Source organism: Juglans microcarpa x Juglans regia, chromosome 6S (assembly GCF_004785595.1).
Source record: "Juglans microcarpa x Juglans regia isolate MS1-56 chromosome 6S, Jm3101_v1.0, whole genome shotgun sequence".
Taxonomy (NCBI): Eukaryota; Viridiplantae; Streptophyta; class Magnoliopsida; order Fagales; family Juglandaceae; genus Juglans; species Juglans microcarpa x Juglans regia.
In genome coordinates, this window is record NC_054605.1 from 11,725,034 (window position 1) to 11,797,122 (window position 72,089).

General features: G+C 37.0%; 5 protein-coding genes, 1 long non-coding RNA gene and 1 pseudogene across 10 annotated transcripts in view; 2 read left to right on the forward strand and 5 right to left on the reverse strand.

Moving 5' to 3' along the window:
• The window catches only part of LOC121237750 (manganese-dependent ADP-ribose/CDP-alcohol diphosphatase), a 4,088-nt gene extending 3,292 nt beyond the window's left edge, over positions 1–796 (reverse strand). Inside the window, exon 1 of one of the 2 annotated variants that reach the window (XM_041134614.1) lies at positions 614–796. In XM_041134614.1, the coding sequence (XP_040990548.1) occupies positions 614–796 (183 nt within the window). Of the gene's footprint in view, positions 1–550 lie in introns of both variants that reach the window. The other variant, XM_041134615.1, reaches the window with a different exon arrangement.
• A 15,896-nt stretch (positions 797–16,692) lies between these two features.
• LOC121236619 lies at positions 16,693–19,814 on the reverse strand (annotated as a pseudogene).
• A 10,729-nt stretch (positions 19,815–30,543) lies between these two features.
• Positions 30,544–30,975, forward strand: LOC121236621. The gene has a single exon (XM_041133063.1). It carries the CDS (start codon positions 30,544–30,546, stop codon positions 30,973–30,975), a length of 432 nt encoding a protein of 143 aa, XP_040988997.1.
• A 6,787-nt stretch (positions 30,976–37,762) lies between these two features.
• Positions 37,763–39,463, reverse strand: LOC121236518 (cytochrome P450 71A1-like). Its single transcript, XM_041132963.1, has 2 exons — positions 38,509–39,463; positions 37,763–38,423 (listed from the first exon to the last, which is right to left on the reverse strand). Exons 1-2 carry the CDS (start codon positions 39,436–39,438, stop codon positions 37,818–37,820), a joined length of 1,536 nt encoding a protein of 511 aa, XP_040988897.1. The 5' UTR covers positions 39,439–39,463; the 3' UTR covers positions 37,763–37,817.
• Positions 39,464–40,370: 907 nt separating this feature from the next.
• On the reverse strand, positions 40,371–44,450 carry LOC121236939 (serine/threonine-protein kinase AFC2). 3 transcript variants are annotated; one of them, XM_041133461.1, is made up of 11 exons: positions 44,250–44,450; positions 43,194–43,389; positions 42,669–42,849; positions 42,513–42,561; positions 42,303–42,417; positions 41,864–41,964; positions 41,483–41,639; positions 41,331–41,395; positions 41,145–41,242; positions 40,950–41,052; positions 40,371–40,853 (listed from the first exon to the last, which is right to left on the reverse strand). In XM_041133461.1, exons 1-11 carry the CDS (start codon positions 44,364–44,366, stop codon positions 40,707–40,709), a joined length of 1,329 nt encoding a protein of 442 aa, XP_040989395.1. In that variant the 5' UTR covers positions 44,367–44,450; the 3' UTR covers positions 40,371–40,706. The 3 variants fall into 3 exon arrangements, with proteins under 3 accessions (XP_040989395.1, XP_040989396.1, XP_040989397.1); XM_041133462.1 differs by lacking the exon at positions 43,194–43,389 and having other exon boundaries at positions 44,250–44,382; XM_041133463.1 differs by lacking the exons at positions 42,303–42,417; positions 42,513–42,561; positions 43,194–43,389; positions 44,250–44,450 and having other exon boundaries at positions 42,669–42,836.
• Positions 44,451–55,331: 10,881 nt separating this feature from the next.
• Positions 55,332–60,066, reverse strand: LOC121236440. 2 transcript variants are annotated; one of them, XR_005934761.1, is made up of 4 exons: positions 59,794–60,066; positions 59,334–59,715; positions 56,992–57,072; positions 55,332–55,652 (listed from the first exon to the last, which is right to left on the reverse strand). It is a non-coding gene; the product is annotated as an uncharacterized LOC121236440 (long non-coding RNA). The 2 variants fall into 2 exon arrangements; XR_005934760.1 differs by having other exon boundaries at positions 59,334–60,066.
• A 9,544-nt stretch (positions 60,067–69,610) lies between these two features.
• The window catches only part of LOC121236418 (cytochrome P450 736A117-like), a 2,551-nt gene continuing 72 nt past the window's right edge, over positions 69,611–72,089 (forward strand). Inside the window, exons 1-2 of the mRNA XM_041132841.1 lie at positions 69,611–70,621; positions 71,398–72,089. The exon at positions 71,398–72,089 is cut by the window's right edge and continues 72 nt beyond it. Of these exons, the coding sequence (XP_040988775.1) occupies positions 69,686–70,621; positions 71,398–72,012 (1,551 nt within the window). The 5' untranslated portion in view covers positions 69,611–69,685 and the 3' untranslated portion in view covers positions 72,013–72,089. The remainder of the gene's footprint in view (positions 70,622–71,397) is intronic.

Below are 72,089 nucleotides of genomic sequence, written 5' to 3' on the forward strand. Positions count from 1 at the left end.
AAGCAAACAAACACCATACAAGATTTAAGTAATGATTGTTGTGCCGGCTAAAGTACTAATTCTTGTTTGGTGCGCCAGCAACAGTGTTAATTAAAATCAATTCAAGTTTTAAAATCGTATAGCGAAGAGAGTACCGAATAAAACATGATTGAGCATAAAAACCCTACGTCTATCGGTAAAGAAGAGATGATCAACAATTATATTATAAAATTCAGCCTCTAATACACCCAAAGTGAACTACCGATGGCATCTTTCAGCCGCAAAAACTATCAAGCTACTCCTTCACACGGAGAGCACAACTTAGGCCCAAGCCACTCAATGTTCAAAACAGATCCTATTAATAGGCTCCAGCTTTTATACCTTGGCTCAAAAACAAAAATTCAAGTGAATTAATTGACTCATAATAGAAATTTGAGGTGCTCATTTTAAACAAAGATTACAAACATAAATGCACATGAGAAAATGAAATCTACAATACAGAGCTCAAATTCTTTGCGGATAAACCGAAAAACTAAGTCGATGGTGTAGTGGCAAAGAGAGAAAGACCAACCGAGAAGAGAGAAAGTAGCAAAGAGCAAGTGCGACCGGAGAGAGAGAGTCAAGAAGGACGTACGGTTCGTCGACGATGAGAAAAACCGATCAGTCTTCGGCGTTTGGTGGAGACAGGAGAAGGAGGTTGTTTTGGGTATTTATAGGCCTCCTCAAAACGCGGAGATCCTGAGCTCCGCGGAGAATACACGACGGCGTTTCGGATGAGACGAAAATTGGAACAGTACTCTGTCGGCATTGCTTTCATTGAGGTGAGAGACTTCCGCGCGTGAAGTTAGGTGGTTAGTTACGGTAGACAGAACTACTAAAATACCCTTTTTTCCACTTATAATTACACACTTGCCAATATGAATTTCTTTTTTTCTTTCTTTCTTTCTTTTTTTTTTTTTTTTTTTTTTTTTTCCATTTTTTTATTTTGCAATTGCCATTTTACCCATAATATATTCATTCACCTACCCACGAGATATATATTATATGCTGGAATGAGATGCGGTGCGTAAATTCTCTCGATTTTGTTTTTGTTTTAATAAGTTTTTTTTGGATTTTATTTCAAATTATTTATATATTTTAATCATCTTATTTTAAGGAAAGATGATTTGAGAAGAAGCAGAAAATTCCAAATTTTTTTAAAGATGATTGAGTCCAAATATATATACATTTAATTAATAAGTAATGCTAGATACAATGCTAGTGTCTGTTCCGTAGACTTCATTTGAAGAAAATATATGACTCACCACTAAAAAGTTAGTTTTTTTACGTGCACAAGATTTGTACATCTTAAGATTGTACAAAATATTTTATATAATGAGAAATACTATTTGCAGTCTTATGGTATGTAAGCTTTGTTTACCTTATTTAAAAAAAGTTGGTAAATATGAGATTTTTTTTTTTTTTAAAGAACCGAGGGTCACATGTCTAAGAGTGACCCCTCCCAAATTTATTAAAAGCCTTCATTTATGATGAAAGAAAATCGTAATAACAAACAAGACACTTGATCTTTACAACCAAACCAAAAACTAAGCCAGCATAAGCCAAAAGACAAAAACCAAGTGCAAAACTAAACAAGAAACTATAAATAAAGCCAAACTAAACAAGCCTAATAATCTTGACAAAACCATTAAGCTCAAACATGTGGTAAGCCAGCCTTATCCAAACGTAGTATACCCTTTAACATACGGGGCAAAGAATCAAACTCAACAAAACGATTATTATGACTTTCCTCTCCCTTTCGGGCTAAGAAATCCGCAGCAGTGTTCCCCTCTCTAAATTTATGCTCAATAGTAAATGTCACATCCCTTAGGAGGAGCAAAAGATCCTCTCAAAAGTCTCATAAATACCATGCCGTGCACTTCCGATTAGCCAACCAAGTAACGACCAACATGGAGTCACTCTCTATACAAATTTGGTGGAAACCCAGCTCCTTATATAGACTAATGCCGCAAATTAAAGCCCTCAACTCAGCCTCATTACTTGTATTGTGACCAAAATTTGATGAGAACGCACCTTTAAAAATTCTCCTATGATCCCGAATGACACCTCCTCCACCACAAGTGCCCGGGTTTCCCCGGCAACTCCCATCTACATTCAGCTTGATCCACCCCTCTACCGGTTTCTCCGAGACAATAAGCTTCGGTTGATTCCTAGATTGAGAGACATACGGAACTTCAAGTGCACGAAGAATATCCTCATCACGTGCAGAGAGATGCCATCATTTGACCATAAGTGAGGAAATCTTCCTTATCCAAACCTTAACAACTAACCACACACCTGCTGCCGATTCCGTACAATTCTCCATTCTTGCCTTGCAACGGCGCAGCCAGAGACACCAAGTAATTATAGAAGGAAGGAGCCCAATCAAAAGACCTCTGTGACTCGACTTTTTTGCCAGTTGAAACCAGTGCATCACTGTCATCCACCATGAAGAACCATCAAATTGCGGAATGCCCAGAGCAGTAGCAGCCACCTTCCAGACTTCAGAAGCAACACTCCCACACCGCAAGACATGATCTAAGGTTTCAACCTGACCCCGTGCACAACAATCACACCTGGAGGCCAACTGAATCCCCATAGACTGCACCCGAGAATCGACAGCCAAGCCATTAAATCTTGCTTTCCACATGCAAACAGCCATCTTCCTCGGTAAAAGATGATGCCAAATCCATTCCATCCCCCTTAGCACTGTCCCTTTAGTACGAATGATCTCCCACGCAGTTGCAGAAGTAAAGATACCATCCCCTGATGGTTTCCAGATTGTAATATCCTTTCCTTCTCTTCCCGCCACAATTTCAAGCATGATCTCACTAGCCTTTGCAGAGCCAACCAGAAGTAAATATGAGATCTACATGAAAAAATTATTTTTTAACGATAGATCTCATATTTTTTTAAAAAAAGAATGGACGCAACTTACACATTCTAAATCTATATTTAGTATTACTCTTTATTTAATTATTTATGTGGCTGGCACTCCTTTCTACTAAGTTTTTAAATGGTTTGATGCTTCATGAAAGTAAATTTTAAAGTTATGGATAAAAAAAAAATTATGGATTCGAATCAATCGTGGATGTCAAGAATATGAAATTAATGTCTATTCGTTCTATTCAATGCTTTCTAATAATTGTTCTTAGAAGCGTAATACACTACAACACAATTGTTTTTTAGTGACGGTTAGGAAATTGTGACAGTCCCTAGACCGTCACTAAAAGGTATTTTCTGTGACAGTTTCTGCAAACCGTCACTAAAGATAGAATGAGATTTTTTTACGTTCCAACGTATGGGAAATATGCGTTCGAACGTTACATATACGTTCGAACATTATGTCTGTTTACGTTTGAAAGTAAAATGTTTTGGCGCAACCGTTCGAATGTTATTAATTTTACGTTCGAACGTAAAATATTTGCACCAATGTTCGAACGTTAAGTAATAACATTCGAACGTTCATTGTAAATTTAAATTAAATGACTTTAATTTAAAAATTATGTGGTTTTTATTGTGCATAATTTGTGAACAAGTCTAAAAAATTGAATTGTATATATTTATATATACACACTTTGTAATATATAAATATATATTATTGATTTATATATATTTGAAATGTAGTGATTTAGTATTAAAGTTAAAAAATATAACATCAAAGAAGATTAAAAATTGAAATTAAAAAACGATAGAAATATTCAATAATATTTTTCGTTACAAATATTAAAAATAAAATATAAAATTTGATATTAACAGTCAGATGATAACGTTATCCGCAAAAGTCGAACTCCGTACCTCCTCAGTCAAGGTATCAACCTTGTTGTTAAGAATAGTTACACGATGGGTGAGTTCGGCAACAGACGCCGATATAGCCTCGAGCGATCGATCGATCTTATGATCGATATGCGCAGTCAGCTGTGAGATGACCGCATCAACCCAAGCAGGCCGCACATCTCCTGCAGACGTACTCGGCGTATGCTGACTACTACTCCCGACATGACCTGGCTCAGGCTGCGTCGGAGGAACTAGATCCTCTACAGGGGGTGGCTGACGTCCCCTCGCCTGTCCAATGCTACGTCGATGCGTGGTCATGTCGAGGGGGCTCATCTGATCTTTGACCCGCTCCTCTGGCTGGGTCGGCACTCCCCGTGCAAGTAATAGTCGGCTGATGAGGACACCATATGGGAGATTATCCGTGGAGACGATGCTCGCCTCGTAACGGATCCTCTGAAAGATGTGCAATGGCAAATCTATAGGATCTCCACGTGCCACTCGTATCAAAAATTGTGCCCGAAGCCGACTAAATGTGGTTTTATGAGCCACAGGATCAACATTTGTTGCAACAATAAGGTGCAACATGCGGAAGAAATGCAGCAGATGGTTCTGGTTGAAGGCGTTCTTCTGCTCGATCTGCATGCGATCCCTCCAGGTGAGGATGTAGAAATCCTCGTCTCGGTCATCATCCCGAGCCTCGACTCCAGTATCCTCAGCCTCTGACTGGCCTGCATCTCTGGCTGATGCTGGCTCACATCCCCGACTAGTAGATGATGTAGAAGTGCCTACATCCTCACGGGGTGTCGAGTGTGCAAATGTCTCCACTCCTCGACGAATCCCAAGGTGCTCGCCGATAACATCTGCTGATACCTCAATGGAAACACCGCGTACAGTCACGGTGTGAGAGGATGCATCCTGAGGCATGTCACACATCCCCATATAGAATTCTTGAACCATTGAGGGGTATACCTTCCCCTCAATGTGCAGATATTTCCCCAGCCTCTACTGAGGAAAACATCTCTCAGGTTCATCTGCTGCCAATAGAGTTCGTCGAACTCATTAATTAAGACCTCTCGCTCTACCATAACAGTACGAGCTCCGATACGGGCAGTGTCCGACGTGGCTCCTTCCCTCCCTCGTTTCCTAGTATGCAGTGGAAGAGCCATATCCTGAAAATATAAAAGGAAAAAAAATATTATTTACAATAATGCATTTTTTTGTATTAATTTTAAGATGTTCTGCCGTAACGTTCGAACGTTTTATCTTTAACGTTCGAACGTTAAAGATAAAACGTTTGGATGTTTATTTATACGTTCGCACGTAAAATAATGTCAATATATTTACATTCGAACGTAAAACAAATACGTTCGAATGTAACAATGTACGTTCGAACATAAGCAGTAAATAAATATTGGCTGACGTACGTTCGGACGTTAAAACAAATACGTTCGAACGTATTTGTTTTACGTGTGAACATAAATATGAACGTCCGAACGTCGAAGCATGAATAATGTAGAAAATCATTACGTTCGGATGTTATAATTAAACGTTCAAACGTGGAAGCCGTAACGGCTCTGTAATTTAAACGTCGTACGTTCGAACGTCTTGGTGAAACGTTCGAACGTTTCGACGCAGAATGGCTAAGTCGACTCAGCCATTATTGAAATCTCAAAAATTTCTCTACACGGTTCTAAATACCGAAATGTCACCGTGCAAATGAAGTATACACTTCAAAAAACATTTCTACGGTGACTATTCGGCCAATGACTAGCCGTGGTGGCCGGAAAATGAAGTTGAAAATCCAACCACTTATCCGGTTTTAAACAAAACTCAATCCAAATCTCAATAAAATACATGTTACTTGAATAAAAGATGAATGCCTACCTTCAGTGACGATTGTGGCGGAGTTGACGGCGGCGGTGAAGGAGGCGTGGCGGCGTGCTAGGAAACGACGATGATACGTATTGGAAATGTCGTTTCGACTTTCGGTTTTGGCCTTATATACACAGAACGTTCGAACGTACTTATTATTACGTTCGAACGTTTTTCAATTTAATATTAGATTATAAATGTTTATGTTATATATTAGGATGTTATATAATATTATTGACAATTAGATTATTGGTTTTTTTGTGAGTGCTTGTTATATTTCTAAAGTTTAGCAATATGTTTATACATATTGTTGTGATTTTATGCTTACTCTTGAAATAATTGTGATTATTGTTTGTGAATTTTGTGAATAGTTTATGAGCTTATGGTGTTTATTGATGATTTAATAAGTAGTATATAGTTATAAATAGATATATAAAATGTAGTATAAATATTATATTATAAGTTAGTATATAATAAAGAATTTAATAAGTAACAATTTAATATATATTATTGATTTATATATGTGGTATAATTTATATATTATATACATTTATGTTCTCATTGAAAGTATTATGCTATCATACTATACAATGTAGTATATAGTTATAGATATATAAAATATAGTATACATATTATATTATAAGTTAGTATATAATAAAGAATTTAATAAGTAACAATTTAATATATATTATTGATTTATATATATGGTATAATTTATATATTATATACATTTATGTTCTCATTGAAAGTATTATGCTATCATACTATACAATGTAGTATATAGTTATAGATATATAAAATATAGTATACATATTATATTATAAGTTAGTATATAATAAAGAATTTAATAAGTAACAATTTAATATATATTATTGATTTATATATATGGTATAATTTATATATTATATACATTTATGTCCTCATTTAAAATATTATGCTATCATACTATACAATATATTATATAGTTATAAATATATATATAAAATGTAGTATATATATTATATTATAAGTTAGTATAGTAGGAATCGTACGTTCGAACGTTTCAAGTTAACGTTCGAACGTTAAAATAAGAGCGGGAAATTTTCCGCTCGATTAAGGTATCTGTGTGATTATTCAGACGTTCGGACGTTTAGACTATACGTTCGAACGTTATTTGATGAAAATCACCAGAAAATTATGTACATCCGAACACCAAATATGTTAACGTTCGAACGTTAGTTAAATTAGTGCGAGAAATTTCCCGCTGAAATATGGTAACAATTTGATAAAATGTACGTTCGGACGTTTAAGTTAAATGTTCGAACGTTTATCTGTAAATTTACAAACGTTCGAACGAAAAATTGTGATACATTCGAACATATATGAGGAAAGTGCGGGAACTTTTCCGCTAGATTTTATGTTATAAATAAGAAGGGTACGTTCGAACGTGTACTGTAAATGTCCGAACGTTATGAGCGGGAATAATTTTAGCAAATAACGTTCGGACGTACAACTTAAACGTTCGAACGTTTAAACTAATAATTTACGGTATTAATCAGTACGCGCACGGGAGGAAGCCGATCATTTCTTCTTCTCCCGTGGGCGCAACAGACACAGAGAGAGAGAGAGAGAGAGAGAGAGTTAGTGTGAGAGAGAGTTGAGTTAGAGAGTTAGAGAGTTAGAGAGAGTTGAGTTTTGGTAAGAAAAAATTTTTATTTCTTGTCTTTATTTGAATTTTATGATATTTATACAATGTGTTTTTGTTATAGAATATTTCTAATAAGTTAGTGTTGTATTTATTTGAAGGATTGCTTGTTTTGGGAAGTTGGAAGATTTTGATTTGTAAGAGGATATTGTGAGTGCTAGGTATATTTCTAAACTTTATCAATATATTGTTGTGATTTTATGCTTACTCTTGAAATATTGTGATTATTATTTGTATAGTTTGTAAATAGTTTGTGAGTTTTTGTAAATATGTTGTGATATGAATTTGAAATATTGTGTTTCTTATTAGAAATATATTTTCATTAGGCTTTGTTAATACATGTTTATTACTTACTCAACTTTAAAAATATGTTAATACATGAGGCATTTTATTTTGTGAATATATTGTGAGTTATTATGAATATGTTGTGATATGGACTTTAAATATTTAAATTATTATTTGTGAATGACGTTTGAATATATTTACATTATTACAAATAAGCAATAAGTTAGTATAGTAGGAATCGTACGTTCGAACGTTTCAAGTTAACGTTCGAACGTTAAAATAAGAGCGGGAAATTTCCCGCTCGATTAAGGTATCTGTGTGATTATTCAGACGTTCGGACGTTTAGACTATACATTCGAACGTTATTTGATGAAAATCACCAGAAAATTATGCACATCCGAACACCAAATATGTTAACGTTCGAACGTTGGGTAAATTAGTACGGGAAATTTCCCGCTCAAATATGGAGAGACTTTGATGAAATGTACGTTCGGACGTTTAAGTTAAATGTCCGAACGTTTATCTGTAAATTTACGAACGTTCGAACGAAAAATTGTGATACATTCGAACATATATGAGGAAAGTGCGGGAACTTTCCCGCTAGATTTTATGTTATAAATAAGAAGGGTACGTTCGAACGTGTACTGTAAACGTCCGAACGCTATGAGCGGGGGAAATTTTAGCGTATAACTTTCGGACGTTTAAACTAAAACGTTCGAACGTTTAAACTAATAATTTTAGCAAATAACGTTCGGACGTAAAACTTAAACGTTCGAACGTTTAAACTAATAATTTTAGAACTTAATCAGTACGCGCACGGGAGGAAGCAGATCATTTTTTCTTCTCTCGTGCGCGCAACACAGAGAGAGAGAGAGTTGAGTTAGAGAGTTAGAGAGAGTTGAGTTTGGTAAGAAAAAATTTTTATTTCTTGTCTTTATTTGAATTTTATGATATTTATACAATGTGTTTTTGTGATATGGATTTGAAAAATTGTGATAATAATATTTCAAATTAAGTAATAACAAATAAAAGTAACTCTTTAAGAATTATAATAATTAAAATTATTGTATAACCATTGAAATTTAAGAATGATAATTAAATATTTATAATAATATTTAAAATTAAGTAATAACAAATAAAACTAACTCTTTAAGAATCATAATATTTAAAATAATATTATACTTCTTTTACAATTTAAGTATAACAATTTAAATTATATTTTAAGAATGATAATAATTAAAATTATAATATAACCTTTAAAATACTCTTCAATAAAAAAGTCTTGAAACTACTAAATAAGTAGAGTTTGAATATGTAAATATACTTATTTATTATAAACTAAAGAGAAAGGAAATAAGGATCAAATATATTCTTATATAAAAATTATATACTTATTGTCTATATAAGTAAATAACTCACTCAATTAAGTATAACAATTAAGATTATAATTGTGGAATGATAATAATTAAAATTATATAATAACCTTTAAAATTATATATAACAATTATAATCTGTAAATTTTGGTCTAATTGCTTGACTGTCATAGTCTCTTCGACCTTGAGAGGAGAGTCGAGGTCGGACAGTTTGTGACGGTTAAGTAATTAGACCAATTTTTAAACATTTCTTTAAGATCATTCTCCCTCGTTGTGTACAAGACACGAAACGTAGGGTCACATAATCTTCCATCCCTCTTTAGTTTAACAATATGGAGATATTGTTGTATGATTATACTGCTAGATGTGTGTGACATTGCATAAATACCCTTAGACCCGTTTGGGAATCAGTGTACATTTATGTGTCCACTGATTCCTGAATTGTCCAGTGTGGATAGTTTGAGATTATATTATCTGTATTGCACATTTTTGTTACTCGCTACTTTCCACGTTTAATATGAAGTTTCGGTGTCTTCTTCTATTGTTCTTCGGGTATACTGTTCGTAGGGTCACAATCCCGATATTTGAACATGTATACTTGGAGAATTATGGGGAGGTGCTGCCGAAATTTCTACTAACGTAGAAATTAGTAGAGTGACGAGATTTGTGCAATATGGAGAATATAATCTCGAATGGGATAGGACCAACTACCTTATCAAAAAAGTAATGACAATTGGAGCATGACATGCATGTGAATTTTCAATGTACATGTTATTAATATATAGATGTTTTTAGAAATGGACAAAAATTGGATGCGTCTAGAAGATAGACTTGGAAAGGATTACGTACCCTATGCATGTGGAGTAAGAACTTTCATTGATTTTGCACGGGCTTCTGCTGATAGTCGTGGTTACATTAAGTGTCCATGTCGAGGGTGTAAAAATTTGTGTGCGATAGGATTGGATGAAGTAGAGCGTCATATATTTGTGAACGGTATGGATCTGGGGTATACGCGATGGGTACTGCATGGTGAGCCGTATGAAGGGTCAGCAGATGTATTGGTCGATCATCACAATTATTTGCGGCACATGGATGATGATTATGAGCATGATGAGATGGAGGAGATGTTGGGTGACATTGGAGCTGGGATGTTTATGGATGAGGTTAACGACAATGCCTCAACTGGTGGATCAGGGACTGATTGTGATAATTTCCCTTCACTGTGGGAAGATGCAAAGCGCGAGCTTTACCCAGGTTGTACAAAACATTCCAAAATGTCGTTTATTGTGCGGTTGCTTCACATTAAATCATTGTGTGGGATGTCGATGAAAGCAATAAACATGGTATTGGACTTATTTAACGAGGTTCTTCCCGAAGGGTCTGCATTACCTAAGAACTTTTATGAAGCGAAGCAGTTGAGAAAGGGATTAGGATTTGAGTACAAGTCCATACATGCATGCAAGAATGATTGTGTATTGTTCTGGAAGGAGAACGAGGAGAAACAAGCATGTCCTGTATGTGGAGAGTCGAGGTGGAAAGATAAGAAAAACGTCCCGGTTAAGGTGTTGCGGTATTTTCCCTTGAAACCTAGGTTGCAAAGACTATATATGTGTAAGAAAACAGCTCATGATATGAGGTGGTACGAGGAGAAAAGAGTTAAGAATGACGGGTATATGAGGCATCCAGCTGATTCACTTGCGTGGCAGTCTTTCGATAATCAGTATCCAGAGTTCGGGTTAGAAGCTCGGAACGTGCGCCTGAGACTCACAACCGATGGATTCAACCCTTTTGGGAATATGAGTACAAGTTATAGCACTTGGCCCGTGGTATTGATTCCGTACAATCTTCCACCATGGAGGTGAATGACGGCGCCAAACTTTTTGTTAACTTTACTCATCCCTGGCCCTAGATCACCTGGGAATGATATTGACGTATTCATGCAGCCGTTGATTGAAGAGCTGAAAGAGTTATGGGAAACAGGGGTTAGAACTTATGATGCATCTAAGTCGACATCTTTCCAGATGCATGCTGCAGTAATGTGGACCATAAATGATTTTCCGGCGTATGGGAATCTTTCCGGCTGGAGTACGAAAGGGAAGTTAGCGTGTCCAACGTGTAATAAAGAAACTGCTAGTGAGTGGCTAAAATTTTCTCAGAAGTTGTGTTTCATGGGTCATCGACGTTATTTACCAGCAAATCATGCATGGAGAAGAGAATGTGCCAAGTTTGATGGAAGAGTAGAGGATAGGATTGCACCAAAAGAGTTGTCTGGAGAAGAGATAGTGGAACAACTGCAACATGTTAGAGCGAACAATTTTGGCAAAGGTCGGGGAAAGAACAAGAGAAAACGAGCCGTACAAGAATTGAATTGGACAAAGCGTAGTATTTTTTTTGACTTGCCGTATTGGTCGTCATGCAAGTTGCGACATAGTTTGGATGTAATGCACATAGAGAAGAATATTTGTGATAATATACTGGGTACATTGATGAGTATTAACAAAAAGACGAAAGACACGATCAAGACGAGGAAAGATCTTGAGAGAATGAGAATTAAACATAATCTGTATTTGCGGGTGGAAGGCAACAGGGTGGTCATGCCGCATGCATGTTTTACGATGACGAGGGAGGAGAGGATGGATTTCTGCAAATGGTTGCAAGGTGTGAAGTTGCCAGATGGTTATGCTTCAAATATTGGTAGATGCGTGAGTCCTGATGATTGGAAAATCAATGGATTGAAAAGTCATGATTGTCACGTATTTTTGCAGAAGTTATTACCTGTGGGAATTCGTGGGAAGCTTACATCTAATGTACGTGTGGCCATATCTGAACTATGTATGTTTTTCAAGGATTTGTGCGCTCGGGTAGTAAATCGAGATGTGTTGTCGAAATTGGAAGAAGACATTGCTACTATACTATGTAAATTCGAGCAGATCTTTCCACCATCATTTTTTGATGTCATGGTCCATTTAGCAATACATTTACCGCGAGAGGTACTTCTGGGTGGACCGGTGCAGTTCCGTTGGATGTATCCAGTTAAAAGATATTTGGGTCGATTGAAGCGCACTGTTGGGAATAAAGCCAAAGCTGAGGGTTCAATAGCAGAGGCCTATATACACGATGAATGGTTAACATTTTGCTCTCTATATCTTCGTGGTGTTGAGACACGATTTAATCGTCAAGAGCGAAATGCTGATCTTGCTACTCCGCCTCCTCGTGAGCTATCAGTGTTTTCCCAGAATGTACGACCCTTGGGTGCACAAACAGGTTACGATTTAATTGATGGAGAGTTGGGTAAAGTTCGGTGGTATGTGCTAAATAACTGCCGAGAGATTGATGATTATCTTAGGTATGTCATTTCATTTCTTTGAATAATTATAGTTTTCTTTAAATTAATTAGAATTGTTGTACTCAAAATATACTTCTTTTGCAACATGTTATAACAGTGACCACATGAACAAACTTAGGACGGAAGCCGTAGAAAATATAGAGGCAAGACACGAGGAAGAATTTCCCGGATGGTTTGAAGAACGTGTATGAACTAAAATTATATATATGTTATATTGTGAAATTTTTAACTCTGGATAATGAAATAATAAATATATACTATTTCAATTTATAGATTTTGGAACAACGTGCTCGTGATCCCGGATCAATTTCTTCTGAATTGTATGCATTGGCCCGTGGTCCCTCAAATAGAGCACTTCGATATATTGCATGCACGGTTCGAGGTTATAGATTCCATACTTTGGACCGTGAACGTAATAGAAAGACTCAAAATTGTGGTGTGTTAGTCGAGGGGAGTCATAGAACAGATGATATTGACTATTATGGTGTCATACGTGATATTATCGGATTGAAATATCTGGGTGGGTCTGTAACATATGTTTTTAAATGTGATTGGTGGGATCTAGGCGGTGGTCGGGTTTCAATACATAGGGATAATCACTTTACGAGTGTCAATACTGCATCTAAATGGTACGAAGATGATCCATTTGTATTGGCTTGTCAAGCTACCCAAGTCTATTACTTGATTGATCAAATGAAAAGTGCTGATGAAGATAGTGGGGAGATAACTTGGCGAGTCGTACAAAAATTTGTTCCTCGAAATATATATGAAGCAGGAACGGGTGCAGATTACGAGAATAGTGGAGATGAAGATGACACTCCGATTGTTGAGGCATACCAGGAAGATGGAGAGGGTATTAATTTGTTTGTTGACCTCGGTGCACTCGAGTTGCTCCCCTTGTGTAGAGATGATGTGCCACCAGTACATCTCGACCCGTCTGTATTAAATGATCATTCAATTCAAGTCAGTGAGGAGGAAGAAGAAGACGAGTCAGAAGATGAAGACGAATCAGAATCCGGGCAGGAGGTGGATAAAGATGATGAAGAAGAGGTGCATGATGATGATGAAGATGTTATTGATGGAGATTCTGAAGCAAGCATGGAAAATTCATCTGAAGAATAAAAGTACTAAATATTTTATTCATATAGGTGACTAAAATATCTTGAATTTTCATAATTTCTTCTAATTAATTTTCTTTGATATAATTAATTATTTTCAAGAATGCCGCCAAAACGACAACGAAGAAATGTGCCTCCGCCAAGTCCAAGTCCTGAACCCATTGAGGACTTCCCACTCGAGGAATCCGTTCCTAAAGATGAAGCTAACACAGAAGAGAACAACAGCCAGTCGACACCTACCAGTAAGGAAATATTGTCGTTGATAATTATATATATAGTTAATATTTTTTTCTCAATAACTATATAATTATAATTATAGTATATCTATTATCATGTAGTTGATGCATCTGCACGTCGCGGTCGTGGCTATACACGTGGAATCTCTCTTGAAAAAAATAGAAGGCATGGTAAACTGAAGATCACAATTCCTGATAATTCCACTGGAGGAGTGGATGATAGTGCAGCAGCGCTTTCCTCCTATATTGGCACAGTAGTTCGAGCTTATGCTCCATTTTATGTGCGCTCATGGCGAGATGTTCCGATAGAGATTAAGGAGCACATTCGAAGTCGTGTGCTGGTGAGTTTACTTTTCAGTACATTTTTTTCACCTAGATTAATATATTATATTTTTTACCTGATTCCCTTATTAGGATGAATTCGACCTCGACTTTGGCCGTAGCGATGATTTGAGAACCGTGAATGAGTTGATGGCTACACTATTCCGACGTCACAAAGGACGATGTCATGACCACTTCAAGAAGTTTGAGACGTTGGAAGAGGCTGCGCAGTCTCCTTTTCAGCAGATGAAGTTAGATGATTGGAGAAAGTGTTGTGATCTTTTCGCATCTCCAGATTATCAGGTATTTTACATTTATATCTTTTAATTATTTACATTCATATTCGTTTTATATATTATATGTATATATATTACAATTAACATTTTTAATATATTTTGTAGCACTTGAGTTCTACAAATGCACAGAATAGATCCGTTCTGACTGTCCACCATCGTGCCGGTTCAAGGTCATTCCACCGTCTTGCTGAAAAAATGGTAATTAAAAAATTATAGAATTCATTTATTTTCCTGATATTATTTCTGATAAGTACTAATATTATCTTTTTAAAATTGCTAATATTCTCGCTTTGTTAGAAACGTGATGATCCTGAAAACTTTTCCCTCATTCATGTCTATGCTGCTGCTCACACTAATGAGCATAGTGAGTGGATGGATCCTGTCGTTGCAGATAATTATGTAAGCAGTGTTAATTTTGTTAAATAAATTATTTATATAATATTTTAATAGTTTATTTCTTATTTCTATTTCTTTTAATATGTTACTAATTATTTACGATCATTACCTTTTAAATTGCAGAGCAAAATGTTGGAGATGCAGTCGGCTTCTGAGGAATCCTCTCCTAGTGACATAGACATATTCACGCAAGTGCTCGGGCCGCAGTCTAGTATGGCAAGAGGTTTGGGATGATCTATCAAGCATAAATGTTCATCCTCCTCAACTTCATCGGCTTCACAAATTAATAATCTTACGGCAGATTTAGAAGCTGCACGGCGTGAGAATTAGTATATGAGGTCGAGACAACAATAGTTAGAGTCTCTCTTAGAACTACAGTCTCATTTAGAGACGCGTTTGCAGGACCAACAGAGAGACCAGGAGGAAAGAATACTCAATGAAGTGCAAGAGCAAGTGCAACGGGAGATGATGGTGCAAATGGAACGTGTTATGTCGTTGCAATAGAATCCCCGTGGGCGAGGGAAAAAGAAGAAATAAATTTTATCAATATTTCTGACTAGTTTTAATATCTAATTTTGTACTTTTATAAGACATTGTTACTTCTTAATTGGGTATGTAATATGATACAATTGGTATTATGTTTTTAAATTTTATGAAATTAGTATTTCTGATCTGTACGTTCGAATGTAAATAAAAATCGTTCGAACGTTGGTTCACACTGTAACAAACGTTCGAACGTAAATACAATTGAATCGTTCGAACGTACTCACGCTAAAACGAACAAACCGTTCGAACGGTAAAGCGACTAACGTTCGAACAAAGAACTTGCATTTGGACGCTCCTTCATTTACATTCGAAATAACGTCCGAACATTAAACGTGCTACGTTTGAACATTTACGTTTACGTTCGAACAAATATTCGAACGTTTAATGTAATTAACGTTCGGACGCATTAACATTCGAACGTAAATTTTATACGTTCGAACACGATATCCAACGAACGTCAACTTCTCTCATTCGAACGCCAATCGGTCGGGTATAACGTCCGAACGTTTGATTTTACGTTCGAACGTGATTTTCTGTGACAGTTTATAACCGTCACAAAAAAAGGAATGTTCGAACGTTGTACCGAATGGAACACTTCCAACTGTCACTAAAAATATTTTTTGTGACAGTTGAACAGTAAACCGTCACCAAATGTTTTCTGTGACGCACTTTAGGTGACGGTCATGGTGACGGTTTCAAACCGTCACCAAATATGTTTAGTGACGGTTTGCCATTTTTTTGTGACAGTTTTCTCTGTCACAAAACACACATTCTGTTGTAGTGATACCTTCCCTCTTCATGTTTAAGTAGCTTAACTTTGAGTAATATACACACACAATCTGATACCAGTTGCACCTGCTCTGATTTTCTCATCAGCTCATGGACAGTTTCTCGTGGTCAGATTCCTTTTGCTGTAGTTTCCTGAAGATATTTTGAATGATTTGTGAAAGAGCAAAGCCTCATAGAAACAAGCCCAGAATTTCCAAGATGATGATCCTGATGACTTTTAGACTCAAGGTACCTAGAAGATGTGCCAATGAAGTTATGTTTCATGTGTTTCTATCAGTTAAATAGGCTATATTATTAACAGGTGGGTATTTACTGGATTCTTGAAGGAATTCATGAATCCTGTTTTCGAAGAATTCTACCCATCTTTGATGTTATGTTTGTTTTACACTTGGCCAAGGGATTTCTGGAGGAGAAACTCCCATTACAGACCATAATTATTTGTGTTTTGTAAGTTAGGTCAGAAGTTGTGCGACTTCTTCCTTCCTTTTTGGTTTATTGAGTATTTAATGTTGTTCGAAAAATTCATTCGGATATCAATAAATGTTGTGCGGTGAAAGAATTATGTTTCTGGTTGATGCACTTTTGCATTTGTATTCAGTATACAAAAAATGATATCAGAGATTACAAAGAAAGAAGTTCTTACTATTATTAAGAAGACAGATCTATGGTAATGGATAGATACAAAAAACAAGACAAACTGATGACTATGCATGTCTTATTAACGACAATGCAGCACCGGTACAAGGTGAAGAGATGTTTTCCTCCGAATGAGTAGCCTAAAAATCTCAGTCATGTCTAAGTCCTCCACAGTTGCACCATCAGGCAACTCCCAGTCAAAGCAGTAGAGGAGATTGGCCAACACAAATTCAGCTTCTATGATGGTGAATGACATCCCGGGGCATGCCCGCCGTCCCATGCCAAAGGGGATGAATTGGTCATGATGGCCTTTGAAATCAATGGAGTTGTTAAGAAATCTCTCTGGGAGAAACTCCTCTAGCCTGTCCCATAACTTGGGATCCCTTCGAATTGCCCATGTGTTGATCAAGATGGTTGTTCTGGGAGGAATATCATAACCTACTAGTTTAGCACTTGCAGATGTACTGCGAGTAACCATAACAGGAGGATGTAACCTCAAAGTTTCTTTGACAATGCACTTTAAGTAATCCATTTGATCTAGATCAGCCTCATTTACTTTTGATTTTTCTCCCACCACTGTTCTTACCTCTTCTTGGGCTTTCTTCATCACACCAAGATTTTTCACAAGCTCTGCCATTGCCCATTCCATGGCTGTGGCAGTGGTATCAGTTCCTCCCACAAACATGTCCTGCAAGAAGGCAAAAGAAGTAATGAGTTTTAGTCGTGTGTGGGAGTGAGTGAGTGAGTCGGTGGGATACCAGCAGGAGCGCTTTGATATTGTCTTTTGTGATATCGATATCAAGCATGCCATTCTTCTGAAGATGGAGAAGAATATCCACAAAGTCTTTCTTATCAGATTGGTTGCTATCCCCGCTCTTTTCATGTTCTTCAATTATCTGATCAAGGACTGCATGTAATGCTTGAGAAGTCTTCCTCAATCTTGCAGAAAATCCAGTCAAAACATCAACCCATCCCAGCCATGGAAAGAGGTCTTCAAAGCAAAATGCTCCTATGACTTCTATTGCCTTCCTTAATAAATGCCCACAATTCATGCTACCTTCTTCTCCTTCATACTTCTGACCAAGGGAGGATCTAGAAGTTATGTCATTTGAGATAGTAACAAGCATCTCACCTAGATCAATTGCTGCTCCATTCATACACGACTTCGTATCTTCTCGACCATCTCCGCAACTTCTTCTTCCCTCACAAACTGAAATGCTTGCACCCTCCTTTGGCTTAAAATCTCAAGAACACAGATTTTCTTGGCTTGTCTCCAATACTCACCATAGGCTCAAAAAGCAATGTCGGTGCATCCATAGAAAAATAAATTTGCTGCCTTTATTTGGGGCCTATTCAAGAAAACCGCATCATGGTCCTTCATGAGCTCCCAAGCTATTTCTGAGGATGAAACTATAAGAAATGGGGAATTTCCAAAGCGTAATAGCAGAATAGGGCCATACTTCTCAGAAAGAGCATGGGAGATTGGTGGAGTAGTTTCCCTATCTGGTGAAGGTTGCCAATTATTGGCAATTTAGGAGGAGAGGGAGGGAAATTGAATTTTCTACCTCTAGTGAGCTTAAGGAGATGCAGTAAGGAGGAGAAGAAGCAGGGAGAAGAGGAAAAGATTTAGCAAAGTGCTTGAATGCAGTAGTTGTCACCATTTATGCAGCAAGGTCATTGGATCCATTCCTTGTTTAGCTCTTCCTTCTGCTTCAAAGATTTTACACTAAAGTATCTTGATAATCACAGGTTTTTGACACATAACAAACATCAGCTTGGTTTCACCCTAAAGCTCATAAAAACTTGAGCAAATTTCAAAGTCCATGCTACACTGGTTTTGCCATGTGAAATCAGAGTAGTTTATACCTAGAGTATGGGATAAATACAGCTCTTTAGGATAATGGTAACCATGTTGTGCAGCACTAATTAGAATAAAAAATGATAATTATCAAGATGTTCCGGTTTATGTGCATGCTTATTGCAATGAATATAAAATATTAGCTGGCTGTCTTTGCTTTCCAAGAAAAAGATTCTCAAACATCTTATTAAATTTGAGGACCAAAGTTGAAACTGAGTCACAGTTAGTATATAATTGAAATTTTTTTGGGATAAGTGGTATCTTCCACTCAAGACTCAAATTCGGATAGAACAATCTTGGTCCAACATATGAGGACTATATTAAGAGGATAGATGTCCCACTTTCTTTTCTTAATTTTTCACTAAGAAAATATTTGGGAAATGAGATAAAATGAAAATTTTGTGAAACGAAATGGTTTATATTCCGAAAGAAGCATCATCGTACTAATGAAATATAAAGATTAGGCGGCTTGGTTCCTCGTTATATTTCTATTGGACTTAAGCTTTCAACAAGAGAGTTTTTTTGGGTGAGTGTCACAGCCCTAGCCCTCAACGGTAAAATGCAGTATGTGGAGGTGAACATGCGTGGGGAAGGAAATCATGTAACCGGACCTGTAACAGTGAGGGTTGATGAATTGATCTGGTTCAGATTGGAAACTCATCTCAACTCATCTCAATTCATTTTATCTTATTATTAAAATTTTTTCAAATTCTTACATAAAATATAATAAACAATTCAACTTTTTTAAATCCTAAAATAATAATAATATTAAAAAATAATATTATAATAATATTTTATTCAACTCATCTCTGAATCCAAACGGGACCTAGCCGTATGTCTGTCTATAAGTACATACTACAAATATTATTGGAAAATGCTAAGGAGCCCGATTTGGGCTCCCGTTTGCTTTTCTCGTCTGACGTGGGAAGGTTAGTTGGCCTTTTCGTCTTTTTTCTTTTTCTTTTTCCCTCCCTCACCCAGATCTCTCTGACTCCGCGTCTCCCCTGCCCAGTGAAACTCATCATTATCATCATCATTTTATCATATCTAAACATAAAAACTTGTATTTTGGATGCCTAGAAATCAAAAGAAAAGTACGAGTGAAACCAAGAACACTGCCAAGTCCCAACTACTATTTGAGATTCAAAATCTTCCTTTCCTTTTACCAATTATTTTGGCTCAGAAAGAAAACAAATTATATACCAGACTCGTATATGTAATGCAAGGAAAACTTACTGTTTCTAGAATCCGTAAGAGGGACATCGTCCTCACCTTGCAAGTGAGACGGAGAAGGCGCCTATATCGTAACCGTGATGGACATTTCCTTATCGGGATGCTTCCAACGGGGTCTCCATCAAGTCCTTTTAAGTGGCCCGACAACCAAAATCACCAACCACTGTGACCAATAGCCATAGCCGAACCCACAAACACTCAAAACACCAATTTTCCCAATTCACCTAATTTAATCCTTCAACTACCCAAAAGAGTCTCACTCTTCTTGCCTTAACAGAAACAAAGCCACAAATCAACAAAACCAAAAACTGAGTCAAAAAAAAATTCCAAAACTCAAAAAACTCAAAACTGAGTAAGAAAAAAAAAAAAAAAAACCCCAACAATGAGTCTCAAATTAGTACAACAAAACTCAAAACTAAGTCCAACAAAAATTTCAAAACAACCAAAGCCAGAAAACAAAACTAAAAAAAAAAAAAAATGGACATTGGCATCTTACCTTGAAGAAGAACTGGGCAGTGATCGGCGGGCAGAAGAGACGGGTTCACTGGGTAGGGGAGAAGGAGACAGAGATGCGTGGGAGGGGAAATGGAGACTGAGAGGGAGATGCGGGGGAGATGGAGATGGAGAATGAGTTTCACTGGGCAAGGGAGACGTGGAGTGAGAGAGATCTGGGTGAGGAAGGGAAAAAAATGTGAGAAAAAAAAAACAAAATGGAAAGGCCAACTAGTCTTCCCACGTCAGTTGGGAAAAGCAAACGGGAGCTCAAATCGGGCTCCCAAGCATTTTCTAATATTATTACCGTGTACCAATGAATTAAGGCAAAAGGGGAAAGCCACATCTGGTTCAATATTGCCTTACATAAGCTTTTTCCGAACATGACTCCAGAAGATGGATGAGTGAAGATAAAGGTTCGTGAAGAGATGCCAAAGTAGAGAAATTACGGATTCGAGTTTTCGGGGATAACATTAATGTCAATTCTTTCTAATATATGTTCTTCTATCAATTTTGACATACAGGCCCGCCCTTCTGAACCTCTCAAAATTTTGTCTATCTATAATAGACGACGAATAAAAATTTACCATTGCTTTACGTAAAATGCAAAAGCCACCTTTTAGTTTGTAAGGATAAATATAGAGATCCAGTACAGGTGTAACCGGTTTGGTTTGATCTAGTTTTAGACAAATTTTAGGACCAAATTGGTATACATCGTTTTTGTATTTTCAATAACTGATACCGTACCGGTTATCCTACTAAACCGGTACTTTCGATTTTATCAGTTCCGGTCCGGTTTTAGTATTAGTATTACTAATGTATTTATCAAAATAAATATGTTGAGAATTTATTAGACCATCAAATGTAATTAATATATACTTTATATTTCAAAAATATAATCAAACAAATGTTTATATTTAAGATTTAAATTTTATGTTATAAATTATAATATAACATTATTTCATATATAATTATATATATTATATAAAATTATATATAGTATAAAAAATATTATATATAATATTAAAAATTAATTAAAAATATATATTAATTGGTCCAGTGCTGAAAAACCTAAAACCGAAACCAGACATTTTTTGACCTATTTTTAAAATGGAGGAATCAGTCCTGGACCAAACCAACTGGTTTGAGCCAATTCTCCAGTTTATTATTATAGCCCTAGATCTAGGGTCGTGCGACAAAGACTCACCGTGAGAGCAGCTATGAAATGGCAATGAGGTGGCTAAGGCAGCAGTAGTGCATTATGGAAAGTGATGAGAGAAAGAGAGAGAGAGAGAGGGGGAGAGAGTGCATGGCGTGAAGGGGAGAGAGAGATTATCGAGAGAGCTGTGGGCTACACATGGGGTGTTCGGCAATGGAGACTCACTGTGTAGCAACGACTAAACATGGCAGCTTCTTCCATCGATTGGGATGCAGAGGCTTTCAACTCTTGTGGATCACGTTGGGGGAAGCAGGTGCTCTGTTTTGAAGAGCAAAAACAAAGCCTGCCATGAGGGGTTGGATGCGTGCAGATTGTAGGCATGGAGGAAAAGGTTGTGCGACAATGGTTGGCTTGGCTTCGGGGTGCTAGTGCTCGGTTAGTGGGGGAAAAGGTTGTGCGACAATGGTTGGCTTGGCTTCGGGGTGCTAGTGCTCGGTTAGTGGGGGAAAAGGTTGTGCGACAATGGGTGTGACGCCACCAGATTCTTCTTGGGATCGGGCGGACATCCGAAGTTTTAGGACATACAACACAATGTTACATGTCCCCGTTCATGACATATAAGATGTAATATTCCTAACATGCATCTAGCATTATGCAATATTAGCAGCGGATAATTTTTTTTTTTAGCAATACTATGCACCAAATTATAATACCCCAAATAGTTAAAACATAATCTAGAGGTACTTAAAACATCCACGATTACAGCACGTGTCTCAAAAGACTGTAATCTCACAACAACGGAGACCTGACTCCATAATTACATTGTAAAAATATACTATTGAGCTAGTTCGTTGAGTAACTCGCGTAACTCGACTATCGATGCCAGAATACTATCCAAAGACCTATCTATGGAGGCTGCAAGCTCCGTGTTGCGTCTAAGGCATCTAGTCAACCTCCTCTAGTCTGCCAATGTCTGCTCCTTCCTCTGATCCTGACACATCGCCTACCATTCAGGAAAAATGATAGTTGGGACTACCACGGTGAGATTTGATTACAAATCTCAGCAAGTTAACAAGAAACTTTCACACAAGTTAATGATGCATGCATAGCAGTAAAAGCATGAATGCATAATCAAAGTCATAAGTAAGCATAGCATAACTTGACATATGGCATGATATAAATGACATAACTTGAACTGAAACTGAAACTTAGCTTGACGTGACATGGCATGTACGTGAACTTAAAAATATAACATAGACTAGCAACATAGCTTAAACGTGAACTTGGAAACATAACCATGGACTTGAAACATAGCATCAACGTGAACATACATAATTTGAACATAACATTAACCTGAACATAACATAACATAACATAATGTGAACTTGAAACATAACGTGAACGTGAACATGACATAACATAAACATGAACATAACCTGACATGAACGTGAACTTGAAACATGATATGAACTCGAAACATAGCATGAGCGTGAGCATACAAAACATGAACATAAACTTGAACATAACATAACGTGAAACATGACTTAAACATGAAATACATGAACTTGGAATCTTATTCAATAGACTTAATTAATAAAAGTGACCATACGGGTGCTACACGGGTCCTTTTGAGCCTTGTGTCCCTGCCGATTACCGCATCACAACACATGTGTCTATACCAGTTGTGAGTGCGAAACATAACATAACGTGAAACATGACTTGAACGTGAAATACATGAACTTGAAATCTTATTCAATAGATTTAATTAATAAAAGTGACCATACGGGTGCTACACGGGTCCCTTTGAGCTGTGTGTCCCTGCCAATTACTGTATCACAACACAGGTGTCCATACCAGCTGTGAGTGCGCTAATACGTACTCAATAGTTGCTGTGACCTCATGTATTCTACGTGTCACAATCGCTGTGTCTCACGTAGTGTATACTCCACAGTTGTTGTGGCCCCATGAATTGTTTGTGCCACACTTGTTGTGGACAAATGTAACATAAAGTGTGGCTCCATCAGCGTTAGTGTCTGGTGCGCTCCAGTGACCAGCTAGTTAGGCCTCATTCGCAACCTATTGACTGAACTTCATCAACCCAGAGAATTTTACACCTATTTAGACATTCCGACGTGAACAAACGAGTTCTACTAGGATATTATCCTATCCTAGCGCTTAGGATTGTGATTGACATGAATAACTTAACTAGCATATATAACATTTCGTAACGTGATGTGACATGAACGTGACATAAAAGACAGAAGTCCTAATGTAGTGTAACTTGACATGAACGTAAGATGACAGACATGACATACTTTGAGACATAAATGTAATAGATAACATTCCATAACATGACATACATATAATAGACAATATTTTGTAACATGACATACTATGTAACAAACTATATTTCGTAACATGGCGTAACATGTGACAATGAGCATTACGTGACATAACATACATGCAATAGATGGCATATGTAATGTGACATACTTGCAACATATAGCAACATGAGACAAAGTATACTGTGCAACAGATAAGATTTTCATGATAGAATAATTCGTGCAATAGATAAATATGTGATGAAATGACATGACATGGCATGGCATATATAACAATATACGAACATAAACTGTAGTTCTCTTACCCATCACACATACACAGTAAACTGATGGTAAGTTAAGAGCTAACTTACTTCGATCGTCGCGTTCTACGAGAATAAAGCGCGAAATACAAGGAACTGTAAGAGGGTATTCTAAAAGTTAAAAATTTAATTACTAACAATTAGAAATGTGAAAAGAGATAATTTAGAGTAAAATTACCATTTTACCCTCTACATGTGAGAAAATGACTATTTTATCCCTAACTTAAGGATTTCACATCCTAACTCCAAAAGTTACCAAAAATTACATTCCTCAAGTAAATTCTGTCCTAAACTCAAATATCAACTCAGAAAACTTTACAACCATTCACAACTATGGAAAACTCACTATGACCGAAACATTTATAGGTCATTTCTATTGATTTTGGTTGCAATTTCTTCCATTTTCAAAATCCATGATTAACCAAAATTTTGTGACAAAGATCTTCCTATCCTAAGTTTAAAAACACTCTTAAAATATCCATTAGGAAAAAGCTAACCATCAACACCAAACTTTTTGTAAGAAGACCCAAACATTTTAACAAAAAGTAAATCCTTAAATCACAAGTTTTAACCTTAGTAAAACATCTCCAATAATTCCAAAAAAATCAAATCTTACTCCTAACATATTCATAACATCATCCTAAGATCAACTACGTTTTAAATCATCAAACAAAAGTCACCAAAAATCATAAAACAACACTTGGAGTTTTTGGTTTTACACTTAGTCCAAAACAGAAATTTTTCTCTCAATTAACTTTGATCAATCTCTTGATCCATGGCTTAAAGACATATGATCTTCAAACTAAAACATCTCATGATTTAAAAATGCATCCTAAAGAAGATCCAACCATCAAATTTAAAATCACATGGCTAAAATTCAATAAAACATGGATTTAACCCAAAAAATCAAATCTTAGGCATAACCGAAATCATCTTGCATAGAAAATCATATCTTTAAAACAAATACCAAATATTTTCAAAATAACATCCTAACATGTATATAAGAAGCTTAGGATCATCATATAAAAATATCAAAACTTTTGGAATAAGATTAAACCACGAAATATTCAAACTGTCACAAAACAAAAACTGTTTTTCCACTTCCAGTTTTCAAGTTTCTAAGTCTAAGGAAATCTATTATCAAAAGCTTTATTCATGCAACAAAACCTCAATGAAAATTCATAAACACATGCTAATAACACTCAATAAAATTTTCGGACCAAGATATGTCCATTAGCTCAGTAAAAATTTTTAAAACATAACATACTCTCCAGTTTCATGCCCAGAATGACATTTCCATGGTTAAAAATACTTTTGACTAACCATATGAGCATGGAATAAGATTGACTAATAAGATATCAGCAGAAACTACACTAAAAGATGAACAACTTTTATAAAGGAGTCATCGTGCTAAAATACTTAAAAAGGGTCTAAAATTACCATGCAAAAGACCTAGAAATCTACCCGAGAGAACTCTTTTGAGTTTCTCTCTAATAACGGGGTGAAGAAGTGATAAAATAGAGTAAAATATACCTTGCATGACTTTAGACTCCTAGAGGAGAAAGTCATGGGCTTGAATGATCCTTGATTGGAGTTGGCAATGTGACATAAAGTGGAGAATAGTGAGTGGCAAGGATTGTCTGCAGCAGCTGTGAGAGATGGAGGTTGATGGAGTAGACTTCTCCTTCACATCAAGGCACTATTGAGTACAGCCAATGGCAGTGGATGGTCTGCCATGTGGGGGAGAAAACTTCTTCAAGAAATTTTGCCAAGGTGGCCAAATTCGTGGGCCTTGGTGGGCCCTAACCAAGTGGGCTTCAATTTGGGGTTTAAAGGGGTTTGGATAGGGTTTGAGATGCTATCAAGCCAAATTTAATTTTTCTTGACCCAATCAAATTTTCAACGTTTAAAGGTTGGATAATGATGTCATAACAAGATTTTGATTAATTAATAGCATGTGAAAGTGATTTAATCAAGTGATTGAACACAATGCTAGAAATCAGATTAAAAAGGATTTGAAGGCCAACTTTAGGGTTTGGAAAACCATTCAGGGTTTCGGTTTCAACCAATCTTTTGGGGTTTCATTTGGATTCTAACCATTTAAGTTTTCACTAGGATTGAAACCCTCTTTGGTCAGGCACAATTTGGTTGATCAGATGAAACAAAGTTTTGCTTAGGTGGCATGATCTCACACATTGATTTCCTTCACAAATCTATCTAATGGTTCCTCGTGGTACCAAGTGTCTAATGCTATTCACTATGTGTGGCTAAGATCTTGTCAAGCGTCCAAATAAAACTTCTCTAACCTAATTTGGACATTCCACACTATGATTTTGAAAATACTGCACTAGGTGCGCTTATCGAAATTACTATTCATTCCAAAGAAATTCATAATAAACTTAGTACTGAAAAATCCTAAATATTCATAGTAACTTATAATGAAAATCGTTTACTGAAATTCAACCCCAAAGTGCCCCTAAAAAATAATTTCACAATTTCAAAACAGGCGTTTCGTCCGGAATTATGAAAATGGGTTATTGTGCCATAAAATCATAAATAATCAATTGATTCTAATGGTGTAAACCAAAACATATTATGACACTTCTAACTACCTCAAATAATTAAACTTATATTTCTAGCACCATAGTGAGTGATAATATTGACTATGTTGACAGATTAAAACTTGTTCAATTGGTCAATTTGTAAAAACTTATGGGGTTTCCACAAGGTTCTTAAAGTCAATAAAAATTCCACCAATGAATTTTTAACGGGCTATTGCAATGGATATGGGGCTAGCAACTTGTTGTCATGTGTTTGGTTGGCTGCGGTTTATGGAAGGGAGTCAAGGTGGTGGTGCTTGGCGACGCACATGGAGGGGCTGCGGTGCAATGTTGAACATGGGATTGAGTCGTGGGTTTGCTTCCTTTTCTCTCGGTCCATCTAGGTGCGGCGATAAAGAGCTTTGGGTTAACGACAACTTGTGGCTGGTGGTTTGTGGCAGCGCAAGCAAGGTAGGGCTTGGACAGTGGCTGACAGCAGTGGGCAGTTTCTAAAATGCATGAGAGGAATATATATATATATATATATATTTATAGGTGATTGAAAAACCCTAGAGGAGGAAAGGGAAGAAACGTGCATGGGTGCATGATTGTAGAGTCGTGCATGGTGGGGAGTTTCTAAAGAAATTGGATGTCGGGTCGCTTAGTTTAGAGCAACCGGGTCAGGGTCTTAATAACTGGATTGAGTCAGTTAATGCAATCCACATAATCTTTTTGGCTTGCCCGTACTTTCATGGCTCGATCGTTTAATAAAATAATAATAATAATAATAATAGGTCTCGACTCAACTGTTAAAATAGCCCTACTCGTCTTGTAAATTTTTCAAGTCAATTCCCAAATTAAAAGATCCCACTCGGTCCCTTAAATAATTTTAACCTAATTGTTAAGTCCAATAAAAATTCATATACAGTCGAAATAAATTTTGGACCCGTAACTACTCTAAAATTACTCGTTAAATCTCAAGTGGGTTTTTCATACGTATTAACCCAGAAGAAAAAAACATTATAGAACCTACAATTAGCTTGGGCTTAGTGTTTGGCTTGAGTATTACTGTGAGGGGAACTTTCCCCTTGAAAAAAGGCCCATAGGGCCTCGGCCCAGAAACCTAGCCCAATGAGGATCTGACCTGAATAAGGGGCAAACTGTCAACCAGGGAGAGGCCCTGTCTACTCGACAAGACAACTCAACCTGATGCATAGATGACCTTCCTCCAAAACAGGGTATATACAGGAAACGTGGAGGACCCTTGATTCATCAGTAATCAGAGCATCAACGACTCCCATAAACCAAGTTAAGGCTCAAGAAACTATCCCATATTAATGATACAGTAAATCAAGTCACACCCGCAATTACGAGATCGACACGGAGCCCCGCCACATTTAAGATTCTGACAAATGAACATTATGAAGACTTCTGATATCATAGCGACAGGCTTGATCCGCTCACCAAACTTCTAGTATAAATAGCCGATCCCAAGTATGAGGATGCTCTCTCTGACTTTTAAGCTTTCCTACTTATTTACTACACTCCAAGAACATTTACTGACTTTGGCATCGAAGGCTTCCCCAGCCCCCATGCCACCCTCTCAAAGTCGCGTACACTTCTCTCTTTGTAGGGCTCATTATAAAGACCTGAGTTGTCAGAGCCTGATCCAAGGGTGTGCGAAACACGACATCAACATTTACAAATTGTACAGTTATAAGATATGCAAATTCCTATTTTTTTTAAAAAAAAGTGTACAATTTTGAGACCCACGTAAAAAATAAAAAATAAAAACAGCAACAACAACATTCAATTTTTAAATCTTATACAAGCTTATTGAAATTAGACTATTCAAATCTGATACCACTTAGATTTTGATTTGGTCAAATTTTTAGTTCTTAGGAGTGTAATATCTACCCTCTTCATGTTTAAGTAGCTTAACTTTAACTAACTAATTGGCTAGTCTCCTCTCTGTTTTTCCTGCGAAAACAGAGGTGGTGAATTTTTTTCTCGAACCTTCGAGGAGGACGAGCGGTTGAGACTCCGTGAAAACGTGGACGGAGGATGGAGGAGATGGAGGGTCTAGAGGAGTTATGTGGGAACCTATGTCTAACAGAAGAAGAGAAAATGGGGATCGAACTTGGGAGTAAATCTGAGGATGCAGTGAGGGAGAAAGGCGATAGAAGTTTAATTGGGTAGGTGTGTATGGAGAGGGTGATTGGGAAGGAGGTGCTAGCGTCAACATTGGCCAAAATTTAGAGAATAAGCTACCCTACAACTTATTAGGAGGTGGGAGTCAATACGTTCACCATCACTTTTAAGATCCACGCCGATAAGTTGAAGGTAATGGATGGGCATCCATGGCTATTTGATAGCCATCAGTTCATCCTCCAGGTGTTTGATGGTTTCTCCCAGCCACAACAATGGAAATTCGATAGAGAAGCTTTGGGACTCAATTCCATAATCTGCTGATGGCTTAAATGATGAGGGACTGTGGAGTTAAAATTGGAAATTCAATGGGGAAGGTGTTGGATGTGGAGGTAACAGATGATGGAGTGGGCTGGGGTCAATTTCTGAGAGTAAAAATAGAGATTGCATTGCTAAGAGCTATTGCGAGGGGTAGATTTATAAAAACTAATGGACGTAATGCGTGGGTTTATTTTAAATATGAGAAGTTGCCTCGGTTGTGCTTCCATTGTAGCTGGATTATACATGGAGAGAAGGGTTGTGTTGTAGAAGCTAGTGGAAGGGAGTCGAAAGAGGCTCCAAAATTCAAATTTGCTCATCGTTAAGGGCTGACACAGTTACAAGGAGGAGATCCTATCAATATGGAGCTGGGTTGGAAAGAGAGGGAAGGGTGTAAAGCAGATCTGAGGAGGGTTGAGGTAAGGGTTGGAGGGATGAAAAAAGAAATGAAAAAGAAACTGGGAGGGCGAGATCAAAGGAATGTGAGGTGAAAAGAAAGGAAATGGATCTAACAAGGTAGTTGAGATGGAAAAACCAGGGGAGAATGAGGTATTTAGTAGGAAATTGACTCTTTCGTGGAAGTAGAGAGAGGGAATTCAGAACTAGAAACAAAGGCAAACAATGAAGATTTAAAGGAACCTAGAGAGACTGGTGTGGGGAAGAGGCTATGCTCCATAGTTGATCAAAAGGCATTATCAGGCACTGAAAAATAGCTGCCTCTTAGTGAACTAAGGGGAATCAGTGTGATGATTGATGATGAGGAAATCAATGAGGGGCAGAATGTAGTGCAGGCCATTTTGACAATTGGAAAATGGAAGTGTAGAGCAAGAGGTAAAGGTAAGGCATCAGTGTCCTCTAGTTTTGTTTGTAAAAAAAAAAAAAAAAAAAAAAAAAGGTGGAAGGGTTAGTAGTGAGGAAGAGAAGGAACAAAAGAAATTAAAATGAATGGGAGGAATTGAGGCTATGTTGACATTAACAGGATTGGCGGAGGCTGTTTGGCAGCCCCGCCAAGAGCAATGAAAACCATTAGTTCGAACTGTCGGGGGCTTGGGAATCCCGAACAGTTAAGGCTTTTTGCTTGCTAGAAAAGGAAAAGAAACCCAACATTCTCTTCCTAATGGGACAAAGTTAGATTCAAGAAACGCTACAAGGGTGCAAAAGAAATTAGGAATGGATGGTTGTATTGTGGTTGAACCTACGGGTATGACGGGTAGGTTGATGATGATGTGGAAGAATGGAGATGAGGTAGAATTACTGAACTACTCTTAGAGGCATGCTAGTGTATGTGTTAATGGTGAGGGAGGGCAAAGCAGATGGTTATTAACAAGGCTTTATAGAAATCCAAAAGCTAGTACAAGGGGGTCATCATGGGAGTTACTTAAGGCCTTGAAACCGTTACTAGGAATGGGTTGGTGTGTTATAAGGGATTTCAATGAAATTGTGACCCAATATGAGAAAATGGGGGGAAGGGAGAGAAGTGAAGGGCAAATGGAAATGTTTAGAAGGGCTTTAGAGATGTATGGGCTCTCTGATCTGGGACGGTGTGGGTATAAGTTCACATGGAGCAATGGTCATGGGGATGAGTCTTTCGTAAAAGAAAGGTTGGATCGGGCTATAGCTAATCATGGTTGGGCTAGTAGATTTCAAGAAATGAGTGTGGAAACTCTAGTGACTTGGGTTTCAAACCACAAACCCCTTGTTCTTGCTGCTAATAGGAGAGTACAAAGGTATGTTAAGAGAAGAAATTTGAAGTATGAAATGAGTTCGGGCTTGGAAGAGGAGTGTGGAAGAATTGTGGAAGTTGAATGGGAAAAGACCTTTGGTGTGAATGAGCCACGAAAAAAGTTACAGAGGGGTCTAGCTGGGTGCAAAAACTCATTGAGCAGATGAAGTAGAAATTATGTTCTAAGAGGGGAAGGTGAAATTAAAGAGTTGTCTAAAAAAATAAAAATCATTGAGGAGGAGGAGGGGCTAGAAAATAGTTGTGAATTAAAGAGGCTAAAAGGAGAGATTAATGTACTTCTAGAACAAGAAGATCTGAGGTGGAAGCAGAGGGCAAAAAAGCACTGGTTAACATATGGGGACTGAAATATTAAGTTCTATCATGCATGTATTAACTAGATAAGGAACAAAAACACTATTAAAGCAATCATGGACTCACAAGGGGGGATGGTGGAGGAATAGGTGGAGATAGAGGGTGCTTTCTATGGCCACTTCAATGAACTTTTTCATCATCTTTGTCTAAAGTTGAGGATATAGAGAAGTGTGTTATGCTAGCTGAGCCTAAAGTTACAGAGACAATGAATGAGAGACTGGAAAAGGATTTTACTACTTGTGAAGTAGAAGTAGCTCTTAAACAAATGTCAGCATTGAAATCACTTGGCCCAGATGGATTTGGGGCAGGTTTCTACCAAAATCATTGGCATATTGTTGGGGAGGATACATGTAGGGCAGTGCTGGATTTTTTAAATGGAGGTGAGATGAATGAGGGGCCAAATCATACCTTAATAGTCCTTATACCAAAGGTTAAATCCCCACCAAGGTCAAGGAGTTCAGGCCCGTAAGCCTCTGTAATGTGTCGTATAAACTCATCTCAAAGGTGATTGCAAACAGAATTAAGATAGTATTACCAGAAATTATCTCACCCAATCAAAGTGCATTTATCCTGGGTAGGCTAATTTATGATAATATCATGATAGCCTATGAGATGTTGCATACCACGAAGACAAAATAGAAGGGAAGTGTTAGGACTATGGCAATAAAGCTAGATATGTAAAAGGCATATGACAGTGTGGAATGGTCTTTCCTTGAAGCTATGATGAATAGACTCAATTTTGGGATGAAGATAAGCAAACTGATCATGAAATGTGTTTCATCAGTGAGCTGTTCAGTCTTAGTTAATGGGAAAGTGGGGAAGAATTTCTTACCTTCAAGGGGCATTAGGCAAATGGACCATTTGTCGCCTTACCTGTTTATTATTTGTGTAGAAGAGTTAAGCCAACTGCTGTTGAAGTCAGAAATGGAGGGAGCAATAAGGGGGACATCCATAAGTATTGGGGGCATGCGAGTGAACCATCTCCTTTTTGCTGATGATTGTGTATTATTTTGCAGAGCTTTAAAAAGGGAATGAGAAGCTATTTACTCCATTCTAGAAGTCTATGAAAAAACCTCTAGGCAGGTCCTTAACAAGGAGAATACAACTATTTTTTTCAGCTCCAATACGACAAAGGATGTGAAAAGAATGATGTTTAAAGAGGTTGGGGGTTGTATTATGTGATAATTATGAAAGGTATCTGGGCTTGCCAGCTGTTCTAGGAAGGTGAAGGTATAATGCTTTTCGAATCATAAAGGAAAGGGTGTGGTTGAAGATGCAAAACTGGAAAACTGTTTTTCTATCTAAGGCTAGAAAAGAAGTCCTTATAAAGACTCTCCTTCATGCCATCCCAACTTACACAATGAGTGTATTCTAGTTGCTAAAGAAATTATGTAGGGATATCGAAGGCCTAATGTCCAGATTTTGGTGGAGTAATTGTCAGAAAGAAAGGGGCATTCATTGGAAGAGGTGGAGATGGTTGGGCATGGCAAAGGTTGAAGGAGGGATGGACTTTAGAAACCTGAAATTTTTTAATAGAGTTATTCTTGCAAAACAAGAATGGAGGTTACTCAAGGAGCCTCTATCTTTAGTTGCAAGAGTTTTTAAGGATAAATACTATAAAAATGTTCAGGTTCTTGAGGTTCCCTTTGGAAAATCACCTTCTCTGATATGGAAGAGCATTTGGTCTACCATGGGTTTAGTGAAGGAGGGTTTGCTATGGAGGATTGGAAACGGAAAATCTGTCAACATATGGGGCCAGAAATGGTTGCCCACTCAAACAACCCACTATGTTCAATCTACAATAAAAATCCTACATGATAATGCTAAAGTGAGTGAACTAATAGAAGAATAGGAGGGGAGGTAGAAGGAGGATGTTATAGCAGAAATTTTTAATGAAGAGGAGGCTAAGGTGATTTGTACAATCCTTGTTAGTAGGCTTGGAGGTGCAGATAAACCAATTTGGGGTCCATCAAAGAATGAAAAATTTTCTGTTAGAAGTGCCTACTTTGTTGAACAGAATAAATATAGATTGGAGGAGAGTGGCCCCTCTCATGTAAATGAGGAAGTTGAAGTATGGAAGAAGATATGGTACCTTGATGTTCCAGGTTCTACTAAGCATTTCATGTGGAAAGCTGCTAACAAAATCCTTCCAACAAGGGTGAATTTAAAGCACACAAAGATCATTGAGGATACCAAGTGCCCAATCTGACAAGTTGAAGATGAAACCATAGAACATATTTTATGGAACTGCCTTGCAACAATGGATGTATGGGGAGAGATTAAAAGCCCTGTTTATAAGTGGCCAATAGGTGGTGGGGACTTTATACAATTTTGAATAGAAATGTGTAAAAAGATGCGAACATAAAAGTTAGAAGAAATAGTGATGATAATGAAGAGTATATGGTATAGAAGAAATAATTTTGTGTTTGAAAACAAATTTGCTAGCCGAGGTAGAGTTATACAGTTAGCAATTGGGGGGCTTAAAGAGTTTCATATTGCAAACTAGATAAGAGAGAAAAGTTTGAAACAGACTGTAGTAGGTGGCAGGGGGAGAGTTGGAAGAAACTTGAAGGGAAATGGTTTAAATCCAATTTCAATGGAGCTATTCATATGGAGCAACAGAAGATGGGGATGGGTATTGTGGTCAGGGATAACAAGGGGGAGGTAATAGCATCACTGTGTGGTTCAAAAGGGTCTGTAGATTCCCCTTTCATTGCAGAGTTTAATGCCCTTTGGAGAACAATGGATCTTTGTTCTAAACTGGGTATCCAGTATGTGATAATTGAGGGGAATGCAAAGGAGCTCATAGATGCTGTCAAAGCTGAAACGGAAGATAAATCGTGAAGGGGGCAGCTTTTGGAAGATATAAAGCACAGGTGGAAGAACAAGAAGCAATGGGATTTGAAGTTTACATATAGGGAAGGGAATGAAGTGGCGCACCATCTTGCAAAATTGGCTTTGCAGTTGAATGAAGAAATGTGTTGGAGAGAAGAAGTCCCTGAGCATGTATATCATTTAGTTCAAAAAGACAGTTTGTAGTGAAAACAATTTGATGAAGTGAATATAAGTCAGTTCTTATTTCAAAAAAAAAAAAAAGGTAGCTTAACTTTGAGCAATATACACACACAACCTGATACCAGTTGCACATGAAGATTCCTTTTGCTGTAGTTTTGTGAAAGAGCAAAGCCTCATAGAAACGAGCCCAGAATTTCCAAGATGATGATCCTGATGACTTTAGACTCAAGTTACCTAGAAGATGTGCCAATGAAGTTGTGTTCGCAATGAAGTTACATTTCATGAGTTTCTATCAGCTAAATAGGCTATTATTAATAGGTGGATATTTATTGGATTCTTGAAGGAATTCATGAATCATGTTTTGGAAGAAGACTACCCAATCTTTGTTGTTAGACTCGGCTAAGGGATTTCTGGAGGAAAATGATGACTAGCATAATGTAGTATATTTTATCATTTATTAACTTTAAATTTTAGTCTAATTTTATTTATTTTTATTGATTTTAAGCTTCATTACTGTCATTTAAATTTTATTTTAAATTTGAAGAAAAGGAAGATCCAAATTTTAGAAACTTATTGTCTAAAGACTTTCTCTCATTTAAATGAAGATTTTAATCGTTGGTCACCGATGCTATTTGGGGATAGAGATCAAGTTGAATTTTTTAAGACGAGAATTCGAATAAGCTGAAAATCAGAAAATGCAAAAGACGGAAGAAATTTGAAAAGGATAACATTAAGGTTGCGTTTGGATATTGAACTGAGTTGAGTTGAGTTGAGTTGAGATGAGATGATAAAATATTGTTAGAATATTATTTTTTAATATTATTATTATTTTAATATTTGAAAAAGTTGAATTGTTTATTAGGCCTGTGCAAGAAGCCCGATGGACCGCTCAACCTGTGCGACCCGATTGGGCCCACCTGACAAAAGTAGGGTTCATCGGGTTAAAACTTAAAAATGGGTTTATAAAGTCAAATCCGTCGAAACCGGTTTTGGACAATCCCTTCTCCCATTGCGAATCCATAGCCTCCATTGTGTTCTTCGTCGCGTACATACGTCTGCATCTCCAGTAACAACTACACCTTCTCCAACTGCTCTGATGCCCTCAAGTTCCTAATGAATCTCACTCAGGTCGAGCTCAACAATCTGTCAGTGGCCAAGGATGCGGGCAAGGCTTTTGGGCTTCTCTCGAGCAGAGCATGGTACTGCAAGAGGTTGGACTTTCCATTGCTTTTGCCGAACCTGCTCAACTTGTGGAACTTTTCTACATAACTATTTGGATATCAGCATATTTTCACTCCTGTAGTAGTAATTATTGAATTTGTTTCAGGCATATCCTATTGTGGACCAAGTTTCCTGCAAGATCCTTCACAAGATCGCCAGTTCTCTCTAATTTGGGATTTGACTTGTTGAACAGCCTTTTAGCATACAACCTGGAAAAGGTAAATTGTGTTTACAAATTCTTGAAGTAGAATTTGATTCCACAACTCGGGGGGTTTTTATGCTCCTGAAATTTATGAAAACCTTCTTGTCTTTGCAGCGGAGGCTACCCTAAAGCATGATTGGTTTCATGAGGTTCCTCTTCCTAGATCTGATTTCAATTGTAACTTTTCTGTCTGGCAACCCTAAAGCATGATTGTAACTTTTCTCATTTAACAAATTGATACTAGGCCTGTGCAAGAAGCTCGATGGGAAGAAGAAACCCTAGCTTCAATCCCTCTACCGATGAAGAAGAAAGAGGAAATCTTTTTTTTTTTTAAAGTCTATCAGTTGGGTCATACGGGATCAACCCACTGTTATTTTGGCAGGGTCATTTCGGGTCGGATTGGCGCCTTGGATGGGACTGTTCGGGTCAGATCGGGTACAGACCCAATACTTTAGGCTCGGGTTACAAGCCTATTGTTTATTATATTTTATATTAGAATTTGAAAAAGTTATAATGATAAATTGATATGAGTTGATGTGGGTTGAATAACTAAACGAAGCCTAAGGATAAGTTCAAATAGAGAGAGAAAGTGGCCGATGTTCAAATTGATTTTCAGGATACTAAAATTTCAGGAGGAATTCGATTGCAAAAGATGGAGGTTGAAGAAATAAAAAAGAAAAGCAAAAGATGCTGAAAATTATATCCTCTCTCTCTCATGATGGCGCCCCACCAGGCAATTTCAAAAGTTCAAAAAATATATATATATATATCCTCTACCAACTACCCATCATACGACGTGCATGGGAATTAATACGGGTGTCCAGCATGAGCTGGGAGTTACCTTTGGGAATAATTCGTGTTTTATTTTTTTAATATCTTTTAATATTTTTTAAAAAATAAAAAATTATAATATTATTAAAAAATAGTTTCTTAATAATTATATAAAAAGAAAAATAAAAAATTCTAGAGATAAGAACCAATAGTGAGAGTATCATTTTTTTTTAAGAAAAAGAAAGCAACACCTAGAAGGACGTGAGGAGAGGAAAAATTAAAGAAAATATGGATGACACGATAGACTGCGAGGAGTATTTTTTCAGTATTCATTTTCTTTCATTATTTTCAAAAAAATTATGGTGAATTTGTTAATGTTGAATTTAATTTTTAACATGAACTAAATTTTTTTTATTTTAGGAAAATGATCTAATCTACTTTTAAATTATGCTTGTTTTTCTAAACGAATTTGAAGTAATTATCTTCTATGTCTGTCTGATTTATTCTGAACTTATTGCTTCTAATTGATTGGTCATTAATTATATGATTTTGATCTTGTAATTTGCTTTCGAAAGAGAGAATTATAGGATAGACCTTGGATATTTCAGTATAGGTAAATATAGAAATCAAAAGACCTATATGAACCTATGTAGTATTAAAATCGTTGATCTTAATGCATTCATGTCCATTAATTTGCATACTTTTGTGTAAAATGATAATCACGAATAAATCCAACTGACTATCGAAAAAGGCTTTTAGATGATTTTGGAGAATTTGCTAAAAAATAGAAAGAATTAAATTCAGTTAGTCAGATGAGAAAAACATAGTGATGGAATAAGTGAAATCGGTTTCCTTGAAGTTCTTTTGCATATTGATTTGATCATCAAACAATAGCTTTCTTTTTTTTTGAATATTTTCTATAAATTGATATTATTTCAATTTGCAATTACAAACAATCTCAGTGACTTTTCTAAATAAAGTTGAGATTAGTATAATTTCAATACTTGTCAAAAGTGAGAAATCAATCTTTGAGGACGACACTCTTCTCATCTCTTTACTATAAAATTATGATACTGTGCACTTAAAGTTTTGTACCAATCAGAGAACTCCCATTACAAACCACAATTATTGGTGTTTTGTAAGTTAGTTCAGAAGTTGTTCAACTTTAGTTCAGAAGTTGTTCAACTTCTTCCTTCCTTTTTGATTTATTAAGTAGTTAATGCTGCTCGAAAAATTCACTCGGGCAGCAATAAATGTTGCGGAGTGAGAGAATTATGTTTCTGGTCGATGCACTTTTGCATATGTATTCAATATACAAAAATGATATCAGAGATTATCAACATAGAAGTTCTTACTATTATTAAGGATACAGCTCTATGGCAATGGATAGATACCAAAAACATAACAAACACATTACTGTATGTCTTACTAAGGAGAATGCAGCACTGGTACAAGGCGAAGAGGTGCTTTCCTCCGAATGACTACCCTATAAATCTCAGTCATGTCAAAGTCCTCCACAGTTGCACCATCAGGCAACTCCCAGTCAAACCAGTAGAGGAGATTGGCCAACACATATTCAACTTCTAGGATGGCGAATGATATCCCGGGACATCCTCTCCGCCCCATACCAAAGGGGATGAATTGGTCATGATGGCCTTTGAAATCAATGGAGTTGTTAAGAAATCTCTCTGGAAGAAACTCCTCTGGCCTGTCCCATAACTTGGGATCCCTTTGAATTGCCCATGTGTTGATCAAGATGGTTGTTCTGGGAGGAATATCATAACCTACTAGTTTAGCACTTGCAGATGTACTGCGAGTAACCATAACAGGAGGATGTAACCTCAGAGTTTCTTTGACAATGCACTTTAAGTACTCCATTTGATCTAGATCAGCCTCATTTACTTTTGATTTTTCTCCCACCACTTTTCTTACCTCTTCTTGGGCTTTCTTCATCACACCAGGATTTTTCACAAGCTCTGCCATTGCCCATTCCATGGCTGTTGCCGTGGTTTCAGTTCCTGCCACAAACATGTCCTGCAAGAAGACAAAGAAACATTGAGTTTTAGTCATGTGTGTGAATGAATGAGTGAGTGAGTGAGTGAGTGAGTCAGAGGGAGACCAGTAGGATCGCTTTGATATTGTCTTTTGTGATATCGATATCAAGCATGCCATTCTTCCGAAGATGGAGAAGAATATCCACAAAATCTTTCTTATCAGATTGGTTGCTATCCCCGCTCTTTTCATGTTCTTCAATTATCTGATCAAGGACTGCATGCAATGCTTTAGAAGTCCTCCTCAATCTTGCTGAAAATCCGGTCAGAACATCAACCCATCCCAGCCATGGAACAAGGTCTTCAAAGCAAAATGCTCCTACGAGTTCTATTGCCTTCCTTGATAAATGCCCACAATTCATGCTACCTTCTTCTCCTTCATACTTCTGACCAAGCGAGGATCTACAAGTTATGTCGTTTGAGATAGTAACAAGCATCTCACCTAGATCAATTGCTGCTCCATTCATACACGAGCTTCGTATCTTCTTGACAATCTCCGCAACTTCTTCTTCCCTCACAAACTGAAATGCTTGCACCCTTCTTTGGCTTAAAATCTCAAGAACACAGATTTTCTTGGCTTGTCTCCAATACTCACCATAGGGACAAAAAGCAATGTCAGTACATCCATAGCAAAGTACATTTACTGCCCTTAATTGGGGCCTATTCAGGAAAACTGCATCATGGCACGTCATCAGGTCCCTTGCTATCTCTGAGGATGAAACTATAAGAACTGGGAAATTTTCAAAGCGTAATAGCAGAATAGGGCCATACTTCTCAGAAAGAGCATGGAGAGAATGGTGGAGTAGTGTCCCTATCTGGTGAAGGTTGCCAATTATTGGCAATTTAGGAGGAGAGGGAGGGAAATTGAGTTTTCTACCTCTAGTGAGCTTAAGGAGATGCAGTAAGGAGAAGAGAAGCAGGGAGAAGAGGAAAAGATTTAGCAGAGTGCTTGAATGCAGCAGTTGCCACCATTTATGCAGCAAGGTCATTGGATCCATTCCTTGTTTAGCTCTTCCTTCCTCATCAAAGATTATGGCACCAAGTGTTTGATACATGACAAACATCAGCCTGGTTTCAGCCTAAAGATTATAAAACCTTAAGCAAATTTCAAGCCCATGCTGCACTGGTTTTGCCATGTGAAATCAGTGTAGTTTATACCTAGAGTATGGACACAGCGCTTTTGGATAATGGTAACCACGCTGTGTAGCACTAATTAGAATAAAAAATAATAATTATCAAAATGTTCCGGTTCTGCTTTGCTTTTCAAGGCACTTGCTTTGCTTTCAAGACAAAGATTCTCAAATCTCTTGTTAAATTTGAGGACCAAAGTTGAAAGTTGAAGGTGAGGGTTGATGAATTGATTAAGCCAGTATTGGTGTTGGTGCTTTTGGGCGGCCACTTCGACTGAAATTGTCGCTTTGTCAATTCAGCTATTATATAATGAATGTTACGTTAAGAAATGTGAAAAGAGAGCTGCTTCCATAAGAAATGGAGCTGTCATATATTGGTAATCTCATACTAATATTTTTAAATTCATTAACAAATCAAATTATGCCCGTACACATTGCAAATATAATAACTATCGCTCATTGTAATGATACTTTTGAAGAGTACATGACGGACTCGCACAGTTACTATGGCTCGACATTCCAAAAACTGGTTAGAAGCATGTTCAAAGACGATTAGCGTAAGATTGCTACGCTAATCGTCTCGCCTTCACTTTTGCAAAGATAAAAACAGAAACATAAGGCGAAAGAAAACCTCATCTGATTCAGTAGTGCCTTACTTACGCCTTTTCTGAAACATGATTCTAGAACATGGATGAGTGAAGATAAAGATTTGAGAGATGGCAAGGCTCGCAGAGTCAGGTCTGATAGATTTAATATTTAAAGAAAATCCAGTCCCATCATTCAAATAGTTCACAACCACCTCAAATACTATTTTCATGTATATACTTCAGAATTTTGTTAGCTGATGATCCAAAGACTAACAACAACGCACTAGGTACAATGCAACCTAAAATCTTTTTTTAAAAAATAAAAAGAAAAAAAAATGATCAAAGCAGCGATTAAAAGGAAAGGATGTAAGCCACAGAGGTGACACAATCTGGACACCGGCAGGCCACACCTTTCAGTCAGTGTGATATTTACAACATTCAGATTTTAACATCATCCTTGGTCTGGCAAAGATAGGCTTGGAGGCATAATCCCATCAACATCCCTCTTTGTAAATCCAAGAAGCGAAACCTCAATGTGCTGGACTGGAATCATCTCCTAAGCTGGTCCCTAGAAAAAAATGGATGCCTAAGGGCCTCACGAGCTGTTAGTCTATCTGCCGGATCGTATTTAAGCAACCCCTGCAATAGATGTATGAGATCCCCCGCTGAATGATCAACATGCTGCATTATCAGGTTCTGGAAATAGAATGACAATAATAATAGATTAGTTAGCATAGAACTTTGCAAAGGTGATATTGGATTTCATGTAATAGTATTTGATGTGTAGAAAACCTGAAGCCGGGGAAGCTTCATTACAGCCTTAATACTCTCCCTTGAAGTTGCACCATCTGGCCAATCCAATCTACCTCTTCTAACATACTTTTCTGCATGTCGACTGCAAAGACCAATCCGAATAAATGAGATTAATCATTAAATATTTCCTTCAAAGTTAGAATTGAAGTGTAGGAACCTCAGAGTACAACTTACTCTACTCTCTTCAACATGTGTTGTGGTAATGGACCAAACACCCGCTCCATCATTGCTAGATGTTCCAAATTCTCGTGTGTTTGAAACAATGCCTCACCCTATAACATTGGTCCATATAATATGAATAAATATAATATTAATCATTCATAATCATACCGTCATAACTAAAAAGATTCACAGAAGTACCGTGCACAACTCCACTATGATGCAACCAATACTCCATATATCACAAGGATAACTCCATCCAAGTCCTATAAAATGGTTGAAAGAATTCAGTTTATACGCTGCGAAATAGCAAAAAACAAACATGAAATTTTTTTTCCAAATAAAAAACTAACCAAGAATAACCTCAGGTGCACGGTAATGTCGTGTAGACACAATATAACTCTGATCTTGACGCTCATAAGTTGTACTACCAAAATCAATCACCTTGATAGCACTTGACTTTGGCACTCTTTTAAAGTAGGAGCCATCTTTTGGTGATCGGGAAGAATTCTGCATGTGGCAGCATATTTTGAAGGAAATGCTCTTCAGAGCTATTCATTTGTAAAAAAGCAGCAAAAATAGAATGCATTTAACGGTGCAAACAAAATGCCACAGCCAGGCATAGCAGGTTGTTACCATCTAAAACTGGATCTTAAAGTCAACAATACATATATATATATATACACACACACACAGAGATAGAGAGAGAGTGTCAAATAAACAAAGGAAAATACCTTGTAATCCCTGTAATCAGGAACTTTCACATATTCTGAAGAAACTAGGAGTACATTCTCTGGCTTCAAGTCAGTATGTATCAGACGCAAGTCATGCATAACTGCAAATGCAATTAACACAAACTTCAGGAAACAAAACTAGAAAAAAATTAGACACTGGACCCAGTCAGTGAAGCATTGCAAAGTAACATCATTCCTCGCCTATTCCAATGATTTTACGTATTTGATGAATGAAAGAGAAAGGAGATATTGGTGAATGAAGTATATGACCCAAAAATATCACTAACGAGTAAATGAAGATTTTTTTAATCAGTATATAAAGTAAATGGAGATTAATCAGCATATCACATTCAGACCAAACAGACTAAAGAGAAAATAGAAAGGCAGAGAAACATATTAAAGATTGAAAAAGTAACTAGCATAGAAAATTACTACACACATGCTACACATTCCAATAGTTGTCTGCCAATCTCACGGACTAGATCAATGGGAAATGAGCGATAATTGTTTTTCCGTAGAAAATCGTATAAGCTTGGTCCAAGCTTCTCAAACACCTGTGGACACCATTTGAATTCACCCACAAGTCTTAACCCCAAATTATTTGTGAGTTGGGGAAATTAATCCATCATGAAATCAATCATATACTTACAATACAGATATGGTTACGATAGTCAAACCAGTTCCGTATTTGCACACAACTGCAAGGAATAAACCCATTTAACAATTGCCAAAGATCTCATGAAAGCTTCTTAATAGTACCATTAAGTGTAGAAAAAAGAAGTTAAACAATAATCAAAGTACTCACCGATTGCCACCTTTATCATGTTTACCAAGTTGTTGCAGCATTTCAATCTCTATCATAGCTGCTTCACGATACTTCTTAATTCCACGGACAATTTTGATAGCAACCATTTCCTTCTTCTCTCTATCCCAGCACTCCAAAACCTGTCCAAAAGTACCTTCACCCATTTTGCCGTGGATCTTGTCTGCAAACATCAGTAAAGACATAAAAACGATTAGAAAATTAAAGTAGATACATCTAGAAATTGATTTAATAAAATCCCATTACAAACCCACAACCAATACACGCCTACTTTCCTGCATGCCTAGTTATATGTAGATCATAACCACTTCCAATTGAAGTCGAAAGAATTTAGAGTGAGAAATCTAACATAACTGTGGAGTATAAACTTAAACCCTATTGCAAAATTGCAATAACAAAAACTAGTAAATAAAAATAAACAATAAGGAATTGTTAGCATTTTCAATTTCATAAATCTGATATAAACAATAAGCATAAATGTCTTTAATGATGGTAAAGTGAAATTACAGCGAGAAGTTAAATTTTCTCCAAGCTCAAACATGTAATGCCCATCTTTGTCATCATCTCGCCTTGGGGGAGAACCATTTCGTGCCACTCCCTTCTCATATAGAGATGAACAAGTGGTATGGTCTGAGGGTGCTCTTGAAGGTGCAAAGCTTGTCAGATTCCCAACCTCTTGTCCACAAAACATTCCTACCTGGGCCTACACACAGCCATCCATTCATGTACCACTCAAGAGATCAAATTATATTCACACCTCTCCCCATTACTTAATAACCTTTGCCAACATCCCTTGATTGTAACATTCCCAAATATCACAGTGAAACCAAAACAGTATAAATTAAAATAAAAAAACCCAGTAAATCATGTAGGAAAAAAGGTGCACACCATAAGCACATCAAAAATATATATTGATCCGAGTTAGTATGGACAAGATAAACGAAATAAATTTGGTTCAATATATTTTTAATGCGTAAAAATATCCATTAACTTTCCCATTTTTTGATAACTTTTTCACAAAATAATAAAAACCAAATACAATTTCTTCGGAAGAAATTAATTTCACTGATTCTTCAACCAAAAGAAAGAGTACCGCGACATAGTCGGAATATTAAAATCCAGTATATACTCGAACAAGAAATTCCAGTGTTCCAAGCAACCGTATTTTATGAAATCAACCTAACTAACTCTTCCGCGAGACGTTAATCTCGACGACTAAAATCAATAAAAAATTTCCAGTAAAAAGGTATAAATATTTGATCGACGGTAGCAGATCCCAATCAAAATAAGTACATAGAAGTATTCGTATGCATACGCAGTCAGATCCATATCTTTAAGTTGGTAGATCTGCCTTTTCTTTCAAAACGAACATGATTTATATACAAGATTTGATATTGAAACTTATGGGGGGAGGGGGAATAAAACCAATATATGGAATAGCAGATCTGGCCAAAGAAACACGCAGAAATCAGACCAGATCAAGATATTGAAATATATGATTTGTTATCATGGAAAATAATCGGATCTAAAACCATTAGCAGGGAAGGAGGTGAAAGATTATACCTTGGGGGCCTGAGGAAGAACGTCCCAGCCCAAACGCGCCCTCTTCGCGGGTCGCCGATCCATGTGCGTGTGAGGAAATTCCGTCACGCGCTCCATCTCCATGATCGGGAAAAGCATGAAATAACAAATTCTTGTCAGAGAGAGAGAGTTTCCTTCCGAGAAACAAACAGAGGCGAATGAATGAGTTCTTGGTGAATTCGATCTAAACCTAACCCTAAATTTTAACCTCACACAAAGGCGTGAGTCGGCTGTTGAGGCGAAATCTGTCCGTCCACGTGTCGAATATCTAGCCGTGGTTTTGACTGGTTGTCCGCATTTATGATTCCTATCCAGCTCGCAATCGCATTACCTGTAAAGTCTTTGGGGCCCCTTAACCACAGTTTATTTTTGGTCCAGACTTGACCATGGTTAAGTTACCTTTTCCCTCAACATCACGTGTTTTTCTTTATTTATAATTTTATTTTATTTTTTACATTATCCCTGAATTTCCAATCGAAAGCTTTCAATTTTAGAGGTTGAGAATTTAGAGGTGTGTTTGGATGTTGAATTGAGTTGAGTTAAGATGATAAAATATTATTAAAATATTATTTTTTAATATTATGATTATTTTAAAATTTGAAAAAATTAAATTATTTATTATATTTTGTGTTAAAATTTAAAAAAATTATAACGATGAGCTGAGAGGAATTAAAAATCCAAACTAACAATCAATCAAGTCACAAACATTTGACATTTTTCTTTTAATTTTAATTTTTAGGCCACTGTTCAATTTAGGGAATAATATTTGAATAATACTACCAAGGTTTCTTTTAATTTTAATTTTTAGACACTTTTTAATCATTAAATAAAAAAAATTACAAAAACAAAAAGCAATCAATCTATTTTATCAATCAGAATTATCAGTTTAGATAATATTTTTCTTAATATTTACATCATCAAAAATTAGGCATAATGCTACAGACTATATTTTTATTTAAGTATATAAAATATGACACTTTTATTATTATTGGATCTTTCTTTATACTTTTAAAAGAAAAATTCAAACTTAAAAACACTTTTATCATTTAAAATCTTTCGAAAATTAAATCTAAATTAGCAATAATTATAGAGGCAGAACACGTTGGTTACAATGATTTTACAAACCTAAAAACACAGCAGAATTTGAAATATAAATATAAATATAAATACGTACAAATCATTCTCCAACTTTCCGAAATTAAGCGCACAATAGCCTTGGATTTGGAATATACCTCAAACTTCTAGAAACCAATCGGAGATTTCAAACATAAATGAAATATTTTTTTCTTCCTAATTAGCTATATAATAATATAAAAAGAAAATGCTTGAAACACAGAAATTGACCAAAATATGAAAAAACAGTAATAAATTAATGGCCTTTTACGTGGAAGTTGTTTGTCTATGTATCACGGCTCAATATAAAAACTATCAATTATAGATTTCTACTAAATTATTGGCCTTTCAAACACAGTACAAGGATTATGAGTTCATTATTTTACCTTTCGGTTTAACTAATGCTCTCACTGCTTTTATAGATCTTATCAATAGAGTTTTTAAGGATTACCTGAACTAATTCGTGGTAATTTTTATTGATGATATCCTTATTTACTCTCAGTGTAAAAGAGAACACGAAGATCACTTGAGAGTTGTCCTTACAATATTAAGAGCATTCACATTGACTTGGGTAAATGAGATGATTGGCCAAAATTTAAATAATTTATGTAAAAAACATTCCACGTTAAATTAGCCAAATCTAAAATAATGTAGACTTTTGCAACAGTGATTGGTTAAAGATAGAGAACTAAATTGATTTATCAAACATTCAAATATTAATTTCTCACTCCAACCAAACACGCGGGAAAGGCTATCAACCATGCGGGAAAGCCCTCACTTCATTTCATCACCCGTAAAACTCTCTCTCGCTCCGTATCCCTCTCACTCCCACTCCTGATTCGCAAAAGCTGAGCCCCTCCACGACCCACGGCTGAGCCCCTCCACTCCCACGATTGCGCCCCTCCACACACACACACACGCACACACACACATTCTCTCTCTCTCTCTCTCTCTCTCTCCTAATTTGTAAGTGATTTATTGCATTTTTTTTAACTTTCAGTTTTTCTTACTTTCTTGATCTCGAAATTTCTTACTCTTCTCTCTCACTCCCACTCCCGATTTGTAATTACTTTCTTGCATAATTTTTTTACTCCACTATCTCTTTCGTCTGCTTGATAACTCATCTCCAAGGAGTATTCAGCATGGGTATTCGGTTGATAGGAAATGGGTATTTGGTATTTTGTAGGAAATGGGTATTTGTTGATTTTGTAGGAAAATTTTAAAATGTCTTTAGTATTATGGAACCAAAAAAAAAAAAAAACTGTTATGAAACTTGCCATAAAAAAAAAAAAAAAAAAAATTGTTATGGAACTTACAAATTCTTAAAATGTCTTTAGTATTATGGAACTTGCCATAAAAAAATAAAAAGCTGTTATGACACTTGCAAATTCTTAAAATGTCTTTAGTATTATGGAACTTGTTTGCTGCAAATTTATCTCAATATATTCTTTGATATGGAACTTGTTGCTGACTAAGATGTAATTTTACTAGCTTAAATTGCTATTTTGACATAAAAATACTTGCTTATTATTTTTTTTGTCCCCTACTTGGTAATTTTGTGTTGACTTTATTACTTGTTGACTGTTTTATGAAGGATGGATTCACACTTATTGGAAGATCCATTTTTCACCACACTCTTGCAAAGTGGTGGAGAAGGTATTAATAACCCCCCATGGCTAGTGTCTTGCATGATAATGTTGAGGTCGAGGTTGAAGTGACACAACCCAAAGGGGAAGTAAGGGCACAAACTAAAACTATCCCAACGAGGTGTGTCCTTCACCGTGGAGGAAGACAACCTACTTGTATCAGGGTGGCTCTAGGCGCTATTAGAGTGACTAATCAAAAGTCCAGCCAATTGTGGATAAGAATCCATGATTACTTCAATACTTATAAAAAAAACCTAATTGGCCTGAACGTTCTGTCGGGTCGTTGACTAATTGATGGGCAACCATCCAAACAACCACAAACAAATTTTGTGGCTCCTTGGCCCAAGTCAAATCAATGCATCCAAGCAGTACCAATGAACAAGATAAGGTATGTTTCTAATTATCATAAATTTGGATTGTAATATGTATTAATATTTTTATGATTGTTGTTTAGATTGAGAATGCAAAGTTAATGTACCAAGAGACACAAAAGGCAATTATAATTTGGACCATTGTTGGAACCTATTGAGGCACCAACCAAAGTGGCAAGTGCATATGGATAATTTGCCAACAAAGAGAAAGAAAGGTTGATCTACTGTTATAAATACCAATGCCACAGATGTAGAGGTTTGTGTGAGCATGTCTATGAATTTAGAGAGGCCACTAGGCAAGAAAGGTGAAAAAAAAAGGGAAAGAAAAATGAAATGCAAAAAATTTTCACCTACTAAGTTTGATGAAAGGTTAAATGACATGGAAAGTTATAGGAAGATAATGATGATTGAGCGACGGGAGGGGTAAACAGGGCTGATAAGGGTGGGACTAAGATTATTGAACTTAAGAAGAAGAAGATGGAGATGGAAATTATGAATATGAATGTTGATAACATGAATGTGGTGCAGTGAGAATACTTCAAGTCACTTCAAATGGAAATCATAGAGAAACATAGGAATGAATTGAATCAAATGTAGTAGCTGGAGGAGGGAGAAGTAAATCAAAGAGTTGATGTTGTTGCACACTTGGTAATAATATATTGTTCATTTTTTTGTTTTTGGTAGTTGTTGTTTTTGTTTAATATACTGAAGAGTTGTTGTTTTTTCACACTGGAAATCTTAGTAGTTGCTTTTTTTGTCAATTCTAAGATCAATATTGCTTAATTCTGAGCTTAATTCTGTGTTTTTGCAGGTACTACTCATTTTGGATTTTGCTGCTGAATTTTATTGAATACTCAGAATAGTTATGTGGATAGTTTTTGGTAATCAATCATGTCGATGTTTTTTGGAACTTCATGAAAAATTTATGGGTTTTTTTAGTTTAACATAGAAGATTTTTGGGTTTTTTGGGTTTAGCATAACAGATGTATGTAACAACTCATACGGATGTATTTGGTTTTTTTTTTGTAACTGCTGTTATGTGTTGTAACAGCAATTACAACACATGGTAAGTGCAGGTTTATGAAATGTTGGAAATGCTAGACATACTAATTGATCAAATGTTGGAAGTGTAGATTTATGTCTCTGTTTTTTGTAATTAAGATGGTATTGGATCTTAAAATGTCTTGTAGGTGTTTTGTAGGTACAGATTTTTTATTGACACTGAAATGAGTATGTTAATTGCTAGATATTTGGTTAATGATTAAGAAGTTTAGATAGAATTTTAGATAAATTTAATCTCAATTTTTAGTTATTAGCATTAAATGACCTTTGAAAATATGATTTTTTTAATATTACCTTATTTATAATATAATTATTATTAATATTAAATTGGTAGAATTATAAAATGTGATACAAATAAATTAAATTAAAAAATTATTAATATAATAATATTTTATTATTATATAGAGAGTGAATGGTAAATCTAATGTGGGGATTGAATTTAAATGGAATAGACAAATGTAAAAAAAGTGTGATATTGACTAAATTTTGAAATGCATTTGGCCAAGCCAATGCTAATGCTCTAAGAGAGAAGCAAATGTATACAAAATTCAAGAAATGTAAGTTCCGGTTATAAGAGATTACTTTCTTGGAACACATGGTATGAAGAAAAGGAATCTTAATGGACTCAACAAAGATTGATGTGGCAGTGAAATGGGGCAAGCCAAATAATGTTAAATGAGGTACGGAATTTCTTAGGTCGTACCAGTTCTTATAGAAGATTTGTATAAGTTTTTTCGAGTATCACAGCTCCAATAACAAGGTTAACAAGGTAGAATGAGAAGTTCTTATGAATGGATGAATGTGAGAAGAGTTTTCAGGACATGAAGAAATGATTAGTCACTGTGTAGTTCTTAGTGTCCCCTTAGGAAATGGTGGGTTTCTTACATACAGTGACGCTTCACTGAAGGGATTTTTTTGTTTTAATGAAACATTAGAAAGTTATTGCATATGCTTCCTAACAGCTTAAAAACTATTAGCAGAATTACCCAATACACGATCTAGAGCTTGTGGCATGGTATTTGCCCTGAATATATGAGACATTATCATTACGGAGAGAGGCCCAAGATTTATACCAACCATAAGAGTCTGAAATATTTTTCACATAAAAGGAACTGAATATGAGGCAGCATAGATAGTTGGAACTCCTGAAGGACTATAATTGCAGTATTAATTACCATCTAAGCAAAGCAAATGTTGTAACATATGCCCTTAGTCGAAAATTGTCCTCTAGCACACTGGCTACGATGTACATCTCCCAAAAGTATATATTGTTGGACATAAAATGAGCAAATATTTAGGTAGTCGGATACCTAAGCCAAACTAAATAGGTTAACCTTCGATTTGGCATTGATGGACCAGATTAAGGTTGTCAAGCTAGTGATACAAAGTTGATAAAGATAAAAGGAGAGATACTAGAAGGCAAGAGGCTCGACTATTCAATATTAGATGATCACCCCCTGGGGTTTAGGCCACATTTGGATATTGAGTTGAGTTGAAATTTCCTTATGAATAATAGTGAGTTGAGATGGTGGAATAAGTTTTATGGAGCCCACTTAAAATGAGTTTAGATGTGTTTGAATGGTAAGATGAGTTTAGATATATTTATGGAAAGTTGAAAAAGATTGTGGGTCCTGCATATAAAAGGATGTTGAGTTGTAAAAAGTTATGAGTCACACGTGTAAAGAGGTTTTAAGTTGAAATATGTTTAGTGATTTGAGAGTTGAATATTTAGATATCAGACTCAGCTTAAAGGGAGATTATGTGTACCTAAGGATAGAGAAGGGATTTGATTTTAACAGAAGCTCATCGTTCGTTGTATACAGTTCATTTGAGTAGTACCAAAATGTATCTGATTTGAAGAAACTTTTTTTGTGGAATAGAATGAAGTAAGAGGTAGTGACTTACGTAGTGCAGTGTTTGACTTGCAAATAGGTCAAAGTAAAGCATCATCCTAAGGTACATTTTAGCCACTTCCTATACTGATTTGGACCTGGGATGAGATCGGGATGGATATAGTTTTAGGGTTTCCTGGCAACAGGAGGTCAAGATGTAGCATGACTGATTGTTGAACAACTGTCAAAATCAGCTCATTTATCTCTATTCAGATGATGTACTCCATGGATAGATTGGTAGAGCTATATGTCAGAGAAATTGTCAAATTACATAAGGTACCATTTAAGATTGTCTTCGATAGAGATACTCGGTTTACTTTGACTTTCTAGAGGAATGTACAAAAGGAGTTAGGAACTCAACTGACTTAAAGTACAACATTCCATCCCCAAACTGACAGGTCAATCAAAAAGGATAATTCAAATCATGAAAGATATGGTTAGCGCATGTGTTATGGAGTTTAAGGGTAGCTAGATATGGTATTTAGCACTTATTGAATTCGCATATAACAACTACCAAGACAGTATTCAGGCAAAGCCATACGAGGTTCTCTGCGGATGTAAGTGAAGTGGGAGATTGGAGGATACTTGGGCAAGAAATTAATCAAGACATGTCCAAGAAAACTCCAGTTATTGAGAAGAAACTTGAAGTTGCACAATAGAGACAGATATGTGAACCAACGGAGACGAGAATTGGAATTTGAAGTAGAAAACAAAGTATCCCTAAAGGTTGCGCCGATGAAAGAGATAATGAAATTTGGTAAAATGTGGAAGTCGAGCCTATGGTACATAGACCCTTTAAAGATCTGCAATGTACATACTAGCAATTTCATCTCAATTATCAACTATTCACGATGTGTTCCATGTCTCTATGCTCCAGAAATATGTCTCAGACCCCACACATGTATTGGAGTACGAGCTCCTCCAGATTCGTGATGACCTCGCCTATAAAGAGTTTCTAGTAGGAATATTAGTGCAAAAGTCCAAGTCCTACGAAACAAAACTATCTAAATGGTCAACGAACTCTGGAGTCACCATACTGAGAGAGAAGCCACTTGGAAACGCGAGGATGCCATGAGGGATAAATATTTCAATTTTTTATTTTTTATTTTTTATTTTTTATTGAGGTATATTTCATCTCGAGGATGAAATTCCTTATAAGGGGGAAATTTGTAACATACATATTATTATTATTAGTATTATGGTTATTATTATTACTAATTTTATTTATAAATAGGATAAATGTATTTAAATATTTTAAGCTTCCATCCCTCTCCTCTCATTTAGGATGACCTTTCAGTAGATTGACACTACCATAGTCAGTAATAGACGAAATTGGAACACCTTGAGCATCTTTAAATCTCTCTCCTTCTGCAATCTCCTCAAAATTTCCTTCCTTCTGCAATCTCCTCAAAATTGCAACATATAGATTGATGAAAGATAAATATGGAGTAGTCTACTTTCGACTCTTGAATGCCAAGACCAAGTAGAGTGTTGGTGAGTTTGTTGAACCAGGCTCGAGGGGCCTGTTTAAGGCATAAATAGCCTTCTGAAGCTTACAAACATGGTTGGGATATATTGGATCGACAAAGCCAAGATGCTGCTCCTTGAAGATCTCTTCTTCAAGAGATCCATGGAGGAAGGCATTAGATACATCCAGTTGCCTTATGTGCCAATTGTGGTGAACTATAAGAGCTAAAATGGCACGGATGGTAGAGCACTTAACCACAGGACTGAAAGTTTCATTGTAATCTATCCCATTTTGTTGTTTAAAATTGTGAACCCGAGTTTTGAAGCTATCAAGAGAACCATTTGCCTTTTGTTTAACTTTGAAGACCTATTTGTTGGTTATAATGTTCTTATTACTGGGTTGTAGACAGAGAAACCATGTCTAGTTGGACTTGAGAGCATGAAAATCTTTTTACATGGCTTGGCGCCAATGAGGTGATGTGTTTGCTTGGGCAAATGTGTGTGGAGTGGCAGGAACAGTGGAGTGAAAGGCCATTGGATGCTTGGTGGAATGATTGTGTTGATATTTAGGAAAGGCTTTTACTTGTATGGTGCCAACTTGGGAGCAGGTAGTCATGGGTGAGAAGAGGTTGAGGCATGAGTGAGGTTTGTGGATGATGGATGACCAGAGATGGGATCTGGGTTTTGAGTTATTGGATTGTTTTCAGAGAGGTAAAGAGGGAGGGAGATGAGATTTAAGGTGAGGCGGTGATATTTGTGGTGGGAGGGGATTCTGTGGACAAAGCTGTAGATTCAAAACTGTTATCAGTTGGAATAAAAGATGATACCTGAGGTGAAGGATGAACAACTTGTGCACTTTGTGAGGGAGCAATTATAGGCGGAGTAGACACTAGTGCAAGTGCATTTATTAGAGATGGAGATCAATCCTTTGCTGGAAAGTTGGTTTCATCAAAGACCACATGTCTACTGATTATAATCCTTTTTGAGTGAGGTTCATAACATCTATAGCTACGGTGGTTAGAGCTGTAACCCAAGAAGACACATCTTTGGGGCCAATACATTAGTTTGTGACTGTTGTAAGGTCAAAGCAAGGGATAACATGTACAACCAAATAAACATAGCAAGGTGTAATCTGGTTGTTTGTTAATGAGCTTAAAGAATGGTGACTGATTATGCAGAACTGCAGTAGGCAGCCTGTTAATTTGATAAACTGTTGTGTTTAAAGAGTCTACCCAAAATGAAAAGGGTAAGTGAGACTGTGCAAGCATGGCTAAACCTATCTCGACTATGAGTTGATGTTTTCTCTAAGCCAATCCATTTTATTGAGGAGTGTGGGGACATGAGATTCCGTGAGTGATCCCATGGGAGATCAGAAATTGTTTGAAGCGATGAGAAGTGAATTCTCCACCTCCATCTAATTGAAAAGCTTTTATTTTGGTGGAAAGAAGGTACTCAGGTAGACATTTTAATTTTAAAAAGCAATCAAACGTATCAGATTTGGCATGTAGTCGAAATAACCAAGTAAATCTCGAGAAATTAATAAAAATAACATAATACTTGCATCCACTGAGAGAAGAAATATGTGAGCTCCATAGATCTGAATGAATCAGTTCCAAGGCTAAGATGTTACATTATTTGACTTTGAAAAAAGTAAACATTTTGATTTTGCCAATTGGCAATATTCACATAAGGAACTATGTTGATTGGATCTAGTTACAGGAAGATTCACAAGGTTTCTGACTTGGTTAAAGACTAGTGAAGTGGGATATACTAGTCTTTTATGCCAAGTAACCGAATCTGCCGTGACCCCTATGAAGGTGGTGATTCTCCTTGATTTATTTATTGACCTTGACAGCATGATAGGGTAAAGTCCTTGCAAAAGTATCTATCTCGTGTGAGTGTCCTTCACAAAATACAAAATAATGAGATTCAGTCAAAATGAACCAAGTGATTATCAACACAAAACTTTTGTATGGATAATAAGTTTGCAGCAGTAGTGGGGAAGTGTAAAATATTTTTTATTTAGAAAGAATTATTAGAATTGAAAAGAGTGTTGGAACCTGTATGGGTTATAGACAGCCATTACCTACTGCCACTTCTTAAACACCTTTATAAGGGTCTTGTATTGTCAGATTCTCAAGTACTGATGTAACATGGTTGTTGGCACCACTATCAGCATATCATGGTTGTGCATCTGATGAGTGTTGAGCAGCATTTGTTCTAGCAGCCATTGATGCAAGTTGCGTGGGTGGATGGCTCCCCTGATAGGCAAAGTTTCTGTGATGGAAGCAATCAAGAGCTTGGTGTCTCATCTTTCCATAGATTTGACATGGTACTTTGGCAGCAGTTCCAGTAAAAGAGGTGTGGTTTTTGGAGTTGCCCTGGCCATCATTTTGCCTCTGATGTTGCTGATATGAGTTACTACTAGCTTTGTTGTTTTGCTGGTAGTTTTTGTTATGGCCAGAATTCTTTCCCTTCTGATTATATTGCTTTGGCTTATGAGAATATAAGGCAAACCCTGATTCACCACTGCTTGTAGCAGAAGTATTTCCTAGCAAGATCTCATAATTAAGTAGTTTAGCCTGAAAATCTTTAAATGAAAAAGTTGCATCATGAGATTCAAAGTTGAAGGAGGTGATAAATGCAGTGTATGCTGGATTCAAACCTTCTAAGATGTATGATATGAGATCATCATCTTCTACATTCTTTCCAACAGCTATGAGTTGGTCAGCCCAAGACTTGGGTTGACTGAGATACTCTGAGCAAGAGCAGAGCCCTGTTGAAAGGATTGTAGCTGACGTTTTAAATATGCAACTCGTGATCGAGATTGTGATGCAAATCTTGAAGCGAGTGAGGTCCACACTTGTCTTGATGTTCCAAGTCCATAATGGAGGAAAGAACATTGTCAGACAATGTGGTTGTAAACCATCCAAAAAGGTATTGATCATTCTTTTGCCATATATAATAGCTAGGATTAATCACATCGGTGATATTTCCATTGTCATCAACTAGGAACTTGGGAGGGCATGGCTCTGTACCATCAACAATGCCCATAAGTTCATGACTTCTAAGGATGGGAATGAATTGAGAAACCCAGTTTAAATAATTTGTACCATCCAATTTGATAGAAATCTAGTGAGTGATTGTTAGTAATACAAAGGAAGTGTTACACATCTAACCATAGGTGGCTGGAAGATGGGTGAAGTGCAGCGGCGTAAGGAGAGAAGTTGAAAGGAAGCTTGCGAAGTGGAAGAACGAAATGATGTAAGCCAAGTCTGGGGTTAGAAGGATAAGATGCTAGAGTGTTTTGGGCCGTTGATTTGAGGGAAGGTTGAGATGATGCCAGCAAGATAAAGTGAAGATGAAAATCAAGGTTCTAGAAGATGTCATCCGGAAATAAGACGTTATTCTCTTTTAATTGCTATTGGTTGTTGCCTAAGGGCTTTATTGTCTTTTTACTAGAATATTGTTATGCTTGTCAGATACTTATTCCGTTTGGGGAGTATCAATTTCGTTATGCAATTTGTTGAATGAAATTTCATCTTCTTCCTCTTATTTCTTGGAGATTCTCACCCTCGAAGTGAGTCTTTGTTACCTTTCTAGGTTCCTGGTTGTTACAAGTGGTATCCAGAGCCTTCGATTCTCCATTTCATTTACATTGCCTCAACTATTATTCTAATGGCTGAAAGTACTCGTTTTACACAGCTACAAGAGGGATTAAATGCCCTTAAGAAATCAACCGAAACCCAATTCAAAAACACAGAAACACAGTATAAATCCCTGGAAGCTGATGTGAAGGCCGTCCACCAGTAGCTGGCTGCGTTGACAATGGAGCTGCAGAAACAAAACAAGCAAAGAAACCGTGAGGATTCATCATCAGGTAACCAAGATAATTCTGAACTTCCTTTAGTCCCTGTTGGGGATATAACAACCAGCTCGGTCAGATTGGATTTTCCCAGCTTCAATGGGGAAGATCCGAATGGCTGGCTGTATAAGGTATCACAATTCTTTTCCTTCCATAATACATTACCTCAGCAGCGTCTCAGATTAGCTTCTTTTCATATGCATGGGAAGGCACTCACATGGTTTCAGGACCTTGATGAGTCTGTAGTGTTGGGTGATTGGGATTTGTTTGTGAAAGCTTTGTTGATTCATTTTGGTCCTAGTTGTTATGATGATCCGATGGAAACCTTAACTAGACTAAAACAAACAGGCTCGGTTGAAGAGTATAAGTCTCAATTTGAAACTCTTTCAAACAGGTTACGTGGCCTTTCTGAGACTTATAAATTGAGTTTTTTCCTTAGCGGACTTCGTGATGAAATCCGCCTTCCTATTCGCATGTTTAATCCCCACAATCTCCTTACTGCCTATAGTCTCGCCAAAATCCAAGAAGAAACAGTTAACCTCACCAAAAGACCTACCAAGTTTTTCTCCCCTAATCCAGAACCTGGTTTGCTTAAACCACCATTCAAAACCCCTGAGTTTCCTAAACCACCACAAAGAACCCTACCAGTCCAAAAAATTAATCAAAACCAGATGCGTGAGAGAAGAGACAAAGGACTTTGTTACTATTGTGAATCTAAGTGGAGTCCAGGCCACAAATGTCAAAAGCCAAAATTATATTTGATTGAAGAAATTTATGAAGAGCCCATTACTGAAGTAAAAGTGGAGGAAAAGGAAGATAACAAGGAGTTAGAGAGTGTATTGGTGGATTTTGGTAGTTCCAATGGCAACCCTGAAATATCTTTGCATGCCATCACTGGCTCAGTAAACCCAAGAACTATGCGCCTTAAGGCTAAGATTGGGAATTGTTGGATTGTGGTACTTATTGACACGGGCAGTACACACAATTTCCTAGACCCAGAAGTGCAAAAAAAGACTCTACTACCTCTAGAAGAATCTGTGAAGGTGCAAGTGAAAGTGGCAAATGGTGATGTGGTGAGTAGTGAGGGTTGGGTTCCGAAAGTGCCTCTGTTTATACAGGGCCTCCACATTGAACCAGAAGCTTATATATTAAGCTTAGCTGGTTGTGACATGGTATTGGGAGTGGCTTGGTTACAAACTATAGGCCCTATTTTGTGGAATTTTCAAGAATTAACGTTTGATGTGGCAGGAAAACCAGTAACACTTAAAAGCTTGATTAATTCCAAACTGATCAAAAATGGTAGATTACTTGCCAGCAATAGTTTGGAGCACAAAGGGGTGGTGTTGCATCTTTTGGAAGGTACCACAACAGTCACTGACTTGCTGCCACCTGCACAAATCCAGCAACTATTACATCAGTTTCAGGATGTCTTTTCTGAGCCTAAATCTCTTCCACCCCATAGATCTCACGACCACTCCATTTTATTACAACCTGGAGCCAAACCTGTCTCAGTTAGACCATATCGCTATCTTTTTTTTTCAAAAGGATGAAATTGAAAAAATTGTGAAGGAGTTACTGACTATACGGGTTATTCAACCAAGCCAAAGCCCTTATTCCTCCCCTGTTTTGTTGGTAAGAAAGGCCGATGGGTCCTGTAGGCTTTGTGTTGACCACCGAGCCCTTAACAATGTGACAATTAAGGACAAATACCCAATGTCGGTGGTGGAGGAACTTCTAGATGAACTGTGTGGGGCCACAATTTTTTCAAAGCTGGATTTGCGATCTGGTTGCCACCAGATCAGAGTGCGACAAGAAGATATTCCCAAGACAGCCTTTCGTACTCACGAAGGCCATTATGAGTTTTTAGTCATACCCTTTGGGTTGACTAATGCTCCCTCTACATTCTAAAGTCTAATGAATACTGTTTTTAAACTTTATTTAAGAAAATTTATCCTTGTGTTTTTTGATGACATATTAGTTTACAGCAAGACGGAGGAGGAGCACTTACAACACTTGGCCGTGACTTTGGAAATATTAAAGGAGCACCAACTATTTGCCAAGAGATCGAAGTGCAGTTTTGGCAACCCTGAAGTAGCATACTTAGGGCATCTCATCTCAGCCCAAGGTGTCAAGGCTGATCCCGAGAAATTACGGACCATGGTTGAGTGGCCATGACCATCGAATCTCAAATCATTAAGGGGTTTTTTGGGCCTTACCGGGTATTATCGATGTTTTATTAAAGGCTATGGGGGAATTGCAGCCTCCTTGACAGACCTCTTAAAGAAGAATGAGTTTAATTGGAATTCAGGGGCTGAGTTAGCATTTATAATGTTGAAAGATGCAGTCATGAACCCGCTTGTGTTGGCTCTACCTAATTTCTCACTTCCCTTCTACATAGAATGTGATGCCTCGGGAAGAGCAGTGGGTGCAGTTTTATTGCAACAAGGCCATCCCATTGCCTTTTACAGCCAGGCTCTAAAAGGCAAGGCTTTGTTATTGTCGACATATGAGAAGGAGCTCTTTGCACTGGTGTCTGCAGTGCAAAGGTGGAGGCCCTACTTGTTAGGAGCTCAGTTTGTGGTGAAAACAGATCAGCAAAAGTTTGAAGTTTCTGCTGGATCAGCGTGTGGGTATGCCTATGCAGCAGAGATGGGTCTTCAAGCTAATGGGTTATGATTTTTTGATCGAATATAAACAAGGCAAGGAGAATCGAGCAGCAGATGCTCTGTCACGAAGATTTGAGAAGGGTAACCCAGCAGCTATGGCCCTAACTATGGTCTCAGTCCCTACTCTAGAACTAGTTGATGAGTTGCAAGGTCTTTATTATGTTGACACAGATATTCAGAAGCTCCTGCAGCAACTGTCTCAAGGGGCCTTAACCCCCCATTGCACTCTGAGGAATGGGCTCTTGTACTATAAGAGCAGACTTTGTATACCCAATGCTAGACCCTTCAAGCTGAAACTTTTGGAGGCCCTTCACAACAGCCCAACAGGAGGTCATTCAGGGTTTGACAAGACCCTACACAGGGTGAGGAGGGAATTTTTTTGGCATGGACTCAAGGCTAATGTAAAGGAGTTTATTCAACAGTGTGATGTTTGTCAGTGTGTAAAACCAGATAACACATTACCCAGTGGCCTATTACAACCCCTTGACATTCCTTCTACACTATGGACTCAAATAACCATGGATTTTATAAAAGGTTTACCCTTGTCTCAGAGATATGACTGTGTTTGGGTTGCGGTGGACCGCTTAATACAGTCATTTTATCCCCTTATTCCACCCTTATACATCATCTACCTTAGCCCAACTCTTTATCAAACACATCTTCCGTCTTCATGGCTTACCTAATTCTATTGTGTCGAACAAGGACAAGAGTTTTACAAGCAAATTTTGGGGGGAGTTGTTTAAACAACAAGGAGTCAAACTGGCTTATAGCACAGCTTATCACCCCCAAACTAACGGCCAGACTAAAGCTGTTAACAAGGCCTTGGAAAACTACCTACGTTGCTTTGTGGGTGATCGTCCCAAAGATTGGGCACTTTGGATTCCCTTGGCCGAATGGTGGTATAACACCACCAAACATGCCTCGACTCAACTCACTCCATTCCAAGCCTTATACGGCTATCCCCACCCCAAGTTAGTAAACTACCTGCCTGACACCTCCCTTGTTGAAGCAGTGGATTCCTCCCTTCAGTCCCGAGACCAAATCACACAGCTGCTGTGACAAAACCTGCAAAAATCCCAAGATATAATGAAGAAATATGCGGACTTGAAACGAAAGGAGAAAACTTTGAATATTGGAGACTGGGTTTTTGTGAAATTACAACCGTATCGTCAGCAATCCCTAGCCCAAAGAAGAAATGCTAAACTGTCTCCCCGCTTTGACGGCCCCTTCCAGGTGATTGGACGCGTCGGTGAGGTCGCCTACCGGGTGGATCTGCCAGCTTCATCACAAATACACCTTGTTTTTCACATCTCCCTACTCAAGAAACGAGTAAGCCCAGATCAGACACCCATAGCCCATCTTCCACCTGTAGATGCACAGGGTATTTTAAGCCCATAACTTGAAGCTATACTCGAATGAAGAGTGAAAAAGAAGGGATCTTTACCCGTTATAGAAGTTCTAGTCCGTTGGCAGGGGCAAAAGGATGAAGATGCAACCTGGGAATCATTCTACAAGATGCAAAATTCCTACCCACACCTTGTGGGCAAGGTGTTTTAAATCGGTGGGGCTCTGTTACACATCTGACCATAGGTGGCTGGAAGGTGAGTGAAGTGCAGCGGCGTAAGGAGAGAAGTTGAAAGGAAGCTTGCGAAGTGGAAGAACGAAATGATGTAAGCCAAGTCTGGGGTTAGAAGGATAAGATGCTGGAGTGTTCTGAGGGAAGGTTGAGATGATGCCAGCAAGATAAAGTGAAGATGAAAATCAAGGTTCTAGAAGATGTCATCCGGAAATAAGACGTTATTCTCTTTCAATTGCTATTGGTTGTTGCCTAAGGGCTTTATTGTCTTTTTACTAGAATATTGTTATGCTTGTCAGATACTTATTCTGTTTGGCGAGTATCAATTTCGTTATACAATTTATTGAATGAAATTTCATCTTCTTCCTCTTATTTCATGGAGATTCTCACCCTCGAAGTGAGTCTTTGTTGCCTTTCTGGGTTCCTAGTTGTTACAGGAAGTTGAAGAGGAGGCCATATTGAATGGTAGGATTAAGGAGTTATTCATTTGATGCTCTGATACGATGAAATATTTAGAAATGAAATGGCTTTGATAAGAAATCAAGTCAGAGAACCTTTGCTGTTCATACTTGAATGTATCATGTACACGTAAAATTGAATTAATACAAATTAATACAGAATATACAAATTAGTACATAATCACAGTGGACCTTCCATCTATAATATGATTTGCACTATGAGACTATGAGTTGCTGCTAGCTGGGTTGCCTTTTATAGAAGATTTGGTTTGTGACTCTTGTGGCATTGCTTGAATCTTAGGGAGGTGCAAATTTGATTCTTGAATCTCAGGAAGTTGTGCATATGATGATTGCTGTAAATCTGGTGGTTAGGTAAGTGTCTTGACATTGTCTACAAAAGCTTGACTACAAAAGGGCACTAGAGGGGAAAATCTCATATAATCTTTTCTCTTATGGGTAATAATGTTACTTTTTTTTTTTTTATCTTAAATTTTATAATCTTGAATTGCACGGGTTGACGTAACACATTCTAAAATATAATAACGGGTAATGTTAAGTACAAGTCTTAAATAGACAAGTTGTACACAGATATTTGGTAAAAAAAATGATCTCACTAAAAAATAATAATTTTTTTATACTTTTTAAAGTGTGGTCTATATTTTTTTTACAAATTGGCATGCAGGAGACTTGTCTACATGAGATTCAAATCATTTTCTTAAAAAAAAAAATTCTTTGCTACTTTACTAGATGTCAAAATCACACACACACACACACACATATATATATATATATATGAGTTCAAATTGATCCCATAATTTGGAGTTGGAACAAGGACTTTCCTTTTTCCCTAGCTTTGTCCAGCAAATCTTGTGCTGAACTTCGATTGGAAATTCCGTGGTGAAGCAGGAGGATAGGATTTGAACATGACCGAATCTATTAGCCTTGCCATTCATTCATTGAAACTTTCCTCTTACAATAGTTGCAACTCCACAATTTTGATTAATTAGTAAATATTCAATACGATTAGAAGAAAGAACACCAAGTTTTGTTTGGCTAGCAAGAATGATCTACAGTAAATTTTCCTCTTTCTTCACCAATTATATGTCACGAATCTGTCACGGAATAAATTGGTAAAAAGACTTTTCATTAAGGGTATATTTTTTTCCACGACTATCACTCCCAAAAAGGAGCAGTATTTGTTGTAGTATACTTTCATGTAAGTTTTGTAACTCTTTGTTTCAAGTTTTTTTAGACAATAGTAGCTACCCTCTAATGCTTTCCCTCGCTTCCAAGTATTTGGAGAATAAAGGGCCGGCTTGTTTGGTTACTAATATTTTTTCGAAAATCTTAAAAGATTTCAAAAAATTCAAAAATTTTCAACAAAACATTTTCAAATCTTAAAAAAAAAAAAAAAAAATCTTTGTCAAAATAGATCGACCCCTCCAAAATCTTGTTTGGTTTAACTAAAATTTTTCAAAATATTAGTTTTTAAAATTAAACCAAACATCTAATTTAATTCTTTACAAAATTTCTATTTAACTTTTCATACAACTTTTCAACTATATATAATTATTCTCTTTTACAAACTCCAATATAAAACTTATTTTCAAAAAATAAATTTATTCAAAATATCTCTCTCTTTATTTCTAAAATCCAATCTAAGAAAAACTCTCAAATATTCTCGTAACCAAATATACGAGATTACGATTCACAACCCCACGAGTGTGTGATTATTTATTCAATGACAAATGTTAGGTACTATAGAAAGAAAAATCATGATAGTAAATTCACAAGTAATATATATATATATATATATATATATATATATATATAATATTTGTTATTGTTGAGTCATACGGTATACCTCATCCATTCATGTGTTAAATGATTATAAATCTCAAAAACATTACATCTCTTTTCATGTATAACATTTTGTCGTCTTTCCTCTATCTATAGATTCTCATTTTAAATGTGGAAATGACCCCAATAACTAAAAGGAAACACTATGTTTCAAGCTGGTAGTCTCATGTGCTCCTTCTTCTCGCAAAACGTTGTATTCCATTGAATGCCAAAACGTTGTGTCCCACTAAGTGATATGCTGCGTTTAAGTCCCCCTCCTTCTGCACGACAGAGACAACTCTAGTCTTGACTGAACTAACACTTCTGCTACTCAATTCCAAGTTCCACTCCATGAGGCTCATAACACTCTCTCCCACTTAAAGAACCTTACCCGCAAAGTGTGGGTAAAGTTCTTGAAGCTTCCAGAGGAGCTGCCAGCTATTGTCTTCGGATGACACCCAACCCACTTGATTAATATTTCGGTGACAGAATGGTGGCCCTAGCGTTTGAGGCGTCTATCAAGAATGGCTTCAAGCTCGGGTTGTATCTCCCCACCTACGTTGATGGGGTGCAGGGAGGGAATGGGTTGAATCTAGCTTCCAAGTTTCCATTTGATGCAGGAAATGTGTAAAACAGGGTGGATTCTTGAGGTGGCCAGTAGGTTGAGTCGATATGCCACCTTCCCTAGCAGTTGAATCACCTGGAAAGGCCCGTAGAATTTTGGTTAAAATTTCAGGTTGTGTCGCATTGTTAGAGAGTTTAGTTTGTAGGCTGCAATCAAAGGTAAACACAGTCCCCTTTTTCAAACTTCCTCTCCGTTCTCTTTTTATCCGCATAAGACTTCATTCATTGTTGTGCAATTTCCAGATTTTTCTTTCAGCGGTCCCTTGATCTGTTCCTTGGTGCATAGTAGTTGGTCAACAGAGTCATTAGATGCAGTCCCTAGTACGTAGGATCTGAGTTTAGGTGAAGGGTAGCCATACAAGGCCTCAAAATGGGAGATCTAGGTGTAGGTGTGTTATGAACTATCACACCACCATTCGCCCCATAAGCAACCATTGAACCCAACCTTTCGGCTTAGATCTTGCATAACACCTTAAGTAATCCTCCAAACACTAATTTAGTGCTTTAATTTGACCATTTATCTTTAGATGGTAAGCTGAGCTATAGTTCAAGGACGACCCTTGCATGGTAAACAAGGTCTTCCAAAAGCAATTTAAAACATTGGGTGCCTGTCTGAGATTATGGTCTTAGGAAGACCATGTAATTTAAAAACTTTCTTTTGGAACACAGAGACAACCCTAGAAGCTGTGTAGGGGTGGGATAGAGCTAAAAAGTGACCATACTTTGTTAACCGATCAACTACCACCAAAATGACACTAGCACCTTCTGATAAGGCAATTCCTCAATAAACTCCAAGGAGATCTCCTCCCAGGCTTGCAGTGGAATGGGGAGAGGTTGGAGGATACCTGTAGATGAAATTGTTTGATGTTTGTTGATCTATTAGACATCACACTCTAACCCATTTTCTTTATATCTTTCTTCATCCATTTCCAAAAAAAAAAAACCCTTCTTTGCACTATAGTAGGTTTTAAGATATCCTGAATGCCCTGCCTGTGGATTCTCATGTATAAATTGGAGGACCTTCTCCTTAAAAGGGGAATTAGGGTCTAGTACAAACCTCCCCTTTTTTAGTATGAGCCCTTGCTTGTAATTTAAAGCCCTTGGGAGCTTCCTGGTTATTCTAAAGTTTGGATAGAAGTTCCTTCAATTCAGGTGAGGTAGAATAGCATTCGCCATAAGCTTCCTTCAATTCTAGAAAGAGCATTCGCCAATTTATTCTCCATGCCCTTTTTGTACTCAATCCGAAAGTTATACCTCATAGTAACCCATTTTTGTTGAGCCACAGTCCTCACCTTTTGCTCCAATAAAAATTTTAAAGCATGTTGATCTATTTTTATAATGAAGGATTGGCCCAATAAGCCGAGCCGCCACTTTTGCAAAATTGTAACAAGGGCCAACATTTCATAGGTGGATAAAGCAATATTAGCCCTCCTTTTCAAAGCCTTGCTCAAATAGGCTATACGTTGCCCCCTCTGGATTAGGACAACCCCTATTCCACAGCCACTTGAGTCACATTCTTTGGTGAAAGGGTGAGAGAAATTAGGTAACTTCAGTACTAGGGGGTGTGTTACACCTGCCTTGAGCTCCTAAAAGCCTTGGTAGTTATTACTCTCATCCTATGTAAATGAATTCTTTGTTAAAATGATAGTCAAAGGGACAACAATGAGGCCATAGTATTTGATAAACTTCCTGTAGTATCCCGTTAAACCCAAGAATCCCCTAAAGGATTTGGTGTTGGCTAGAATTGGCCAATTAAGCATAGAAGCCACCTTTTTGGGGTCAACTTTTATCCTTTTTGCCAATACTATATGCCCCAAATACTCTAATTCAACAACTCCAAATTTACATTTAAACATCTTGGCATACAATTGATGGGTAGACAAAATTCTCAACATTTTTTTTAGGTGGCATAAACGATTTTCTTGGCTCCAGCTGTAAACTAGAATGTTGTTGAATAAAACCATTACAAACCTCCTTGAAAATGGCTTAAAGGTGTCATTCATCAACTCCTAAAAAGTTGAAGGGGTATTGGTAAGCCAAAAGGCATCAATAAGAACTCGTAGTGGCCCTCGTGGGTCGGAAGATAGATTTGGGTATGTCTTCAAGAACTACCCTGATTTGGTGGTATGCAGACCTCAAGTCCAGCTTCGAAAATACCACTGCCTCGTGTAATAACTCGTCAATGGCAGGGATGAAAAACTTATCATTAATTTTCTCTTGGTTTATAGCCCTATAATCCACACATAAACGCCAACTCTAATTTGTCTTTCGCACAAATAAAACAAGAAAAGAAAAGGGACTTAAGCTGGGTCTGATCACCCCTATTTTTAAAAGTTCAGCTACAATCTTATCAATTTCTGCCTTTTGATAATAAGAGTACCTATAGGGCCTCGTAGACATTGGGGTGGTTCCTTCAGCAAGATTCTATGGTCATGACTCCTTTTAGGTGGTAACCCTACTGATTCTTCAAACACCTTTTTAAATTTTTTTAGAAGTTGAGTTATCTCTAGGTTGTTTGCAAGTTTGGGCTGTTGTTCTTCCAAGAGAACTAGTTGTAAGAATAGTCCTTTACCTCTGCTCATGTTATCCATCACCTTTTTCCTCCCATCTTCGAAGGTGGAATTATTCAACCTCAGCCAACTAATCCCACCATTTTCCTCTTTCCATTGGAATTCCATAGACAACCTCAAGAAATCCCAAATAATGGACCTAGAGTCTCTAGCACTAGACCCTAACACCACATCATAACTAGCCAAGGCTAAAACATATAAGGAATGACAAACTTGAATACCTTGAAGTTTAGTGAATACATTGTTGCAATGCCCTTCACTTCGAACAGTCTCCCCATTGGCCACCTTGACATTCATCTTCATAGCCACCTCAGTTGAAAATTTGTTCTTGTTGAATATGGATGGATCTAGAAAGTTGCGGGTGCTTCCCGAATCCACCAATATCACTACCACCTCATTTTCAATCCTACCATGCAGCCTCATGTACTAGGACTAGGAGTACTAGTAATTGCGTTGTAGGAAATCTAGAGATTCCCCTCTATAATAGTGATTTGAATATTTTCTTTAGCTTATTTGAAATCATAATAAACCTCATCACCCTTGTCCTCCACCACCTCCTCACTTCCTTTTAGGAGATAAACCTTGATTGATTTGCATATGTGAGAGGGATTCTACTTTTCATCACAATGATAGCATAATTCCCTTTTTCTCTTTTCATCCATTTGTATTGAGGATATTTTCCTTGTAGGTGTGGAGTATTTCTGCCCTTTATTAGGTGTTTCTACTTGTAGATTCCACTAACTCAGGTTGCTCCTTGACTGAGTGTTGCCATTATTGATTATCTACCCAACCCTTTACTGATTTCTTGGCACTAGAGAAGTATTCTTCCTAGATTTTAGCTAAACCAAATGCAGCACTAAGATTCACAGGATTGAGCATTCAGATTGGAAGTTGAAACTCATCCTTCAAGCCACTAAGGAGGTAGCTTAGCTTATGTGAGTCCAAGAGCCCCTTTAGCTGATTCGACAGAGCTTCAAATTAGGCTTTGTAAGCAGCCAGTATTGAAATTTGTTTTAAGTCTTGTAAGTTCATCCATGGAATTATCATAGGTAGTGGGTCTAAACCGGATTTGCAAGGCTCTAGTAAACATCTCCTAGGCACTGAATTGTCCACTCTATATAGCATCTTGATACCAAGTTAACGTTTCCCCCTCCATGTGATATGAAGCCATGAGCAAACGGTGAGCAAGTTTGGTTTGATGGAAGTTAAAGTAATATGTGGCCTTGAAAATCCTGGATTTTCTCCATCAAAATAGAGGAATTCCAATCTCATAGCTCTATTAGAACCTCTTCAATGGTCCTGGATCTCAAGATCTTATTCTAGGTGTGGATCTCGATCAACCATTGGAGTCTGTACCACATTTCCTTACTCCCCTCTTAGGTTTCAACTTGCATTTGAAGTGCTTCTTGCTATTGCTTAAATCAAGTGCCTTCTGCCATCAAGATTAATGGCTCTAGATACCAATTGTAATGATTCCAATTCAATTCTAATGAAGTTTAATGGAAGGAATGTAATGAATATCGAATTCTCTGGAAATGATGTAATATTACTGATAAGAGGGATTGTTCGAGGCAACCTTAACCTCTAAGAACTTCAATAAGCATATATTTTTTAGATGATTTTTTCCTTATTCGGTCCCTCCCTTTTATACACCCTCGGGCTAACAAACTAAGCAAATAGACTCTTAACACGTGTAAAAGCAAATAGCAGAATTACAAAGAAATACAAATGAAATAACAACCGTCTGAAATGTGGAAATGACCGTAATAACTAAAAGGAAAACTGCATTCCAAGATGGCAGTCCCTCGTGCTCCTTCTTCTGGCTAAACGTCGCGTTTCACTGAATGCCAAAACGCTATGTCCCACTACGTGATACTTTGCGTTTAAGTCCCACCCACCCCCTATTTCTGCACGACAAAGTCAATTTTAGCAATTTTAGTCTTGGTTGAACTGAACACTTCACCTATTCAGTTCCAGTTCCATTCCATGAGGCTTATAACACACTATTGATCGGGTTCGATTTGGGAGGTGTACTTGGGATAGAAGGAGAAACGACATCAGATCCATTGATTGTGGCATTTGTCAATCTAATTGTGTAGTATTTAGGTAGGGTTTCTAGTGTCGCTAAGAAGATTGGGGGATTAGTATTAGAGGCCACTAAGTACTGCAAAAAGCCTTTAATGTTCAGAAGGAAATTCTCATCAAGGCCAAACTAACTCAGGTTCAGTATTTTGTTAATAAATAAGATAATTCTTGATGCATTTTAAGCTCTCTTGATATCCAAAATTAGAAAAATTTCAATCTGTATCATCTGACATTTGATGCTTATAACAAATTGAAACTGTGGATGCTCCTCCTTAGATTAAACTGTAAATAAAATACATGAAATATAAATAAAGAAATAGACATCAAGATTTACATGAATCAACACTAAAGTCTAAAGAGATAGACATCAAGATTTTGTAATTCAACACTAAGTTCTATGTCCACAAGTGTGAAATCCACTTTGCTCTCTATATAATGGTAAATATGCAGGTTTTTGGAAGATTGAATAAGATGCCTCTATGTAGAAGTCAAGGAGTCTAAGACCTCATTTGGATACATAGAATATATTAATATATATGTGAATAATAGTGAAATGGTTTGAATTAAGATGTTTTATTAGATTTTAGAAAATGAGAGAAAAAAATTGAATAAAAATATTATAAAGTTAAAAAATTATTTGAATATAATTTTTATTTTAAAATTTGTAAAAAATTTATAATTTTTTGTGTTTTGTTTAAGAGTTTAAAAAAGTTGTAATGATTAGATAAAAAATTTAAAAATAAAAATTAAAAATTAAAATATATTTTATATTTGAATGATATTTGATAATAAAATATATGAAAATACTTAAAAATAATTATATTGTCAAACAGACCGAAGAGTGAATATAAACCCTAGGTTTGTAGAAGTCTTCTCCTCCTATCTCTCTCCCTTCTTCCCTTTTAAGTTATCTCTTTTGCTTTATGTCTTATCCCGCATCTTACTCGTCACTTTCACCATTTTGCAAGTTATCAAATTATCAGCTTTATTCTTTATCTCTTAACAGGTTTCGTCTTCTATTTTCTTGCTTGGTTATGAACCTTTATCATCATCTCATGGGCTGGATCACATGCTTATCTTATCCCCAACACTAACGGAACTTGAAAGTAAAAGGCCAAGAAGGCTTGTATGGATATTTCTTTCAAGTGCAAACAAGGTTTCTTTTTTTAATGCAAATTTGCTTCCTCTTTTTGTATTTTGGGACCCTATTTTATTTTGAAGTGGTCATACCACGTCAATGGGATAAAATGAGCGGTATAACTAAGATGGCATAATAGCAGTTGTCTAATTTTTATCATTGGTTCAGCTATAAAAAAGTAATTGAACTGAAGTTGGATCCTTTCATTTTATTTAAGCATCATTTCATCCAACGTGACCAAAAAAACAAGAAGTTGCATCCATGCATGTATTAATACCAAAAAAAATAATCTTATATATATATATATATATATATATATCATCTTAGCTTTCATGGAAGATATGCAAAATCACAATGATAGACATTGCCCTTGACCTTCTGGAATGTTAGTTTGTTTGCTAGTTATTGGAGATCATGCATGACCCCCGCGACCCGGTGTTGCTGTCTATTGATCAATATTTAACCAAAGATTGACTTAATTAATTAATGTACTCCATCAAATTAGTATATATTAATCATAGTTTACTTTGTGATGGGTATTAAATCATGCCGACCAAGCCGTAGAATATTGTAACACAGAGTAATTAGGCTTTAAGATATCGGTTATATATCTATTGCCTTAATATATAATCTTTGAAATAATTTTTTTTTTCGGTTTCTTGCGGCGGTAGTCTGGGTTTTGTGTGGTAGCGGTCTGATTCTTCCCAAAATAGAAGAGATGGAGTTGAAAGAGATGGAGGATCTGATTCTCCTCCGCAAACGGTGAAATCAAACTGTAAGATCTTATACAGAGATTGAGGGGATGAGGAGGGGATGGTTTTCGTGTGAGAGGTTAGCGGGGGCTTAGAATTTTGGATCAGCTGATGTGCAGTCTCATGGTAATTAAGTTGTGAAGCCTACGTGTCAACCAACTATTTGAAGGCTGTTATTTGAAAAATCTTGGACGGACCACCGATAAGCAGCTCTTCTCCAATAAAAGGTGAAAGGAAGACCACAAAGAGAGCTCTAGCTAATAGGAGAACAACGTCGTCCTGCTGCCGGAGCAGATGCAGATATACCTCCAATATATGCATCCCTTCGTTATCTATGGCTTTCCCTTTCTTTTCTTCGCGCTCTTTCTCCTCAAATGGCTCTCCATAACCCCTCCCAAAAACATGCCGCCTTCACCGCCAAAGCTTCCTTTCCTAGGGAACCTCCACCAACTAGGTTTGTATCCTCACCGCTCCCTTTGTTCGTTAGCTCAACGCCATGGCCCGCTCATGCTGCTTCACTTCGGCAGTCGGCCTGCGCTAATCGCGTCGTCTGCAGACACAGCTCGAGAGATCATGAAAACCCATGATGTCATCTTCTCCAACAGACCAAAACTAAGCATTCCCGACAGACTTCTCTACGAGGGTAAGGATGTGTCGACAGCTCCCTATGGGGAGTATTGGAGACAAATGAGAAGCATTTGCGTGCTCCAGCTTTTGAGTAACAAGAGGGTTCAGTCTTTTCGAGCTGTAAGGGAAGAAGAAGTAGCCTTGTTCATGGAGAAGATCAGAGACCAGTCTTGTTCGTTGTCGTTGCCAGTAAATTTAGGCGAGATATTTGTCTCGCTGACCAACGATATTATTTGCAGAGTGGCTTTTGGGAGGAAGTATAGTGCAGGCCGTGAAGATGGGAAGAAGTTTGGACAGTTGTTGGGAGAGCTTATGAAACTGTTGGGTGCTTTCAATGTGGGGGACTACATTCCATGGCTGACATGGGTAAATCGAATCAATGGTATTGATGCTCGAGTGGAGAAAGTCTGTAAAGAGTTTGATCAGTTTTTGGATGGCATAGTAGAGCAGCACAAAAGAGAGAACAGAATTAATGGGAATCATGATAGTACACTACTTCTGGGTGAAGATAAAAAAGATCTGGTGGACGTTTTGCTCGAGATCCAAAATGATAACGCTGCTGGAGTTGCCATGGACGAAACAAGCATTAAAGCACTAATCTTGGTACTCTTTCTCGATCATAATCTATTTGGATTAAATTGTGGGTTGTGTCCGCATTTCTGTGAGCTTTCAAGATAGATCATGAACTGTCTACAGTTGATCTACCGATACATACCATGATTTATTAGATGTTTTCATGAGTCTGCAAAATTCAGTTTGTGGTGCTCAGGATATCTAAATAAAACATTTTGATCTCAAGTGTTTTTCCTGTTAACATGAGTGTGATATATATCTGTGTTTGGTGCTGTGCCAATTCTCGGAACTTCGGTCTCCATATATATATAAATTGGCAAATAGGCAACCCTCTTAAGATCATTTAGCTAGGGAGGGCGCTGGTTGAATTGTAACATACCTGATTTATGATATTGTTGAGCATGCATATTCAATCATCCAAAATAATTAATGCTTCATTCTCATATAAAATAGGGAAATGATTTATATAGTCTAGATGTGTAAGTCTTACGCATATATACCCTTCAAAAGAATTAGTGAAAATCTGGGATTGAAAAAACCAAGCTTTTCATTGTGGAAAGGAGTACTTGCGCACCCTAAAAACTGGATCTAACATTATTCTACAAAATATATGGATCGATTTCACTTTGAGTTTGGATATCTGAAATATCAATTTTCTAACAACTAGTGCCATTTCATCGTTGTTTTCTGTTTTAAGGTACATATATAATTTATGATCTGCTAATTTCTTTGTCACTTTCTATTTATTTAGTTTCTAATTTCTAATCTTTTCCATATAAATTTAAGTCTATCCTCGATTATTGTAGGATATGTTTGCTGCTGGAACTGATACTACTTACACAGTTCTAGAATGGGCAATGTCAGAGCTCTTAAGGCACCCTAGAGTCATGAAGAAATTGCAAGATGAGGTAAGGGGGATTTCACCGGCCAAAACCAGCATAACTGAGAACCACTTGGAGAAAATGCACTACTTGAAAGCAGTGATAAAAGAGACCTTTCGGCTATATCCTCCAATCCCATTATTAGTTCCCAGAGAATCAACCCGAGATGTTGAAATAAAGGGCTATCACATTCCTGCTGGAACCTTAACTTTCATTAATGCATGGGCAATTGGAAGGGACCCTGCATTGTGGGAAGAACCAGAGCAGTTTCGACCAGAGAGGTTCTTGAATTCTTCTGTAGATTTTAGAGGACATGATTTCCAGCTGATCCCATTTGGAGCTGGAAGGAGGGGATGCCCAGGAATCACATTTGCCATGGCTACCAATGAGCTTGTGTTGGCCAATCTTGTGCACGAGTTTGATTGGGCATTGCCTGGTGGTGCATGTTTGGAGGATTTGAACATGACCCAATGCACTGGTCTTACTATCCATAGAAAAGTTCCTCTCCTTGCTGTTGCAAGTACTCCTGTATATATATAAGTCGGGGAAATAATTCTACCATTTATATATATGGTGGTGCCTATATATAATATATATGTTGCTATATATGGAAATAA

What these genes read in the sequence shown, in the direction of transcription:
- LOC121236621 (XM_041133063.1), top strand. Translation starts at nt 30,544, where the DNA reads ATGGGGGGAAGGGAGAGAAGTGAAGGGCAAATGGAAATGTTTAGAAGG.
- LOC121236518 (XM_041132963.1), bottom strand. Translation starts at nt 39,438, where the DNA reads ATGGATCCAATGACCTTGCTGCATAAATGGTGGCAACTGCTGCATTCA. An exon ending in ATATCAAAGCGATCCTACTG is followed by an intron (nt 38,424 to 38,508) that starts GTCTCCCTCTGA and finishes GTCTTCTTGCAG; the next exon opens with GACATGTTTGTGGCAGGAAC.
- LOC121236939 (XM_041133461.1), bottom strand. Translation starts at nt 44,366, where the DNA reads ATGCTTTTCCCGATCATGGAGATGGAGCGCGTGACGGAATTTCCTCAC. An exon ending in CATGATAAAGGTGGCAATCG is followed by an intron (nt 42,562 to 42,668) that starts GTGAGTACTTTG and finishes TATTCCTTGCAG; the next exon opens with TTGTGTGCAAATACGGAACT. An exon ending in TGCACCTGAGGTTATTCTTG is followed by an intron (nt 41,396 to 41,482) that starts GTTAGTTTTTTA and finishes ACCATTTTATAG; the next exon opens with GACTTGGATGGAGTTATCCT.